The following is a 72,089-nucleotide window of genomic DNA, read 5'->3' as shown; positions in this document are numbered from 1 at the left end:
TACACTAATTTTGATTTTCAGACCGATGTGGATTTCAGGAAATATACTTCAGGATCAGTATTCACTCCAAATGGAGGAGCTATATTCTAGAGGAGTATAAAACAAAGTTTTATTGCTAACTCCACCATGGAAGCGAAATATGTAGCTACATGTGAAGCAGTTAAAGAAATAGTATTATTAGAGAGAATATTTTCTGAATACACCAACGGTGCCTCTAGGGTTACAGAGTTTATATAGCGCACTACTCTGTACTTGGTTGTTCGAAGTGCCAACAAACAAATTCAAGACATTCCAACAATAACGAATTACATTAGTTAATAGACAAAAAGTCTTGATGCCTTGCCATAAGATAATGAGGATAGCTCGTATGGTTAAGGTATATATCATTGACTAAGAAATCAAACATTTAAATCCCCGTATTCCACTTGTTGTTGATCAAGACAAAAAAAAAAATCCCGGAGATAGTTGTGAACTTTTTATTATATAGGTTAAACTACAAAGTTTAGTCTTTGGAGTTTTAGGCTTTTGTCTATTTCATTCTTGAATATCTTTCAAATGTATTGAATAGATCCTTAATTCTCAAATGCAAAATTTTGAGAGTTGTAGTAATTAAAACCTAAAATAGTATTTGGCAATAGCCGAACATTCCAAAAATGGGGTGCAATTGGTGTATTTGGCTCCCATGTTATCAGGCCACCAACTTTCTTGTCTATTGGCATAAGAATTCCTTCCAAAGTTTATATGGATTCTGTCATCTCAACCGCAATTATTCCATATATTTGGATATTAAAAATAAAATGTTTAAGAGATGAATTCAAATATTGATTTGTATATGTGTCAATTTATATCCTCCATTACATTTCATCAAATATCGGGGTCAAACTTATAGTTTTATCAATTAAACTCTTAAACTTTCATAATTTAAACTTTTAGTCAACATTTTCCTTGAAAAATTGTCCATGCTATTAGTTCAAGCGAATGGTTCATTTTGTTAATTCAATATCAAAGAAATCTATAGACTCATAATCGATTTTTAAAAATAATTTTAATAAAGGGTTTAAGTTAAACAATGGAGAAGTTTAATTAATATATCTATAAGTCTCATGCACCATTAAGTGAGTTATTGAGCTTTTATGGAAACAATGACTTTTGTTGCTACTTTAGTGAGATTTTATGGAAAGAATAATTTTATTTACTATCAATGGAATCATGTGATAACAATGATCTAAATTGATAATTTAGGGTTTAAACAATACAACTATTAGCTTGAGATTTTAATTGATATCATTACAAAGTCTAAGAGTATAAATTATTTATTTTAATTTTCTTAAAATTTAAAAAATGTTAAAAACATTTTAGTTTATCAATTTTATTTTATAACGATTTAGTATATATATTTTCAATACTTTGCAACAATTTAATCATTAAACATTAGTGTGTACCAAATATTGATCTTTTTGTTGAAAGCCAAAATCTAGATTGCGAAAAATGCACCTGACCCTCATGTGACAACAACAACAAATTTGAATTCAATGATGGACATTACCTGAAAGATGAAAAAATTTGCACATTGATGTGGTGCTTGCCACATAGACTGTGATGCTCAAGTAAGAATTTGTATCTTTGTAGCAGACAGAGAGTTTGAGCATAAGGATGTACTTCTTCCTAGAGCTATCATGATTTATTTATTGATATAGTTGACCTAGGTCCTTCCTAATAGAGTTTTCGAGTTGCATTGGGATTATCTTTTAACTCACTAGACTGAAGCGTATCCTGACATGTTGCTAGCATTACAAGAAAAAGATGATCTTCTGACATTAAAAATACCACCATTAGAAGATACTTTATCTTTAGACGTCGTAAAATAGTCGTTGGGAGTTACTTATAACTCCCAACGACATGTAACCAACATTGGGAGTTCTAGTTCAATATAATCAACCTCCCGATGGTTAATTAGTGCATCGGAGTTATGCGTAACTCCCAATGCTAGTTTTACGTTGTCGAGAGATATGCTTCACATCTTCCATGACAGGCTAATTTTACTGTATTAGGAGATAGGCTTCAGATCATCATGCGATATCGAGTTTGAACTCTTAACATATTACTGCGTCGGGAGATTATATAAACTCTTGACAGTAATTTATGGCATATGGAGTTAGGCATAACTCTCAACGCTAGCGTTTTGAGCACTGGAAGATAAAAAATTTCAGATCCATCACAGATTTTCGATCTTCAAGATTAAGGTGCTCTCCACTCTCAACCTCAACACCTCTCGTCGGTGCCCGTCAGTCGATCACCGCCATCGCCCGTCGATCTTTAAGGTAGGGTTGTCGTGTGGTCGTCAATCGAGCCCCATCGTCACCTTTCTTGCCAGATTTTGTCCTTTTTTAGGCAAGTACTCTATTTTTCTTTTTTCTTTTCTTTTTTTTTTTTTTGGTTAATTTTGATTTTGTTTTTGTTTTTGTTTTTGTTTTTATTTTTGTTTTTTTTCCTTCATTGAGCTTTTTGGACATCTTCATTAAGCGTCATTGGTTCCGTTTGTTTGCCTTAATTTTGATTTTGGATAAGTACTCTATTTTCTTAAGTTTTTCTATTTTATCCTAAAATTCTTAACTAATTGAAAGTGATGGTGAACTTGAAATCTATGTTCTTGGAAGTGATTATGAACTTGAAATCATCGAGTCGAAGACGTTGTCATTTTATTATGTTAGGAATTTTGCTGTTAAGAATTGTGAATCTACTGTTTTTACTTCCTTTTCCTTTTTATTTGTTATTTTGTAGAGCTTCTTTGGATCTATGGAAATTGCTGAGGTTGAGTTCATATATAGTAAATGGAACTGATTAGATGGAGTTTGAGTTATGGTCATCTCTGCATGTTCAATTTGTTTGTTCATTTGAGTAATTGAGGATTCATTCATTGTTTTTATCAATTACGAATGGTTAGAACGCTTGAATTTGATATTTGATTTTCTTTGTTTTCATGTTTAATTATAGATTCTGGATCTTTCATGTGGATTTTTTAAGAGATTAATAGACTTTTTAGAAACTTCTCTCTCTTTTTATTCATAAGTTTCTTTGTATTTTTCCCTTTAATTTCTTGTTCTTGGTGTTTTGTTTTCTAGAACTTATAGTTGAGAAACACATCCATAAGTCTCTAATAATTCTATTCTTATTTCTATGAGTATATATAAGCCTCTAAAAGTTAACCACCATTCATTATCTACAAAATGCAAGTTATAATTTGTTTTGGATTACAAGTTGGGTCAGAAAAGGTTTATTTTTAAGAATGAATAAATAATGGATAAAACTTAGAAATAAGTTGTTGGTCGAGTATAGAGAAGGAATATCCCAATTTTTAGATGTGGCAAAGTTTCATGCTAATGATTCTAGATGAACAAGATGTCCATGCAAGAATTATATGAATTCAATGTAGGAGTCATTAGAGGGTGTGTAGCAACATCTATTAACATATGGGATATCTCCCTCATACTGTGAATGGGTATATCATGGATAGCCAGAAAACTTATCAAGAGGTTTGAAAGTCATACAACTTATTCATTACATAATTTTTTTTTGTAGGTAACTACTTTTTTGGAGATTTTGCTTGGAGATGTTGTTGGAGATGCCGTTTGGAGATGTCATCCAACTTTCTTCTATGTATTCATCAAGGCATATTTGTTTTATAGACCATCTTTGCCAATTTTTCTCTATTTTATGTAATAAAGAATACTATCGACTTTGTTTGTTTATTTGTTTTATGTGAATACATTTGATTTGCTTAATAATGTTCTAAATTTTAGGTTATCCAGATCAAAATTTAAAAAAAAACAAAAAAATAAAAAAAGGATAAAAGGCTTGAATAGTGAACTATTTCCTGATGAAGGCGTCGGGAGTTCTACTATCACCTGACGGCTAGTAAATAATCGGAAGTTTGATTTTAGAAATTGAGTTTTTGAATCAAACTCCTGATGACAGTAATATCATCGGGAGATCAGAGAACTCTCGATGGTTTTTATACATCCGTCGAGAGTTCATAACTTCCAACGCAGTACACTAGGCATTGAGAGTTATCATTAACTCCTGATGGTATGTATACACGCGTTGAGATATGATCTCCTGACAGTATATCCTGACCAAACTCTCAATGACTATTTGGTCATCGGACGCGTTTTTTTACCATTTCCCCACGATTTCAAGGATGACATCGAGCATTTTCCCTTAGCCTCATTTTGGGCCTAAGTTGATCCCTTGAGCTAGCATATGTGAGGCATGCTTCATTAGGTACTTTGTTAGGCTCGGTCTCAGCCTTGGCCAAGGCCAAGTATATGCTGGTTTGTGCCGAGGCCCAAGGCGTACCCTCTCGCTAGGGCCATTTTAGTCATAGGGTGTCACTTTCAGCGACAAATCCAAAAATTTTGTTGACAGGAGACTTTATATAATTTAGTAAAAATAATTGTAATGGGTGAGACTTGAATTTGGGTCTAGAGAGACCTAAAAGGTAAATTTACTACTGGCTAACTAGTGGTTTTGATACTATACCAGTCTTATATATATATATATATATATATATATAATATAATATAATATAATATAAAAAACATGAAGTTGAAGGGGTCTCTGGGCCCATACAAAATCCGCCTATGATCATTTTTGTCTTGAATCTGTTGGGTGAAAAAATATATTTAAAACGGTCAATTGATTATATTTAAAACGATCCGTTGATTATTTTTAAAATGGTCCGTTGATTAATTTTAAAACGTTCTGTTGATTAATTTTTAAAAAGGTCCGTTGATTAATTTTAAAACGGTCGGTATTGATGCTGAAGGCCTATAAAAGGCGAGGCCTTCAGCAGTTCGTGAGCCACATAATTCATTTTCATAATTCTCACTTCATTTTCCTCTCCTCCTCCATTTTAGCTTTTCGAGCAGTGAGTTTAGAAAGGGTGTACGTTCCAATCGGTAACAGTACATTTCTGATCGATTTTCATTTTGATGTTTTATCTTGGGGATGGCGTGGATATTTTCAGACCTGCTTGCACACTTGGGCAAAGCCGCGAAACGTCTTAAAGAGATCAAGCTCCGTGACTCAGCCTATAACGAGTTTCTGCTTTACAGGTTTTACTATTCACTTGACTGTCATGCCTTGACGATTTACAGTTCGTTGTTCTAAGAGCCCTGCCGTTTCCAACAATTTTAAGATGTTTTGACATCATCAATGGCCCTCAGTAGCAACAATGAGATATCTAACCTCAACCGTCCATTCCGGTTCGAAGGAGTGAACTTCAAGCGGTGGAAGCAAAAGATGATGTTCTTCCTCATCGTCAAGAAAGTTTTTGAAGCTTGTACCAACGCTAAGCCAATCGTCCCTTTAGAAGAACCAACTAAACAAAAAATAAAAGAACTTGCTGACTGGAAGGTGAAAGACTTTCTGTGTAAGAATTTCATTTTAAATGGTTTGACTGATGATCTGTATGACTACTACAGTACAATGAAGACAACAAAGGAGGTCTGAGATGCCCTGCAAAAGAAGTATAACACCAAGGAGGCCGAGTCAAAAAAATATGCGGTTAGCCGTTATCTCAATTTCCAGATGATGGATGACAAATCTGTGGAGGCCCAATCCCATGAACTCCAGAAGATAGCCCACGAGATAATTACTGAAGGTATGCATCTAGACGAACAATTTCAAGTTGTTGTTATTATTGATAAACTACCCCCCTTGTGGTAGGACTTTAAAAACACTTTGAGGCATAAGACCAAGGAGTTCTCCTTGGAGAGTCTTATAACCCGGCTAAGGATCGAGGAGGAAGTCCGGAAGCAGGACTAGAGGGAGGAGGTGAACGTAGTACCTAGGAAACCTACCTCTACCGTGGTAAAACCTGACCAAAAACCTAAGGAGACAAAGAGAAAAGGTCAAAACTGTGGCTCCAGCAACCAGAACTAACAGAAAAAATAGAAGCCCTCTTTAGGAGAAACGGTACAGTTCCTCTGCTTTAATTGTAATAAATCTGGGCACATGGCTAGGAACTGTAGGAATAAGCGTCGTCCTGCTTGTCAGGCGAACCTGACAGAGGAACTGTTAGTCGCCATGATCATAGAAGTAAATGTGATCGGTGGTTGTGAAGGGTGGTGGATAGACACTGGCACGAAGCGCCATGTCTGTCACGACCTTAGTCTATTTAAAACTTATACTGAAACTAAGGATAAGAATATTCTGTTGAGAGATCACCACTTCACGAAAGTTGCTGGAACTGGCGAGGTGGAACTGAAATTTACCTCTAGGAAGACCCTCACGTTGAAGGATGTTTTGCACACTCCGGAGATACGAAAGAATTTGGTTTCGGGCTATCTCCTCAACAAAGTCGGGTTTACTCAAACTTAGGGGCAAACCTATATACCCTTACCAAAAATGTGTATATGGTGGGTTCTATGAATATTTGGCATGCTAGACTCTATCATGTGAATAAGAATTTAATTAGTAAAATGATTAGGCTGGAAGTTGTCCACAAATGATTTTGATAAATGCGAGTATTGTATTCAGGCTAAAATCATTAAAACTCTACATAAATCAGTACTTAGGAATTTTGAGCCTCTAAATTTGATTCATTCTGATGTTTGTGAATTTGATGGCATATTGACTATGAACATTAAAAGATATTTCATTACTTTTATTGACGACTGCTCTGATTTTAATTCTGTATACCTGCTGGAAAAAAAAAAGTGATGCTTTTGATGCCTTCAAACTTTTTTGTTTCTGAAATAGAGAATCAGTTTAATAAAAAAGTTAAAAGACTTCATAGTGATAGAATAATCGAGTACAACTCGGACAATTTTAATGAATTCTTTAACTCACATGTAATAATACACAAAAAGACCGCACCTTATTCTCCTAAAATGAAGGGAAAAGCCGAAAGGAAAAATATAACTTTAGCTGAGCTAGTAGTTGCTATTTTACTTAGTTTAGGAGCCGTGTCTTATTGGTGGGGTGAAATCATCCTTACCGTGTGTTATGTCCTAAATAGAATCCCGAAATCTAAAAATAAAACTTCACCTTACGAAATTCTCAAGAATAAGAAACCAAACTTGTCCTACTTTAAAACATGGGGTTGTTTAGCCTTTGTAAGGATTCCTGACCCAAAAAGGAAAAAGTTGACTAGTAGAGCTTTCAAGTGTGTCTTTATAGGTTATGCCTTAAATAGTAAAGCCTACAGGTTCTATGATCTAGTGAACCAAGTGATCATTGAGTCAAATGATGTCGACTTCTTTGAAGATAGGTTTCCTTTTAAATCAAGGAATAATGGGGGCTCTGGTTCAAGTGGTATAACCCTAGTTAGAAATCCTAACCCTAGAGAGGAAACTGACCCAAAAGTTAGATGAAGCAAAAGAGCTAAAACCACCAAAGATTTCGAAAATGACTTCCTGACCTACAATGTAGAAGAAGACCCCAAAGATCTAAGAGTTTCTCTGTCTTCAGTATATGTCAACCTATGGCAAGAAGCCATAAATGATGAGATGGACTCACTTGAATCAAATAGGACTTGACACTTAGTAGATCTACCCCTAGGATGTAAGGCAATAGGGTGCAAATAGATCTTAAGGAGGAAACTTAGACCTGATGGGACTGTCGACAAATTTAAAGCCAGGTTAGTAGTGAAGGGCTTTAAATAGAGAGAAAACGTAGATTTCTTTGACACCTTCTCCCCTGTCACTAGAATTGCCTCTATCCATGTCCTTTTTTCTCTCGATGCCCTTTATAACCTCGTAGTACATCAGATGGATATAAAAACCGCTTTCATAAATGGTGAACTTGAAGAAGAGATTTACATAGAACAACCTGAGGTTTTTGTTGTCCATGGTCAAGAAAATAAGGTGTGTAAATTAGAAAAATCTCTCTATGGACTAAAACAAGCTCCTAAGCAATGACATGAAAAATTTGACAACCTTATCCTATCTAAAGGTTTCAAGGTCAATGAAAGTGACAAATGCATCTACCATTAGTTTGATAATAACCTCTGCACTATCTTGTGTCTATATGTATATGATTTATTGATCTTTGGGTCGAACTTGCACGTCATAAATGATGTAAAATCAATATTGAGTGCGAACTTCAACATGAAAGACTTAGGAGAAGCTAGTGTAATCTTAGGCATAAAAGTAAATAGGTCTGAAAAGAGAATTTCTTTAGATCAATCTCACTATATAGAAAAGATTCTAAAGAAATATAATTACTTTGAGTGTAAACCAGCCTGTACTTCTTATGACCCTAGTGTCAAGTTGTTCAAGAACACTGGTGACGGTGTTAATCAATCTGAGTATGCGAGCATCATAGGCAGTCTTAGATATGTTGCCGATTGCACTAGGCCTGACATAGCTTATGCTGTAGGACTACTTTACAGGTTTACAAGTAGACCTAGTAAAGGGTCATGAGATACTTAAAGAAAGGGTCATGAGATACTTAAAGAAAACCCAAAACCTAGGATTACATTATCAAAAGTTTCCCCCTATCCTGGAAGGATTCAACGATACTGATTGGAACTCTCTTTCGAATGATTCAAAGGCTACAAGTGGCTATGTCTTTAATATAGCTGGCGGAGCTATCTTTTGGAAGTCCAAGAAATAGACTATTTTAGCCCAATCTACGATGGAGTCAGAAATGATATCACTAGCGACAGCTAGTGAAGAAGCAGGCTGGCTTAAAAGTCTACTATCAGAGATTCCGTTATGGGAAAAGCCGTTTCCAGCCATATTGATCCATTGCGATAGTACTGCAACAATCGAAAAAGTTCAGAACCGTTTGTACAACGAAAAGAGACGTCAAATACGTCGTAAGCACAGTACCATTAGAGAGTTTCTCACTACTGGTGCAGTTAGAGTGGATCACATACGAACTGATGAAAATTTGGCAGATCCTTTGACGAAAGGACTGGCTAGAGAAAAGGTTTTCAGAACCACAGAAAGGATGGGACTCATGTCTACCGAAAAATGAATCAAAGTGAGGAAAACCCAACCTGTAGACTGGAAATCCCAAAAAATAGGTTCAATAGGTAATAACTGATCACGAGTGATATATAGGGAATCATGCTAAACCAAACACAGAGTTCCATTCCTATGACTTAAAGTCTGAGCATGATATCCTTAAGTGTAAGAAAGGTTGAACTCAGTTCATAATGAGATCTATACTTGATGACAAATGGGGTACTCAGCTACAGGAGTACCCTTGATAGCCTCACTTGTGTGAATGTGGAAGTAAGTGTCGTTTCCTATGGAGTTTTTAGGCAAACTCTCTAGAGCATTCACTAAACCGGGATTCACGTGTTAGGCCTTAAAAGCAAGGGCTTTCGTACTACACCTTAATGATACTCTATCTGAGATGCTGTTAGAGATAGAGTTCAAAACCAAGGGTTAATTTAATATATTTTGAATCATCTACACTATGTAAAGGTTCAAGTCATAAGACACCTTTGCTTATGCACAGTGTTGTATAGACTGAAACTGCTCGATGAAAATCTTCCATCTCTTCTCGTTTTGTTTAAATTTCCAAGTGGATGATTGTTAGGTGCAAATTTATATTTAAAACGGTAAATTGATTATATTTAAAATGGCTCATTGATTATATTTAAAACGGTTCATTAATTATTTTTAAAACTATCCGTTGATTATTTTTAAAATAGTCTGTTGATTAATTTTTAAAACGGTCCATTGATTAATTTTAAAACGGTCCGTTTCAATGCTGAAGGCCTATAAAAGGCGAGGCCTTTAGCAGTTCGTGAGACACATAATTCATTTTCATAATTCCCACTTCATTTTCCTCTCCTCCTCTATTTTAACTTTCCGAGCAGTGAGTTTAGAAAGTGTGTACGTTCCGATCGGTAACGTTGCATTTCCAATCGATTTTCATTTGGCTCTTTTATCATGGGGACGACGTGGTAATTTTCAGACCTGCTTGAACACTTAAGCAGAGCCGCAAAACGTCTTAAAGAGAGCGAGCTCCGCGCTCAGCCTATAACGAGTTTCTGTTTTGCAGGTTTTGCTATTCGCTTGACCGCCGTGCCTTGACGGTTTACAGTTTGTCGTTCTGAGGACCCTGTCGTTTCCAACAGAATCTCGCAGTCTTTTTGGATTTTCATATTTTTCTTTCTTTGATGTCGATTATGCTCTTTAGTCCAAAGTTGCCTATTAACACTAATATTTGTACTTTAAAATTTGTAAATGATTTAATCCTTATTACAAGAAATCCTATCAAAATTGAAGGTGGAGTTTTCTTATGTAATGATTTGACAAATTTTACTTATTATATTTGACCTATATATATCTTGGAAATTCTATTAATTCTTAACCAAAAATAAAACCGACTAAACTGTTGTTGAAATAAATGACTAAATTGTTAGTGTTACATATTAAAGTTTGAAAACTAATACCTTATTTGATAACTATTTATGTCTCATTTAGTAACTATTTGGTTTTTAAAAATTAAATCTATAAACACTATTTCCATCTCTAAATTGCTTGTTTTGCTATCTACTTTTTACCAATAGTTTAAAAAATCAAGCCAAAATTTGAGAACTAAAAAAAGTATCTTTTAAAAATTTTGACTAAAAATTTAACCTTTGTACTTGAGAAAAATGCAAATCATTATAAGAAAGGGAGAGAAAATAGGTTTGATTTTCAAAAATAAAATGGTTATCAAATAGGGTCTAAGTCTTCTTTTTTATAATCATTTTGTTATTGATTTTTAGTTTTTTAAAAATATGCCAAATGATTATCAAATAGTTATAAAATGCTACAGAAACAAAGCCTAAATAATTATAAACTTAAAATTATAAGAACTAAATAATTATCAATTAAATTTTAGAGACTCATTTACTATTTCATGAAAGGTCAGGTACAATCAAATTGAAATCGAATAACAATTCTCTTGTTCAATAAAAAATTATAAAATCCATTTACATTGACTAACGAGAAATAATTTTTCTGAAATTTAGCTAAAACGTAAGCATTCAGTAGTATTTGTGTTTCTCGCATGTTAAATACCATTTTATACTTATAGATAGGTTTTGTTCTATTTTAGTCTCTACATTATTATAAAGATAATTGTTTTAAATGGTAAAATTATTAAACTATTTTTAAATGTAGTAAAATGTCATTATTTATCCGTGATAGACTGCGATAGACATCTATCACCGATATTTACCTTGATAGATGTCTATCATGGTCTATCACTGATAGATAGTGATATTTTGTTATATTTAAAAATAAATTAACTCATTTTTCTTTATTTGAAAATAGTCCTTTCAAATGTCCAATTTTAATATTTGTTCTTTAAAAATATTAAAATTAGTCCATACACTTAGTTTACTACTGATTTTTTTAAAAGGAAAATAGAGAAAGGGGACAAAATGAAAAAGAAAAAGAAAAAAGAAAAAGTATCATTTTGGTTCCTATGTTTCAAAATTAAACTAATTGTCCTTCAGATTTCAATAACGCTCAATTGTAGTCCTTGAAATAACATAATTTTTTACTTATATTTAATTAACTCAACTTAAGATCATTACTCATAAAACACAAGTTCTCAAAAATTAAACCTCGTGTTTTCTATTAAAACCATGTATTACCAGTAGAAATTATAAAATGACTATGTTTTGAAATATAAAGTACACATAAAACTAAATATGTGGTCTAAACTAATTAAATTAAAATTAAGGAGAGATGTCTCATGGCTTCTCTTCTTTAATGCCAAGATCATTTTTGACGAACTTCTCCTGTCATCTATATGACTATTTAAAAAAAGAAAAAGAAAAGAAAAGAAAAGAAAACAATGAAAGGTATTATAAAAATACTCTATAAGTGGTTCCCAACATAAGGAACCTTCATGTTCAATCACACACATCATGCATGCATAACCTATCCTAACATATAATCATGAGATAACCTAACTGAACTTATTTGCACTTGCTTGCATGTCTTTACATACATATTTACATCCTTGATTTGGCATCATGCTATGTAGAAATACCTCATATCATAACTGTTAATTTTGCATATAATATTTATAAGGTAATATTTACTAGACTTCAATGCAATATAACATACAATTATGGCATGTTTAACCTAAACATATATTACCAATCAACATGCTGTCATAAATCATAGGAAGCAGAAAATCATGAAAAATTACGCGTTGTAACATGCTTTCTCAAACATTAATTAGATATCACAAATCAACAATATTCAATCAAACATATATAAAAGAAACATAATAGAAATCGATCCTAATCAATAATCAAATTCAAGAAAGCAATATCGTGGATAATTATTTATAAAAGTAAAATACAACAATAAACCATAAATCACAAATATATTATACAACACTCAATTAGCAATATATAGTGGAAACTACTTATGAGTAATCATATAACTATACAATTGAACAACAACAAAAATAAAACACACAATTCAGTTACTCATGATAGCATCCACTTACTTCAAGCTTGAAATCTAAATCCTTTGTAAGATTCCTATATAATATTCATCATGATTTCAATTAGTTTTTAACAAAGTCAATTTAGTTTCCTTAGCTAAGTACACTAATCTAGGTAATCTAAACTATATATTAATTATCATACGATAACTATTAAAAGCATTATTTATATAAATCTTATATCTAAATTTTTCTATTAGTAGCCTATGATCTATAACTTAAAGAAACATGAAAATTATTTGTAAATATTAAGATTAATGAAAGAAAATGAAAACTCGAGTAATAGTGTTTTTAGCAAAATGTAGTCCTATGCAAAATACATCATGAAAGTAAATTTTAATGTCTTAAACAACTTTTTGGCTAACTCTAAGCTACTAGTCATGGTTACAAAGTTTTGTAGCAAATGCATTTTAATTTTGATATCAAACAAGCTAAAACTAAAAATATGGCATAAATCAATAAACACATTTTTAGAGTAGTTTTTAGGGTTGTTTTGAACCATTTTTTATTCTGGCAGACCTAAAATCAACATTTGAGATCTAAATAACACTAAAAAGAATAGGTTTGCTAAGAATAACCTCTAAGAAAAATTGAAAGCTAGAGAGAATTGTCCTTATCATTGGATGTGTTTTCGTCTCTATCGTAAGTAGGGTTGACAACGGGGCCAGGTAGGGTGGGGTGGGGGAACATTCCCCGTTCCCGTCCCCGTTGGGGGATTTTACCCCCATCCCCGCCATTTGATTATATTCACTTTTAAATTGTAAATTTATAATGTAAAACCCTGCGGCTACCCCTTACCGATTATATTCACTTACCAATTAATTCCTCTTCCTATGTAATCTCCTCCTCTGTCCTCCATCTTCCTCTATCCAATGCCAATATAATTATGGCATTTCTTGTTTCTCATTGCTTCAAACTAATTTCATTCTCCACCGGCTAGTTCTTGCCCAAAAATTATTGATGATAAGTGGGGTAAAGAAGTCGAACAGATTCAGACTCTTCGTAAATCCTGACTCTTCATTGTATTTTATTATTTATTTATTTATTTATTTTAAAAAGAACTTCTGTCCTATCAATATTAAAATAACCACATCATCAATATATTTTGGTTTCAATTAACCTAGTCAGCATTTTGTTAAGTCATTAATGGTTTTGTTATTTCAAAGACTAAAATTGAGTATTATTGAAATTTTAGGGACAAAAGTGTTTAATTTTGAAACATAAGTATCAAATAGAAATTAAACCCAAAACTAACAACAATCATGGGAGAGAAGGTTGAAGAAGGGGAGGAGAAAGAGAATGAAAAAGAATGAGGAGGAAAAAGAAAGAAAAAAAATATTAAGGTTGAAGGAGGAGGAAATTGATTTCTTCCAACTTTTCTGGATGTTTCTTTAGTTAGTGTTAGGAGAGGTTACTTGTAATGACTTTACTTTTCGAAATCCTTTAACTTAGGTCATATTATTATACATACGTAATATCGAAATCCAATCTAGTTGACCATTTAAAAATTAAAAATAGAGTTTTTAAATAAATTAAACATTTCCAAGGCTTAACAAAAAACCAAAATAAATTTTTGGTTCGAGATTCCAAAAACTTTAATGAGAAAGAAACTTTTAAATTTAAAACTACTGAGCTCAATAATTCTCATTAGAACATTCAAAACATCCTGAAATCATGACACTAAATGAAAGTATGGCCATTAGTCCCATGACACTGTCAGAAGATCTCCTCGTTCAGCATTTGATACATTCATTTCTCTTATTTGAAAACATTTTTAAAAAAGAAATCTAAAATACTCAGTTTGTAACTCCACTACCAGAGTCAAGCTATACAATCACATGTAACCTATTGCCCACCCCTTGATTGAAAAAAGTAAAATAGAAAAGCGTTGGGGTTGATAACCTAAATCTCATAAGGTCCTATAGTTTGTAAATGATCTAAACAAACTCATTGTTTATTTAATAAAATATATGATATTTTATTCCACATTTTGTTGCATTAACCACAAACCAATAAAATAACATCCAACGTTATCTTGTAGCTTAAACATGTATGTAGAGACATATGAGTGGTTCATGTTTAAGTGATAACCTAAATGGTCTGTAGTAGATGGATAAGGTTGGGTACCTTATCCTGGTGACACTACGAGTATGATCTGCTTTATAGGTGTTACAATTATTGTAAAGTGCTACAAATGATCTGATCTTGATCATTCATGTATAGACATGTGAGTGGGATATTCTATACAAAGGAGTTTGTATAAGACCGGACCACGAAATGTTTAGTCTCATTATATAACTTCGTTCATAATAGAGACTTACATTTCACCAGGATGACCATAGGTAACATGACCTGAATCTGGAGTGAGTTGTGAACTCCTACCTATGAGGGCGGTCCTTTGATTTGTATGAGTGAGAGTGGTCAGATCGCCGACTTAACAAGGCTACCATTTTGGGGATTCGTCTGATTGGGGAGCTGGGAACACAAATACACAAGAAGAAACTCACTCCTTCCCCGAGGTCGGGGTAAGTAGATAAATTTCTCTTTTAAGGACTGATTCCGAGGCTTGAACAATGTAGCGTCACACTCTTGTTGGGGATGATGCCCTAAACTCTCGTTGGGTCCTGTAGTTTGTAAACATAGTTTTGAACAAATGTTTGGGATGTAATAATATATGATATTTTCTTCACTTTTGTCTATGAACATTGGATGTTTTATTTTCTTTACCACAAACCAATAAACTAAGATCCCTGGTTGTCGTTTGTAACTTAAGCATGTATGTGGAGACATACAGGTGGATCATGCCTTAAGTGATAAACAAAATGGTCTGTAGTATATGGATATAGGAGGGAAACCTTATTCTTGTAATGCTATGGATGCGGCCCGCTTTGTAAAATAGTTACAAGTGTTGTGACTTGCTACAAATGGTCTAATCCTGATCATTCATGTAGAGACATGCGAGCTATAGCGTCTTATACAAAGGAGTTTATATAAGAACGGACCATGAAGTGTTATAGTCTCGTTATATAATGTCGTTCATGACAAAGACTTCACTTCACAAGGATGACTATAGATAACATGACCTCAATCCTGAGTGAGTTGGGAACTCTTGCCTTTGAGGGTGGTCCTTTGATTTTCATGGGTACGAGTGGCCAGATCGTCGACTCAAACCTACCACTTTGAGAATTCGTATGATTTGGGAGTTGGGAACTCAGCTACATAAAATAAAATTCACTCCTTCCTCGAAGCAGAAGTAAGTAGATAGATTGCTCCCTTAAGGGCTGATTCCGAGGTTTAAACAATGTGACGCCACACACCTTCTCATGGCCTGAGAGGTGTCCACACATAGTAGGACTATGTTGTATTGTTCATTAGAGGGTTCAGTGGTATCTAAGACGTTAGATGTAATTATAGGGACAAAATAGTAAATTGGCCCAACTATACTTACGAGCATCTGTGAAGGGTTATCGTACTGTTGATTGTTATATCCGATAGATATAGAGATATATCTGTGGTGAGAAGAGTGTAGCTGTCAATTTTTAGTGGTATGCCTGACAGTTAATAGATGGTGGATCTCGTGGCTAAAGAGTTTAGTCATCTATTCACGTATTGTTGAAGTTTCGAGTCATAGGTTCATAAGGTCCCCTTGGTAGCTCAATGGATTCAAGTTGAGAATCAATTTTTGGGTCAGTTTGAAGTGCTCAAATTGACAAGAGAAAGTTCGATTATACATGATATGATTGAACGAGTCAATTATATATGATATAGTTGACATGATGTATGAGATACATTAATTAGAGGAAAATGATATAAATATGATTTATATCAAGTGGAGGAGAAAAGGACTATGGTTAATGTATTGCATATGGTGTGATATTAAACCATAGGAATATGATTATATTTATTATTTAATTTTAACAATTATAGGATAATTGTGCCAATTTTTTCTCTGTAACCGAATGATTTAGTGGGAGGTTGTATTCAGTTTTCGTAACTAAAGGATAAAATGAAAAAGGTTTTCATTTTACAAATGATCAGAGATTCGCTCACCTAGTGTATATTGCCTATCGTATAGAAAACCGAGAGCATACATGACAGTTCAAAGTTTCTAAAAAATTGTATACACGCGTGTGGTTTACTAAATGATCGCATAGGTTATACTAAACGATCGTCTAGTTTTTTCCTACACAATGCACGCCCCAGCATTTACTAAACGATCGTCTGTACGATCTCGCCCCTTTTACTAAACAATCGTGTACCCTCTACCTAAATGATCAAGCATCGTCTATATGATAAACACCCGATATCTCCCACTTGCTTAGTCGTGGTAAACGATCGTCTCTTCCTCCTTCCCTCTACCAAATCCAACAAAGCCCACACCTCCTAGATTCTCACTCCAAGAATACCGAGGGTTCCAAGTAGTGGTGTCTTCCTTGCTGCCGAGTTCGTGAGAAGTCCGTTCGTGGGTAGACAACCGTGATTTGGTGGATGATAGCATGGACAATCTCAGCGAGAGCGAGAGGTGCAGACCGTTTGATGAGAGCGAGATTTCTGTGAAGAAAGGTTTTTCAACTGGTATGTATCTATTCTCTTTATTGTTTAAGTTTCAAAGCATGCCTGTAATTTGTAGTTAAGTGCATAACTAGTCTGTTTGATTATGAATGCGGTAGTTATGTCACAATGAGTTTGGAATGATCTTGCTTCCGTTCACAGGTACTATTTGATAAGAGTTCCTTCAATCGGTATCAAAGCCAGGTTCTGATATTCCAAATACGTTAATGCAAAGAATAATATTTACTTTCTCGGTGGGTAAAGCATGTGTACATTATGTTTAAGTGTTAAATATGTGTTTGTGGATGTTGATTAATGGAGTTTCTAGGATGAAACCTTTAGTTATTTAAATTCTTTTACATTCAAAGTTAATTGTAAGGGCCCTTGTGTTTTGGGCGTATTAACTTGCTATCGAGTCTATAAATTCAAAGTGTTTGAGACTTTGTGAGTCATTGATGATGAAGCTTCAAGGCAAGGAGTTGTTTTTCTTCGAGGATGAAGACGACCAAGCATTGGTCGAGTCATGTAAACGATGGGTAAACGATCATAGAGTATCGGATACTCAAGAGCAGGTTGACGTGCGCGCACTAGACGACCGTGTAGCTCAACAAGCTTCATTGCTTAGTTTCTGACCACATGATCGAAGAGTAAAACATTTACTTAAGCACCTGTTATGTGATTGTCTAGACGATCGTGCTTCATGGCAACATCATCGTCTAAACGATCGTTTAGACTCGTGTGTTTTGTCTTGTGTGCTAAACGATCGGGTACCTCATGCTTCATCGCATAGTTATTGGTACTCGATCGTAGCTAAATGATCGTGTATACCTGGTCGCATTTACTAAACGATGGGAGCTTCATCCGAATGGGTCAAGACCCGTTCGCCTGTGAACCAGTTTGCTTGATGGAAATTGTAATAGATAGAATTTAATTCCTGTTTTGAGGCAGTTCATCCCGGTCCATTAATCTTTGTGAATTTACATGGGATATATGGTTGTTTATATGTCATATGGTATGCCATATAGAAGAAATCTCATCGTAGGTTATGCATTGGTCATGCATCATGTCTTTATTATAAATGTTATGATTTAGAGATACATGATTTAAATTACATAAGAGCATGCTCATGCATCATATAATATAAGAGTTATATTTATGCATGCATAAAGCATAGACATGCATCATCTTTATATTATGAGTGTTATAGTATAAGGGTGTATGGAAGCATGTTTGCTTGGTTTGTTACTTGTATATAAAAGTTCTGTATAGTAATGAATGAACATTGCATGAAGTATGACACATAGGTTAAATTTATAAGTGTTAGAAATACCTAGTTGTGTGGCAATGTATATGGTTCTAATTATTATTTTTATAAAGGTTATAAGGAAATTAGAACAAAAATCTATAAGAAAGACATGCGTGTGAACTTAGGTTTGAACCATGGTTTTAAAAGTGTTTTAAAACTTGGTGGAGATAGATCTAAGATCATAGTTCTAATGAGATTAACAACCTAGGCTTTAATCTTTTAATCAATTTAATATGATTAAATTGACTAATAAAAGGTTAAAGTGTAGCAAATCTATCTATAAGGGACCTGTTGTCTAAGACAGGTTCTGTCTAGGCTGGGGTATTTAAGATGACGAAAACGGAACACCCCTACCTGGGAACCAACCTGGAAAGGTGAATTAGATAGATTTGATGCATGCATGCAAAATTGAGGACAGTCCATTAAAGAGTTTAATATGACTACTTGAACTTGTTTAATTTCAAAGACAAAAGTTGTTTTTGGGAAAATTAAACTGACTTAGATTAAAATCAGTAGTCGGATGATCTAAGTTAATGAACCCCTAGGTAGAACATTCAGTGGGAGGTACTTGGGGTATTTGATACTTCATTTAAACTATCACACCCCCTCCCAGATTACCCTTCTTAATCCAGAAGTGAATGTAACGATAGTAGTTACCAACTCTTTTGTGGCACTTACTGCCTAACTAACATCCTTAACCTGCTTAGATTCCTAGAGTACATATATAACATTCACCAAACTAATGAAACTTTAAAAATAACTTCAGAACACCAGGGATCAACAACAACATAATTACATAATATTAACACATACAGAGTTTAGCGGTCCCAATATATTTTACTAGTCCCTAATATGAGCAACACATATGTACAGATATTTACAGAGTAAAAACCTAAAAACATCTCTCTAGACTTTGGACTTTTAACTAGAGTACTTGAGTGGCAGAGCAGGATGACAATTAACCTCTGGGGAGATGACCACTACTTGGGAAAAGAAAAACATTTGAAAGAATGAGCTACTTGCCCAGTGAGTGACTTAATAAAAACATAAATCTCATGCTTAAACTGAAAGCTAGAAAACATAATGCTAGAACTAAAACATACCAAGCAACGTGTACATAAAACTTAAAACCATTGTATCTGAAAACATAGCTAAACTTGCTTGATCTCTCAACGTTGGATCATGTTTAAGAGAGAATCCTTTTGTTCGATCTCTCAAACATAAGCCTGGGCAGAGGTGAGAACCCTTTTGTTTAACACCTGAGAGAGAACACTTTTGTTCAATCTCTCAAACATTAGCATGGCCTAGGGTGAGAACCCTTTTGTTCAACATCTTCTAGCCAATGCTAAGAAAGAACCCTCGTGGTTCAATCTTATCGTCGAGTTTCATGTTTAAGAGAGAACCCTTTTGTTCGATCTCTCAAACATAAGCCTAGGCTGGGGTGAGAACCCTTTTATTCAGCACCTTACAGCCAATGCTAGGAAAAAACCTTTTTGTTCAATCCTACTGAACTGGTTAACTGTCATACGTGCACGTAGAGCAGACTAGATCCTGATGTCAAGGATCATAACTGAAGCAGGGTACCACAGCTTATCACTAAATTGAGTGAATTATTCTGATACCTTCTCTAAGTACTTCAATACCAGAATCATAACATAACTGAAACTAGGTAGTACAGCTCGGATACCATCTCCTTGTACTTCAATATTGAGCTGAAAACACTTGATAGAAAAACATTTTCATAAAACATGCTTACTGAAATCTTGATCTCATAAATCATAGTTTTCACAAGAACATCATTTGCTAACGCATGCTCAACAACATTAAGAGCACATATGCTTTAAAATATAAGACAAATACTTGTAATATAAACATATTATAGAATCTCCTTTTGAAAACTACCATGGTTCAACCATTGTACCAAAGCATATTTCATAAACTTTGTAACTAGCATGCGTTTATAAACTTTAGAGAAATGCGTTGCTTGGAACTTCTTGTAAAATAACCAACATAAAAGTAACTGTCAATAAAGCATGGATTATTAAAATATTTATAAACCATTTATAAATCATTTATAGTCACTCACAGGTCCTTCAAGTTTGCTTCCTTAAGGCTTGATAGGCTTTTCGAATGGAAATTGAACCTACACATATAAGCATACTACTTAGTGTTTACATTAGCCTTCTTTTTAGGCCTACTCAATAAATCAAGCTCACATGTCCAACAATCACATTGTGCCTTCTACCATTCACTTTGAGGGTCGGACACTTAGAAAATTTGGAGGGATTAGGTGTCAAAAGAATGCACCCTCTGATCGCCCACACTCTCCACACTTGGAAAAATTTTGGAGTATCAAACTGTAGATTCAATTCCAACAATTCATAACTAAATTTCCAGAACTGATCTCAAGGAAATTCCTTCTATAAACTTGCTTAAAATCAAGTTAGAAACATTACTTAAAATTTAAACTTGAAATTCCTCGTCGTTTTATCTGGAGATTCAAAACTTTATCATCGGCCCCAATTCAAGCAGTTGCCTGCTTGTTCAACAATTTTCAATTCAAATTTCAAAAATATATAACTCGATTTCCAGGCCTCATCTTAAAAAGTTTCATTCTACAAAGTTGTCTATAACTGAGTTAAATATTACCTCAAACGTTAAGCTCAAAAATCTTCTTGATTCGTCCTGGAGCTTCAATTCTTCACTGATGGCCTAGATTCATCTGAGAAACAAACTCTTCGTCTTTATTTTGCTCCTCCGACCTTATTCCGGTGAGTTTTCCCTCCACAGCCACAGAAAATAGACACACTGAGCTTTTGAATGCCACTGGAATTACACGAATAGCCCAAGTAATTTGTTCAAACCAATTAAATGAAGTCGGCCTTCCTGCTTACCACCACCCAAAATCCTGCATGAAATCTCTTTGGGCCACCTAGCCCACTAATGAAGATTAATGGCTGAGATTTGATTAAGTCATTTTCTTCCCACTCCATCACAGCACAATTCAACATTAAATCTCATAGGATAGCATGGTCTCCTCTTGGTTCCCATACTTAGCCAAAATTTGACCATTCTTTCCTACATAGCCATCCAAAAGTTCTCTTGTTCTTTGGTTTACTTTCTTTCTCCATCCCTTCTAACCAAAACATAATCTTATTACAACTCATTGGAAGATATCACATAGCTTACACTTGCTTAATTAAGGTAATTAGGGTTCGGGTTTTACATAAACCTCTCGCGTTTCTCCATTTATTGTCTACACCGTGAGATCTATCCTCAGCCTCGTGGCATCCTGGAAATGTTCCTCTAAAGGATGGTGTTTAGGTAGGTCAATATCAAGGTGGATGGAGAGAATGTTCATTGTAAGTGGGAGTTGGACGTGCGATAGCATATCCTACGGTCTCGTTAGGTTGGATAAAGTTTATGTGCATCGCCTCGAGGCACCCTGGGAGTGTCCCCCTATAGGATGGCAGTTTTGCACGTTTCTTTATCTGATCTCCTGTATAGGATAAGGTTCTTTAGTCTCTTGTCCTAATCTGATTTTTCCCTATGGTGGGCACATTAGGGCGAGACTCTGGGGCGAAAAACGAGGGGTTACACTTACGCGGAATTGTTAAAGGTTAACTGTTTTAGACTGAACAAATGGTGATTGTTAGGTGCAGTTCCAAGAGTTGGTTCTGCCTAATGGTTGAAAGTGTCTCATCCTAGTGAATGGCCATCTGATCACCCCACCGGTGATGTTTGTCCTACTTCGCTAGGGCATCATTGCAAAATAGAAGTCTTTTCACTTAGGGTACTTGGAAACTATTTTGCTTAAACTAAAATTGGTATTAAAATGTGGTTAAAGCATAAGCTTACTAAGTTTGTTCTGTTTTTAGCAGCGTTTTAATGGCCACCGCCACATTAGCTCTACTAAGCGCCGACAAACTGACTGGCGAGAATTACGCTAGTTGGAAACTTACGATCACAACGATATTGATCATTGATGATCTCAGATTTGTCCTTACGGAGGATTGTCTTCCTATTCCACCTTCTAATGTCGCTCAAAATGTTTGGGAGGCATATGAGCGTTGAACACGGGTGAACGAGAAGGCCTAAACCTATATCTTGGCTAGTCTTAACGATGTTTTGGCCAAGAAGCATGAGCCCATGGTTTTAGCGCATGAGATCATGTAGTCTTTGCAGGGGATGTTCGAACAGCCATAAGCACGAGGCTCTTAAATGCATCTTCAACTTCAAAATGGAGGAAGACACCTCTGTTTGAGAACACATGCTTAATATGATGGTTCACTTCAATATGGCGGAGATGAATGGGTCGAGGATCGATGAGGGTAGCCAGATTAGCATAATCCTGCATTCATTGCCGAATAGCTTCCTACATTTTTTTAGCAATGCAATTCTTAACGAAGTGGACTATATCTTTACAACTCTTCTTAATGAGTTGCAGACAATCCAACCCTTACTGAAAAGTAAGGAGAAGAAGGTCATGAGGAAAATGTTACCTCGTCATAAAAGAAGTTCCATCGAGGTTTGACCTCTTAACTTGTTTTGGCGTTTTCCAATGGAGACTGAAATGTACATACTCAACTGTGTTCCTTCCAAGAGTGTTGCGAGAACATCTTTGAAGTTGTGGAATGGGTGTAAAGTAAGTTTATGTCACTTCCCCATCTGGGGTTGCCCAAAACATGGGCTTGAGGCTAATCCAAAGCAATTGGAACCACGATCAAGGTTATGCCTCTTTGTAAGCTATCCAAAGGTACACGCGGGGGTTACTTTTATGATCCGACGGAAAACATAGTGTTTGTTTCTACGAACACTACTTTCCTAGAAGGGGATCATATTTGGGAGCACAGTCCACGTAGTAAGATCGTGTTACGTGAGCTTTCCAACGAAACTACTGAAACTTCAACAAGAGTTGTTGAAGGGTCTGCTTCATCAGCAAGAGTTGTTGATGATAATTCATCTGGTAGGTCAGTTCCACCTTAAGAATTGAGGGAACCTCGATGCAATGGGAGGGTTGCGAACCTACCTGTTTTCTATATGGGTTTCACGAAAATCCTAGCTATGGTAGCCAATAGCGACATTGAGGATCCGTGGTCTTATCAGAAGGCAATGGAGGATGTTGACCGGGATGAATGGGTCAAAGCCATGGATCTCAAGATGGAATTGATGTACTTCAACTCAGTGTGGGATCTTCTAGATCAGCTTGATAGGGTAAGACCTATAAGTTGCAAATGGATCTACAAGAGGAAACGGGGGTGGCAATAAGAAGGTGCAAACCTTCAAAGCTTGTGGCAAGGGATTATACCCAGGTGGAGGGAGTCGACTATGAGAAGACTTTCTCGCCTGTTGCTATATTGAAGTCGATCTGCATCCTCTTATCCATTGCCGCTTATTATGATTATGAAATTTGGTAAATGGTTGCCAAGACTGCCTTTCTGAATGAAAATTTTGAGAAGACCATTTATATGGTGCAGCCCAAGGGATTCATTACCTTGATGCTTGATTTTGTGAAGTGAAATTATGGATGATATGCGATGGTGAAATTGCGTTGAGCACTCAAGGTTCCTCAGCGGAATCTAGGTATAAACTCCATTGAGTTTCCTGGTAAGTCCAGGGTCGAACTCAGGGACTTGTGAAAACAGGTTGCGTTGGTAATTTTTAGGAAAAATTTGCGGTAACCAAATAAATAAATAGTTGTTGGTTTTTTGTTGATTGCATTAATGAAAAATAAACAAATGCGGTGGAGTTTAAAAAGAGTTGGTAAACGGAAGATACGATGAGTATGCGGTGAATGGGTTGAGAAGGGTTTCGGCTAACACTTCTTAGGATGCATTCATGCTTTGCGATCATGCAACATGCATACAATAGTAAACCATCTCTCGATGCGAATGCTACGGCTTCTAATGATAGAACACTTGCGATATATACGATAAGTCTATAGAACCTACACATAAGCCTCTATTCTCATTTATGCGATGACAGAATAACACACACAAAAATAAGGCAACCACATAATATCATTCCTATCTCTAGGATGCATGCAATGCAGATTGGCAAACAGAGCTTATCTCTAAGTCCCTATCTCTTGTTTATGCAATTCTAATCTTGCTCTCTCGAGTCTAGATTCTAATCTAGCTCTCTCAAGTCTTAGGTTCTTTTTTCAAACTCTCTCTTGAGTAGCTCTAAAGGGGTAGTTGGCACAGCATAACACAAGATAATTGCAAGCAATGAACTCCTAGGTCATGTTAGCTTAGTTCTTCTCAACCCATTCGACTAGTTTAGCTACTCATGCGTACTAGGAGAGTGAATAGATGTAGAATAAGAACTTCCATTGTATAAATGTAAAGATGAAGTACAAAACAACAATGCAAGAATAGAATAAAAAGCCTGGTAGCAATCTCTTGTTGCCCAGGCTTTTACACTGTTTTTCTACTCGTGTTCAAAAGATAATCTCATTCTCGCGGGAGTCAGCCCACTCTCTGCTTCTATGCCTCAAGGTCTTCTCTCGAGTTGCCCTGAGCGATCTCTGGCATCACCATTCTTCTCTTGTTCCACCTTAAAATGAAAGGAAAGCTATGAACAAAGATGTGCGATCCGAACGTATGAATGTTTGAACTGGTGGAACGGTAAACCCCTTTTCTGAAGGATGCCATTGGTATTCATAGAACATCCAGGGTGAACGGCGGCTTCTCTCTCATGATTGCACAGGTGGGACGGCTTTAATCTTGATTGATGCACCGAATATTTATCACCGAAAAGCTGAATGTACTTGTTATCGCTAGCGGCTGTCGACTTAATTCGGATTCACTGTCATCAGCCTTCTGTCCCATCGCGATTAATTAGCCTTTCACCTAGATGTGCCCACCATGTGCCGACCAAGTTGCGGCAATCCTTCTCGAGCAAATGTTTGCGAACACGATCACCGCAAAGCCTTGTAGTGATGTTGCGCTCAACCAATGATGTCCTATGATTGCAATTTCCGCCTTGTGTCATCGCATATTCTGCACAAAAATACAAAAATCAATTGTTCTAATGCGATGAACGCATGCGACCGCAATATTATGAATCTGATGATTTTTGGACGCAATTTAACATGTTTTATCAACACAAGCCAGCATTGTTTAAGAACTTAGTACTATGATAACGTGCATTTATGCTCGTTATCACACACCCCAAATTTAAACAATGCTTGTTCTCAAGCATAAGCTAAAGATTTCTTTTAGCAAATCGACCGCAATGTTCTTTTTCCAAGATTTCTCAAGAATGCTTCGTTCAAATTCTATATACCAAAATTTCCTTAAGTCTTATTCGAGTCTCTTCTTAAAATGTTTCTAAGACCTAGGGACTGCAAGTTTAATCTTCAAAAGAACTTTACTAATTTCCGAAACATCGCATGATTTATTTCAAAAAAAAAAATTTCCACTGGGGTGTCAAATGATTTTATCCTTGCATATTTCTTGACATTATTATTTTTCTCTGACCTTGCACTAATCCAAGTGCCTTGCTTCGTTTTGGCTCGCCCCCACGTGTGTCATACGAACATCCAACTATGAACAATGTGCTCTTTCTCAGACTAACTCATACCTACTTGGCAGAGGAGTTGCGGTCATTTATTTATACGTTGATCCTAGTGACTTACTTTCGCTTGGCTTGCCCTCACGTGTGTCATGCAAACATCCAACTATGGGTAAGTACCTTTAACAACTTAACTCTTATCAACATGGGTTTCCCATTCTATTGACAGTGGAACAGTGGAGTTGTTATTCTAAAAAAAACTTAACTTTTTTTTTTTCAAAATAGCAAGGTCGAAAATAAATACCTCACCCCCAAATTTAAAATGCGGCAATGTCCTCATTGCCAAAAGATTGAAAGAAGTCATGTGATGTTCTTAGAAAGTTTTGTAATAGAGTTTGAAAGAAAGCTAGCAAACCCCTAACTTCTAGAAATATTTTATGAGGTGACTATCTTAAAGTTAAGTTGACTTTAGTATATATGAAAGAAATATAAGCATATTTTTCATCATTGAAATCATAATTGGCAAAGAGACAGTATGCGGTAACTCACTAAATTTATCCATGTCGAATGATTGCGGTAATCAAAGAGGATGCGGTGATAAAACTTTTAAAACTAAAATGCGATGCGATAGCGCAAAATTTGAAATAAAGTGAAGGAAGAATATAACCCCCAAATTTGTGCTGTCGCCCGCATTGTATATTGGTGCATCCTTCTTTGCGGCGATCTCTCTTCTTTGGATTGCGGTGATGGAGTGAGATACATTTCTTCTTCGCGAAACACCTTCGCAATCCTATGCCTCGAACGTTGCACTAAAAACAGTGAGAGGGTCAAATAATTTTTAAACAAAACAAACTCTTTTTTTTTTTTTTTTTGAATAAGTAAGAACGATGCTGGTAACAAAAAGAATTTGTTCTTCCAGACATTTGGTTTTGTGCTCACCCCTCACTACATTAGTGTTGATTAGGGAGTTCCTACTTCATTTGGCCTTTCCTGAGAAAGATCGCTTCTTGTGGTTGGTGAGGGTGTGTACTCTTATATGGAATCTCTATGGGGATTGGGGAAAGGAACAACCAAGTGTTTAGTGGGTTGGATAAAGAGCCTAATGATCTTTCAGGCCTTATTAGGTTTTTACAATAATAAATAACTAGATGATAAAAGTTCATGAAGTATTTGATGCAGGAAAAGGATATTCAAAAGGATTGCGTCCCTAATGAGGTTGAATTATATAATAACTCAGGGGACCACTTATTCCAGGCTGGGTTGTTCACGTCCATGGTAGCTTTTCTCTCTTTTCTTTGTCCTTTGGGATCTTTACTGCCTTAATCCAAAGTTTTTCCCCATGAATGCTCATTACAACTTTCCCCTTGTACACATCAACTTAAGAGCGGCCGGTCGAAAGGAATGGTCGTCCCAATATGATGGGCGCATCTTCGTCCGCTTTATAATCCAAAATGAGGAAGTATGCCGGTAGGATGAATTTATCGATTGAGATTGCGGCATTTTTCAACTCTCCTTCAGGGTGTATTGGAGATCTGTTTACGAGTAGAAGAGTTTCCTTTGTGGGCGTAAGTGTGCCGGCATTCAATTGTTTGAAGATTGATAGTGACATTACGTTTATACTTTCCCCAAGATTGCATAGTGCTTGGCCACTGTAGACCCCTCCGATGAAGCATGGTATCGTAAAGATTCCTGGGTCGCACATTTTTGGTGGGATCATAGCATTTTACGCTATAGCCACTATTGCGATCTTTTCTTCATCATTTTGTTTCTCTTTCAATCTTTGCAGAGTTGCTGGTGGTTGGACTTTTTCTGTCTCGAGATCTAGAGGCTTAAGGGTGGACGCAACTTCAGGGTCTATTTTCTTGGGCTTTTCCAAACTATAGGTCATCGGGTCTTCGGTTGTCGCCGCATTCAAGTTGGTCGCAATGGGCTCCTCCCCTACTTTCGCAATCATGTTGTCGCTTAGCAAGGAGACTGCTAAGCATTGTTCCTTCCCGGTACCCCCAGCATTGCGAGGGAGCTCAGTTGAGTTTGGTAATGCTCCTTGCGGTCTATTTTTCAGCTCGCCCGCAATTTGTCCTATTTGAATTTCGAGATTTCTAATGGATGTATCTTGATTCTAAAGCACTGATTCATTTTTTTCAATGTACTGCTTCAACAAGCTTTCTAAGGATGAAGATTGTGGTGTTTGTGAGCTGCCAGCTTAGTTATGCGCTGGACCATTGTTTTGCGGGAAAAATTTGGGTAGCCCTCCTTTTTGTGTCACAGGTTGAAAACTTTGTTGTTGATTTTTCCACGCAAAATTTGGGTGGTTTTGCCATCCGGGGTTATATGTATCAGAATAGGGATTATTTCTCATGAAGCATACCAACTGCGGGTTTGTTGGGCATTCTTCCATTGAGTGAGAATCTCCGCAAATGACATAACTTGCGGTCGTTTGAGTAATTGGGCTGACCTGCCCTTTCTTCACTCCCGTATTATTAATTATGATGCCTTGTATCAAACTCATCATCGCAGTCATTTGATTTTGCAGGGATGCGATGGCCCCGTTGTTAGCATCATTATCTTTAATTCTTAATCTTTGATCGCTTTCCCACCAATCCTCGTGGTTTTTGGAAATGCGATCAAGTATACTCTTTGCCTTCTCATATGTTTTGTCGAGCAGACCACCAGCGGCTGCCGCATTGGCAGCGGTCTGCGAAGAGGGATTCAGTCCTTGGTAGAAAATCTCCATTTGTAGGCAATCTAGTAAGCCATTATGTGGACAGTCCCTTACCAGCCGCTTGAACCTCGCCCAGGTATCGCTGAACGATTCGTCATCTTCTTGTTCAAAATTTGTCATTAATTTCCGTCTCTTAGCATTCTTGGTTGGTGGGAAATACTTCTTCATAAACTTTTCCACCACCTATTCCCACGAAGTTATCTCCCCCGGTTCGAGAGAATATGCCCATTTTCTTGCTTAATCGCATAAGAAAAATGGGAACAGAATGAGTCGAACTTCCTCGATTGAGATATTCGAGAACACAAAAGTGTTGCAAATTTCTATAAAGTTTCGGAGGTGGGCATGCGGGTCTTCGCACGCCTTCCTCTGAATTGTCCTACAGTCTGGATCATCTGCAGTATCACTGGTTTCATTTTGAATTGGCTTCCGTTGAGGGCAGACCTCATGGTTCCTGGAGAGAAATCATAGAGGTTTAATGATGCATAGTCTCTAATGGGTCTATTGCGATCGTTTACCAGCAGGATTGGATTCGCCATGACATTGTTATCATTTGGTGCTCCGTTTCCAGGCTGCTTCCCCATCTCTTCTTTATCTGATTTGTTGGATTTTATGTCCTAAAACTCATAGTTTGTAAATTAATTGACATATTCTGTTTTGTTTTTTGATAAAGTTGTTATTGAAATTGTAATCTTGAATCCAATAAACTAAGTTTTTGAGGCTATTTAATGTAGTTTGAACTTTATGTAGTGACATAAATGTGGATCAAGTTCAAATATATAGCCAAAATGGTCTATACTATATGAATAAGGTTGGGCGTCTTATTCTGAGGACACTATGAATGCGGCCCACTTTGTAGTTAGTACAAACGATGTGATCCTGAATCGTTCATATAGAGATATATGAGTGGGGGCATCCTATGCAATGAGTTTGCATAAAACTGAACAATGAAATACTCACTTTTTACGTTCTAAATGTCGCTTTATGTATAAAACTGACTATTTCGTTAATTGATGATCTAAGTAACTTAATCTTAATCCTGAGTTAACTATGAACTCCTGTTCACTCAGAATTATCCTTATATCTACATAGGTGAGAGCAACTCATCATCGCTCCAATAAGCCTCCCATTTCAAGCGTAAGATCAGGTGGATAGCTGGGAACATAGGGTGCAAGATGAAATTCACTCCTACTCGTTATAGGGATAGTAGATAGGTTGTTCCCTGAATCCAGGTCTTGAAGAAGGGGCCCCACCCTCTCCTTGGCCCGAGAGGGGTTCGGTTTATAGGTTGGACCTTAAACCAATTGTTCATTAGAGGATCAGTGGAACTTAAGGGACAAAATGTAGTCTTGGGGGTAAAACGGTTTTTATGACCCAGCCGAGATTACAAACAACCTGTGAAGGATTAGTTTACTAATCATGTTACATCAAATGGACACAAATATATCTACAGTGAGGGGAGTGCAACAACGGGACTTTAGTGGAATGGCCTATTAGTTAACAAATGTTGATTAATTAGGTTAAAGAATTTTACCCGTTAATCTCAGATTGTTGGAGCCCATGATCTGTAGGTCCATTAGATTCCCCTACTATCTCATATGGAATAAACTTAGAACAGTATGATAAATAATTCGAATTGTTCGAATTAGGTAAAGAGAGAGAAACCGACAAGTATATGTGATATAGTGGTCGGGTTTTCAGTTTAGAGATACCGCTTTAATATTTAAATGTGATTTAAATATCAAGAATATGAATACGTTTATATTCGAAAGCTCGGAAATAATGGAAATGGTCAAAAATGTAAAAAGTCAAAGAGTTGACTTTTGACTTTTAAAAGTCAAACTTTGACCGACCTTATATTCAAATGTGATTTGAATTTCGAGAAAATGAATGCGAATTCATGCTTGGGAGGTCAAAATTAGTCAACACAAAAAAATCATAAAAAGTCAAAATGTTGACTTTTTGGTCAAAGTTTGACTTTGACAAAATGACTATTTTGCCCTTTGACTAAAGTTAGTGGGAAAATCCAAACTTTTGTTGGATAATTCCACTAACAAAATAGTGGGCTAGGTGTCGGCTTATAGTGGAGACATTAAGCTCCCTTAGATAGTGGATTCTAGGTGTTGGATTTTTATGTATTTGGTTCATGCAATTGTTGCATGGTTTTTTTTATAAAATGGGCTTTTGAATTTGGATAAAAGACTTTTACCATTTTTGTTAAAAATTGGTCATAATTGGGCTGAAAAATTTAAAACCCAAACTCAAATTCATTCTTATTTTCCATCTCTTTTTTATCTCTCGGTTTTTTTCATCCATCGGGTCCCACAACCGGTTTTGAGTCCAAAGGATAGTAGATCAACTCTAGTGGTGGTCTAGAAGAGTTCGGGTCGAGATTTAGAGAGGAAAAGCATTGATCGGGAGCTACAAAGGTTGTATCCCATCCCTTTTATTTACTGTTTTTCCTTCAAATTGCATGCTAAATTCTTTTTTATTAAAAGCAATTACAGTGTAATTAGATCCTTATTCCTTTGCATATGTCTCGTGTTCCATCATGAATATGGTTGTTGTTGGTGGTCTCTCAGTTTCCATCTAAATGTCCTCTCAATCTTCGGGTCGTAATTCGCCAGAGATTGAGAGTCTACAAAGAAATCATAAAAACTACCCTTAGCACACTATTTTGCCGAAGTCCCCGGCAACAGTGCCAAAAACTTGATGCTTGATTTTGTGAAGTGAAATTATGGATGATATGCGATGGTGAAATTACGTTGAGCACTCAAGTTTTCTCAACGGAATCCAAGTGTAGACTCCACTGAGTTTCCTGGTAAGTCCAGGGTCGAACTCAGGGACTTGTGAAAACAGGTTGCGTTGGTAATTTTTAGGAAAACTTTTCGGTAACCAAATAAATAAATAGTTGTTGATTTGTTATTGATTGCGTTAATGAAAAATGAACAAATATGGTGGAGTTTAAAAAGAGTTCGTAAACGGAAGAAACGATGAGTATGCGGTGAACGGGTTGAGAAGGGTTTCGGCTCACACTTCCTAGGATGCGTTCATGCTTTGCGATCATGCAACATGCATACAATAGTAAACCATCTCTCGATGCGAATGCTACGGCTTCTAATGATAGAACGCATGTGATATATGCGATAAGTCTATAGGACCTACACATAAGTCTCTATTCTCATTTATGCGATGACAGAATAACACACACACAAATAAGGCGACCACATAATATCATTCCTATCTCTAGGATGCAAGCGATGCAGATTTGCAAACAGAGCTTATCTCTAAGTCTCTATCTCTTGTTTATCAAATTCTAATCTTGCTCTCTCGAGTCTAGATTCTAACCTAGCTCTTTCAAGTCTTAGGTTCTTTTTTCAGACTCTCTCTCGAGTAGCTCTAAAGGGGTATTTGGCACAGCATAACACAAGATAATCGCAAGCAATGAACTCTTAGGTCATGTTAGCTTGGTTTTTCTCAACCCATTCGATTAGTTTAGCTACTCATGCGTACTAGGAGAGTGAACAGATGTAAAATAAGAACTTCCATTATATAAATGTAAAGATGAAGTACAAAACAACAATGCAAAAATAGAATAAAGAGCCTGGTATCAATCTCTTGCTGCCCAGACTTTTACACTGTTTTCCTACATGTGTTCAAAAGATAATCTCGCTCTCGTGAGAGTCGGCCCGCTCTCTGCTTCTACGCCTCAAGGTTCTCTCTCGAGTTGCCCTGAGCAATCTACTGCGTCACCACTCTTCTCTTGCTCCGCCTTAAAATGAAAAGAAAGCTATGAACAAAGACGTGTGATTCGAACGTATGAATGTTTGAACTGGTGGAATTGTGAACCCCTTTTCTGAAGGATGCCCTTGGTATTTATAGAACATCCAAGGTGAACGGTGACTTCTTTCTCATGATTGCACAGATGGGACGGCTTTAATCCTGATTGATGCGCCGTATATTTGTCACCAAAAAGCTGAATGTACTTGTTATCATTAGCGGTTGTCAACTTAATTCAGATTCGACTATCATCAGCTTTCTGTCCCATCGTGATTAATTAGCCTTTCACCCAGATGCGCCCACCATGTTGCGCCGAACAAGTTACAGCAATCCTTCTCGAGTAAATATTTGCAAACATGATCACTGCAAAGCCTTGCGGTGATGCTACACTCAACCAATGATGTCCTATAATCGCAATTTCCGCCTTGCGTCATCGCATATTCTACACAAAAATACAAAAATCAATTGTTCTAATGCGATGAACACATGCGACCGCAATATTATGAATCTGATGCTTTTTGGATGCAATTTAACATGTTTTATCAACACAATCCAACATTTTTTAAGAACTTAGCACTATGATAACGTGCATTTCTATCCGTTATCACCAAGGTCAAGAGCAAAAGGTTTGCAAATTGAATCGATCCATTTATGGGCTGAAACAGGTGTCTCAATCTTGGAACATTTGGTTTGATACTACGATCAAATCGTACGACTTTGACCAAAAAGTTAATGAGCCTTGTGTCTACAAGAAAATCATCAACGGTTCAGTAGTTTTCCTAGTGTTATATGTAGACGATATCCTACTCATTAGGAATGATGTAGGACTATTGACTACAGTTAAAAACTGGCTAACGACCCAATTCCAAATGAAAGATTTGGGAGAGGCTCAGTTTGTTCTTGGTATACAGATCTTTCGGGATCGTAAGAACAAAATGCTAGAGCTGTCTCAGGCATCGTACATTGACAAAATGTTGCTCTAGTACTCGATGTAGAACTCCATAAAAGGGCCTCCTACCATTCAGGCATGGAGTTACTTTGTCTAAGAAAATGTGTCCTAAGACGCCTCAAGATGTTGAGGAGATGAAACAGGTCCCATATGCATCTATTGTTGGCAATTTGATGTATGTGATGCTATGTACTAGATCAGACATCTGCTATGTTGTGGGAATAGTCAGTAGGTATCAGTCTAACCCAGGCCAGGGTCACTGGACCACAGCTAAAAACATCCTCAAGTATCTTCGGAGAACAAGGCACTACATACTCGTGTATAGAACTAAGGATTTGATCCTTACTGGATACACGAATTTTGACTTTCAGACTGATAAGGCTCTCGGAAATCCACTTCAGGGTCAATTTTTACTCTTAACGGAGGAGCAATAATGTGGCGAAACACTAAGTAGGGGTGCATCGCTGACTCCACGATGGAGGTCGAGTACATAGCGACTTGTAAAGCTACTAAGGAGGTCGTTTAGCTCAGGAAGTTCATGATAGATCTGGAAGTTTTTCCATACATGTCTAGGCCCATCACCCTGCTTTGTGACAATAGTGGTGCTGTAGCAAACTCCAAGGAGCCCAAGAGTCACAAGCGCGGCAAACATATAGAGCGAAAGTATCATCTCATCCGCAAAATAGTGAATCGAGGGGATGTGATAGTCACGAAGATCGTTGCAGAGCACAACGTTGCTGACCCATTTACGAAGGCTCTCACGGCTACAATTTTTAGGGTCATCTTCAGAGCATGGTACGGGACCGCCTGCGGCTGGACTAGGGCAAGTGGGAGATATTTTGTACTGGGCCTTAGTACCCTAGTTTATAGTTTTGTACTAGTTTTTTGTACACCCCCTCACTTTAGGACAAGTGGGAGATTGTTGGGGATGATTCCCTAAACTCTCATTGGGTCCTGTAGTTTGTAAACACAACTTTAAACAAACGCTTGTGATGTAATAATATATGATATTTTCTACACTTTTGTCTATGAACATTGGATGTTTTATTTGCTTTACTACAAACCAATAAACTAAGATCCCTGGTTGTCGTTTGTAACTTAAGCATGTATGTGGAGACATACAGGTGGGTCATGCCTTAAGTGATAACCAAAAATGGTCTGTAGTATATGGATATAGGAGAGAAACCTTATCCTGGTAACGTTATGAATGCAGCCCACTTTGTAGAATATTTATAAGTGTTGTGACTTGCTACAAATGGTCTGATCCTGATCATTCATATGGAGACATGCGAGCAGGGGCGTCCTATACAAAGGAGTTTGTATAATACCGGACCACGAAGTGTTATAGTCTCGTTATATAACGTCGTTCATGACAGAGACTTCATTTCACTAGGATGACTATAGGTAACATGACCTCAATCCTGAGTGAGTTAGGAACTCTTACATTTAAGGATGATCCTTTGATTTGCATGGATGCGAGTGGCCAAATCGTCGACTCAAACTTACCACTTTGGAGATTTGTCTGATATGGGAGCTGTGAACTCAGCTACACAAGATGGAATTCACTCCTTCCCCAAAGCAGGGGTAAGTAGATAAATTGCTCCCTTAAAGGCTGATTCTGGGGCTTGAACGATGTGGCGCCACATACCTTCTCATGGCCTAAGAGGTATCCACACATAGTAGGACTATGTTCTATTGTTCATTAGAGGGATTAGTGGTACTTAAGGAGTTACATATAACTACAGGGGTAAAACGATAAATTGGCCCAGCTGTACTTACAAGCATCTGTGAAGGGTTATCGTACTGTTGATTAGTTATATCCGATGGACACAGAAATATATCTGTGATTAGAAGAGTGCAGCTGTCGGTCTTTAGTGGAATGCCTGTCAATTAACGGATGGTGGATCTCATGGCTAAAGAGTTTAGTCAACTATTCACGTACCGTTGGAGTTTCAAGTCATAAGTCCATAAGGTCCTTTTGGTAGCTCAATGGATTCAAGTTGAGTCAGTTTGAAGTGTTCAAATTGACAAGACGGAGTTCGATTATATATGATATAATTGAATGGGTCAATTATATATGATATAGTTGACATGATGTATGAAATACATTAATTGGAGGAAAATGATATAAATACGATTTATATCTAGTGGAGGAGAAAAGGACTATGGTTAATATATTGCATATGATGTGATATTAAATCATAGGTTAATGAATATAATATGATTATATTTATTATTTAATTTTAACAATTATAGGATAATTGTGCCGGTATTTTCTCCATAACCGAATGAGTTAGTGGGAGGTTGCATTCAGTTTTCGTAACTGAAGGATAAAATAAAAATGGTTTTCATTTTGCAAAGGATCATAGATTCACTCATCAAGTGTATACTGCCTATCGCATAGCAAAATGAGAGCATACATGAAAGCTCAAAGTTTCTAAACAATCGTATACACACGTGCGATTTACTAAACGATCGTATAGGTTTTACTAAACGATCGTCTAGCTTTTTCCTACACAATTATGTGTCCAAGAGTTTACTAAACGATCTCGCCCCTTTTACAAAACGATCGTGTACCTCTACCTAAACGATCAAGCATCATTTATACGATAGACACCCGATATCTCCCACTTGTTTGGTCATGGTAAATGATCGTCTCTTTCTCCTTCCCTTTACCAAATCCAACAGAGCCCACACCTCCTGGATCCTCACTTCGAGAATATGGAGGGTTCCAAGTGGTGGTGGGTTCCTTGTTGCCGAGTTCATGAGGAGTTCGTTCGTGGGTAGACGACAGCAATTTGGTGGATGATAGCATGGACGATCTCAGCGAGAGCGAGGGGTGCAGTTTGTTTGACGAGAGCGAGATTTCTATGAAGAAGGGTTTTTTAACTGGTATATATCTTCTCTATTTGTTGTTTAAGTTTCAAAGCATGCCTATAATTTGTAAAGTGCATAACTAGTCTGTTTGATTATGAATGCGATAATTATGTCACAATAAGTTTGGAACGATCTTGCTTCTGCTCACAAGTACTCTTTGATAAGAGTTCCTTCAACCCTCTCCTAGCCAGAGAGGGATTTAGTCATAGTTGGACTATGATCTGTTGTTCATTAGAGATATCAGTGGTACTTAAGAAATTAGATGTAACTACAGGGCAAAACGCTAATTTTGCCCAGCTGTACTTACGAGCAATTTGTGAAGGGTCATCGTATTGTTAATTGATTATATCCAATGGACACAGAAATATATCTATAGTACGAAGAGTGCAACTGTCGGTATTTAGTGGAGTGTCCGACAGTTAAAAGATGGTGAACAATTTAATTAAAGAGTTTGATTAATTATTCATGTACTATTTAAACTTCAAGCTACAGGTCCATGAGGTCCCCTTGGTAGAATAAGATTAAATGAGAATCAATTTTTGGATTAATTTGAATTATTCAAATTAATTGAGGGATTTAATTATATATAATATAATTAAGTTATTTTAATTATATATGATACAATTATTATAATGTTTTCCATACGTTATAGCTTTAGTGAGAGGAAATAAATATTTGAGTATGATTCAAATATTATTAATATGAATTGGATTCATAATTGGTAAATTTCATATAAATATGATTTATATTAAATTTCATATGAGAGATAAAAGAAACTATAGGTTATATTGTATATGATATAATATTAAAACTATAGATTATTTGTTATATTTGATATAACATATAATTTAATATATTATATGATAAGTTAGTTATCATATATATATAGTTATTTTTAATCTAAATTAGGGAGGGCTCCCTCCCCTCTTTTCTTTCCACCCACGTATGTGGGTTTTAGTAATATTTTGGCTTTTGAAAGAGAGGAGATAGTCTCCTTTTTTTAGATACACTATGAGAAAGACAGAAGTTGTTCTGTGAGTTTTGAATTGTTGGTGAACAATCTCAACTCTTCCTCTTCTCTACTAAAAAATTCCCTTGTTCTAAAATAGTCAGAGTTCACTCCTCCTGGGTTCTCTACATGAGAATACCAAGGAAGCCATCGTGATAGTGTTCGAATCTTTCTCGAGGGATACTTGAAGAAAGTCTTCAAAGGTAAGAGTTTCTGAAACCCTAAGTTTTCTTTTAACTTAGCATGCTGCAATTTATGTAGATGCATATCTTGTTCTTTCTTTTATGTAAATATTAAATTCTATGAGAAATGATGTTTGGGGCGATTTGCTTCCGCTTAAGGTTCCTTTCAATTTGGGACCCTTCAAAAAATTCTTTGATTAGAAAGAACGAGCTAACGAGGTGAATCTTGTGGGACAAAGGGCTCATGGTACCTGCTGTCCACCCTTCTTTCTCTAGTTCAAGAATCGTGGCTCTGGACTCTTTCTTTTTGTGTGGGACAATACCGAGGAGAGTTTTTATTTTGAAAACTCAATAATCCAAATGTAACATAAACCAAATCTTAGGAACCAAAGGAGTGATTTTCTTTTTAAAAAATTAGTATCTATTAGTATTAGCACTTTATAAATTGTGAAAATATATTAGCATAGTGATTTTTTAGTTTTTAAACTTTAGTACATAATAACTTAGCCATTATATTTTAAAATTGATTTAACAATAGTGTTTGTTATTACATGAAAATTGTGATTATTATTTAAACCATTTTGATAATAATTAACTTTGAAGGAAAAATTTAAAATTGATTGAAATTGGATAATTGAAAGTATATGAACTAACATGAAATGAGTCCAAAGTACATGGACGAAGTTTAGCTATAAATCACTAAGAAATGCTCTAAATTGATTCAAAGTGTCAAATTGAAACAAAACTTTCAGTATGAGATTTTAATTAATACAACCCCAAAATTTAAGAGTATAAATTGTTTTTTCCTTAAGAAAATGTAAAAAAAAACACTTTTGATCCATCGTTGAACTTTCATGAAAAGAAATACTTATGTCCATCAACTATAGTTTGTAATGATTTATTTGTTATACTTCCAATTTTACAATAATTTAGTCCTTGTTTGGTAACCATCTTGTTTTTTGTTTTTTGTTTTTTATTTTTAAAAATTTGATCTATTTTCTCCCCATTTCTTACAAGAATTTGCATATTTCTTAAATACAATGGTTGTCAACCAAATTTCAAAATCAAAAACAAGTTTTTAAAAGTTACTTTTTTTTAGTTTTTAAAATTTCGCTTGATTTTTTTAAACAATTGGTAAAAAGTAGATAATAAAAAAAAAATTAAGACGAAAGTAGTATCTATAGGCTTAATTATCAAATATAAAAATAAAGAACTAAATGGTTATCAAACAAGACTTTAGTTTTTAAACTTTAATACGTAACAATTTTGCCCTTATATTTAAAATTGATTTAATCCTTATAACAGGACATTCCATCAAAAGTATGTATAATGACTTGACCTTTATAACTTATTTTCCTTGTATAATGACTTGACCTTTGTAATTTATTATATTATGTTTATAATCACAACACATAGGAAATTCTATTTGTTCTTACAAAAAAAACAAATCATAATTTACTTTAAAAAACAAAAATTTTCATAATTGCAACTAAAATCTTATAATTGTTTTTTAATAACAAATAGTTAAAGTCTTAGAGTAATGAACTTAGGCCGTAACTATTTGATTTTTTTTTTTTTTTTTTAACAATGAAGCTTGTTTCATCTCTATTTTTTATCATGATTTGCATCTTTCTTATATACAATGATTGAATTCTTAGTCAAATTCTAAAAACAAAAATAATTTTTTGAAAGCTATTTTTTTTTAGTTCTCCAAATTTGGCTTGGTTCTTTAAACCATTGATGTAAAGTAGATAACAAAGGAAGAAATTTTATTTAGAGGTGAAAGTAGTGTTCATAAACTTAATTTTTAAAAATAAAATGATTACCAAATGAGACCTAAATGATTAGTTTTTTTAGATATTAAAGTTGAAGTACTAAATTATTACAAAATATAAAGGGTAAATTGTTAAAGATTAATGAAACTTGATTGTTAATTCATAATAGTTAAAAGAGCAATCAAATAATTGAAATCGAATAAGAACCTTTTTTAGTATAATAATTATAGAGTCGAAGAATTGAATCACTAATCTCTTAGATCAGATCGTATGTCAATACTACTAAACTAAATTTATTTTGGAAACCAAATTAAAATTAGAGGAAGATTTAAGTTGGAATTAATATGGCACACGCATTTTCCCAAAACTACTAATTCCCATGTGAGCTGTGCCGCCCACTCCTCACTAAAAACCAAACAAATAAAACCCACTTAAGTCAAAATCACATCTTCGGGTCTTTCGCTCAAATTTTCCCACAAATTATAATAATAATAAACCGGCCGACCGGCCCCTATCAAAAATCTCCTCTCCGATTTACCATTTTTTCGAGAAATTTTGGACTATTGCTCCTTACGTCCACTCTAGAAATTTTCTTTTATGTATTCAATATGACTGAATTCTAACTCATTTAATCAATTAATAGAAGAAGTATCTGTAACTATTAAAAAGAAAAATGTCGTGTATGTATTTTTTTTTGTCTCAAGGAGCTTCCATGGTCGATACTCATAATTTACTTTCCTTTCAAGAAACTTCCATGGTCAATTTATCATTTCTCATGCCTAATCCTCTTAGGATTGTGTTTATCAGAATCTATCTAGAGGTTTTTTAGGACTTTTAAATTGAACAAAGTGAGCGAGATAATTTTTGGTTAAATCGCAGGGCTAGGCCGAGGTTGAGGAACTCGGAATGGGGTTCAACCCATTCCTTCCTCTTTCATTGGTCCACATGGTGCCAATGGGATAGTTTCATGGTTGATTCATCAGGCTAGGCCGAGGAGCTTGGAATGGACTCCAACCCATTTCTCTTCTTTTCCTAGACCTCCTCTTGGGCATTATATGTTGTTTTAGGCTCTAGTTATCCTTCTTGGATTGGTTTAATGCTCGTTTGGCATTTTGCTAGGGTGCTAAGGCCGATGACCACTTTATCTTTTGCCATATTCTGGGACTAAGATGATCCCTTGGATCGAGGCATGCACAAGGCAAGCCCCATTAGGTATTTTGTGAGACTCGACCTCAGCTTTAACCTTGGCCTAAGCCAGCTTCCTCGTCTAGGCGCATTTTGATCCTATTTTGTCGATTATCCACTTTGTTAAAAAATGACCCATAACACATAGGAACATCCCAAAGTTAAAACGCTAAGTTTGGAGCAATTCTATGTTGGATAACCTCTTGGAAATTTTTCTAGAAAACATGTGAGTGAGAACAAAGTATGTTGGAAGGACCCATGTTGGTTTGTTAGGATAGTCTTCAATATTAGAAGCAATTCAAGAAAAGTAAGGATGACGTATGCAGGTATTTGGATTTCGAATCCTAGGCATGTAGTATTACAGTTTTCATTTGTTCTCCAGGTTTTAATAATTCACACTTTTACTCAAAAATTTTCATAAATACAAAACCCCATAGGCAAAAGAGTTTAGAGAGTAGAAGTTGGACAGAAGGGACTTATGAACTCCATTCTTTATTTGGATCAAGGAGTTTATGTACCACAACTGAATATATATATATATATATATTGCTTTATCAACCATGTACACGATAACTCAATTTCTTGCCTCAAACGCCCATAAAATATAAAGGGGTGTTTGGTCCCCAACTTCAAGTAGGTGAAGTGGGCTCATGTTTGGGGCATCAATTACAACACCAACTATTACAATTTACAATTAATTATAATATTAATTTTCAAATTATTTTTACTATAATGTTTACCATTTGTTACCATGTTTTCTATTTCATATCCAAATTTACATCCAAGCATAGATTATTCATATTAAGATAATTTATATCCCAAACACAATGATAATACTAAGGTGCATCTCAAGATGCATTTATCTCTATCCATCACTTTCTCATTATTCAAAAAAGAATATTAAAATATTTCAAAAAAGAATATGTGTCATGTCATATTATAGTTGGACAATTTGATAGAATGTACAAAGATAAATGTTACCGAGACGTAGCTAAGTATTTTTCCAAATACAAACTACTATAACAACTATAATAACTAATTTAGCATAGTAAACACCCTTAACAATAACATTTTAAAACAAATGAAATTGAAATACACTTAAGAACCAACCGATATTTTCCCCCTTTTCTTTAATCCCCCAACTGCTTCGTTTGTATAAACAAAACGTCAAGTCCCTTTCTCCATTCATTTCAAAAAATTTCATTGTGAGTAGTTAGATTCAACTCTTTCCCCTTCTTCCCTTTCCTCACCCTCTGAATTCTTCCTCCATCTCAAACAATTCTTAACAAAACCCTTTTTTCCATTTGTGGTGATGCAAATTTCCATCTCCAAATGGCATCTTCCAGTTGGTTATATATTGGATTAGGCATAATTTTAGGGTTCCTCTTCTTAGGCATACTTGCAGAGCTTTACTATCTTCTATGGCGGAAGAAAAAAAGAATCAACAACAATCCAGAGGTTGAAGACAACCACTTCACTAAACAACCCTCCCTTCACTTAATTCCCTCCGAAACCAGAAACCCACCTGAGAACCGCCGTGGATTCGACCTTGAACTCGGCTCTGGCGAGGATTCGTTGCTGAAGACGACGGCGACAGAGGAAGAAGATGATGAAGAAGAAACAGAGGACGATTTAGAGCTACAGGGGATTTACAATCTTGCAGGACAACCGAGATTTTTATTCACAATCAATGAAGAAACAAAGGAAGATTTGGAATCAGAAGATGGGAAATCGAGAAAAGGGTCAAGAAATAGAAGTTTGAGTGATATAATTGCAGCAATTGACACTCCTTTTTTCACTCCCATGGCTTCTCCGCCATTGAAGGCTTCTCCTCTGAGTTCTTTAGAGTCTTACAATTATAAACTCCATGGATTCAATCCTTTGTTTGAATCTTCAGATGAATTGGAGCAGAATTTGAAGAGGTTGAGATCTTCACCTCCACCAAAGTTCAAATTTCTTAGAGATGCAGAGGAGAAACTGTACAGAAGATTAATGGAAGAAGCTCAGAAAAAAACAGAGGTTTCTAAAAATGAACAGAGAAAGGGAATTAATAATAATAATCAAAGGTTTCTTTATTCTTCAAGCTCTTCTCAGGTTCTTCCTCTCATTTCTTCACCTCCTGAAGCTTTCTCTTAATTCAAATCAAGTTTTAGTCTTAGAAATATAGGCAAAAGGAAAGTTTTTTTTTTTTTTTTTAAGGTAAATTGTTTGTAAATATATAGTTCTAAGTTTTGGATGATGATCTTGTTCCTTGTTTCTTCAATATTTGCTACCATTAATAAGGTGTTTTTATTTATTTTTTCCTTTTATAGGTAAAATTTACGTAAATATATAGTTTTGATTAAGTTTTGGATGATGATCTTGTTCCCTGTTTCTTCAAGCATTGTGACTGCCACAATTGATAAGGTGAGTTTTTTATTTATTTTTATTTTTTTAATTAATTTTAATTTGTAATTTTTATAAATCTTATTGAAGTGAATAGGTTTGTTAATTACCTGGACTAAGCTTTTACTAAAGTGTGAATTGATCTGTGCTTCACCTACTAAAGTGTGTATTTTGAAAAGAAAAGTTTTGGTTACATTGAAATTTTAGTCTCTAAACTTTGTGTTTTGTATCAATATACTAAAATTTCCAAAGGTTTTAAAATCCATTGATCTAATAATCAACAATTTTAAAATTTATTAGATATGAAATTAAAATTTATAGGTCAAGCAATTAATTTTTTTAAAAAAATTATGAATATTTCAAAGACCTATATATAGGGAATTTATTAAACACAAATTTAAAATTTTAAGAACAATTAAACACTTTTGAAGCTTCTTTTAGGGAAAAAAAACTTTTGAAAGTTTAAAGACAAAATATAGACATAAAATTCAAAAGGTTAAAATATAATTCGATCTCAGTATTTTAGTCCTCAACTTTTTTATTATCCAATTTTATTCTTGTATTACAATAAATTTTGAATTTAGTCATTCAAAGTTAATATTTATTAAAATTGGTTAGAGAAGAATAATAGTTTTCATACAAAGAAATACAATATATGAGTATGTTTTTAAAATTTACGGTTATAATATAAATATATAATAATTTTTTAAAAAAATTCACCATAAATTAGCAATGAGATTAAATTTAAAATTTATTAAAAGTACCTAGATCAAAATTAAATAATTTAAAATACCTTACTAAAATTAAATAAAATTAAAAATTTAAAGACAAAAATTATATTTTAAGCGAACTCAAAATTCATGGATAGGGTTGAGTTGTTTTTAAAACTTGGTTTCTACTGTACCAAGAAGTCTATGCATCTATTGTCAAAAATGGGGAAAAATCTCTCCACTTATTTTTGAAAAATTATGTCTACACTATAGAGTAGGACTTTAAGTTTTTTTTTTTTTAATAAATTATTTGAAATAAAAAATTGATGTAAATATTTTTAAATATAATAAAATGTAATTGTACTAATGATAGATGACAATAATTTATTAGTGTCTAATCTGTATATATTATTATTTTTGTAAATATTTTAATTCATTTTACTATATTTGAAAATAACTTTTTTAATTAAAAAAATATTAAATTCTAAATTTACTTCAAGTTTCTTTAAATTAATATTTAGATTAAAATATGTGTAGGTGTACTTATTTTATTCTATATTTTAATTACTTTTGCTAAATTATGGATCAAAGCATTTAAAATTATTATTTAAAAAAAATCATTTAAAATCATAGCAATACAAATTAAATTGGATTAAATTAATTGCCAGAGGAAATATAATATTGTGAGTTTATATTTCGTTTAATAAAACTAGACATCTTACGTGCATTGCACCTATTAATAGACTACTTATTCTTAAAATACTTAGGTTTTGATAAAGAACGGTTTCATTTATTGTTTTTGTTTTTAGTTTAAAAGTGATCTTCTTCATTTATAATTGAATTATTTCTGAATAAAGGAAAATGAGTAAACTTATTTATAAATATAATAGAATTTCATTGTTTATTATTGATAGATTGCAATAGACTTTTATCACTCTTATTGCAATCTTTTATTTGTGATAGAAATCTATCGTGGTCTATCACAAGGAATCATTGATAGACAATGATATTTTACTATACTTCAAAATATTTTTAATAATTTTACCATTTTAAACAATGATCCTTTATTATTATTATTATTTATTTATTTATTTGTAATAATGCTACACAACTCTTAATCAAATTATTTTTTAAAATGCCAAGTATATCCATTGTTGTAGAAGGCATATACAATCTTGTAATTTCATTCCTGACATAATATTATAGTATTTTTCATTTTGATTCCTAATTTATTTTTTTTCCTCAATAATAATAAAGCACGTGTGTCCAATAATATTAACTTGGTTTAATTTAATTGAATTTTTGTTGAGTTGGTTGAATTGTTAAATTAAGTAAAGGTGGGTGGGAGTTTGTTTAACATTAACAATGTTAAAATTAGGTTAAAAATCACCGTGAGTCCTCAACTTTTATTAAAGTAACAATTTAGTTATTGAACTTTTATTGATAACAATTTGGTCATGTATTTTTAAATTTATAATCATTTAGTCATTGGACATTAATAAGTAACATTTTAGCACCTATACTTTACAATTTGTATGAAATTGTCATTTTTGTAAAAAATATTTGTAAGATTTAATGAAATTTTTTACACATGTACATTGTTAAATCGATCGAAAATCATTTTTTTAAAATAAACTATAAAGATTAGGTTGTTACATAATAAAATTCAACAATTAATGTTAAAGAGGTTTTCATAAAAGGGACTAAATTATTATAATTTTCAAAATATAGGACCAGATTGGTACTTAATGTTCAAGGATTAAATTGTAACAAATTTGAAAATACAGGACCAAATCATTACCAATAAAAATTCAAGAACTAAATTGTTCCTCTAAGGAAAGTTGAAGGATTAATAAGAGTGATTTTTAACCTTAAAATTAAAAAGAACCGCTAGCACACACGTCATTTGATAATATTTCTACCTTTTTATTAATTTTAAAAATTAAGCTTATAAATTTTTTAATTAATATAACATTTTAAAAACGTTTTAAAAGAAAACAATTTTTCAAAAACTAAAAAATGCTAGTTTTAAAAACTTGGTTTTGTTTTAAATTTAGCTTAGAATTCAAATGCATGTATATTCAAAGGAAGACAGAAAAACTTACTAAATAATTGTAAAAAAGTACGAATATTTTTTAAAAAACATAAAACAAAAAACAAAAGGATTACTAACGAAACTCTAAAATTCCAATAATAAAGTCTCATCAATGCTATCAAGTAGAAATTCAACTTAAATTTATTTAAGGTTTCATATTACACACAATTTCAATATTGAAGATGGAACTGAAAAATTAGTATTTTTTTCAATAAAAAAAATAATAATAAAAAGTATTTTTTTTCATGGATTTGAATATGATTTTGTCAACATTTTTTAATAGAAAAAAACAAATAGGTAAAAAAAAATTACTTCCCAAAAATAGAATATAATTAACAAAGGACACTTGATATTTTTCTCAACATAAAACCAAGTCAACATTTGCACATGTTTTCAACGTGAGAAACGTAAATTTTGGTTAAAAAAAAATTGGGACAAAATTTTGACATTTTGAAAGGAGTAGTTAATAATTTGATTTTGGAAAAGGTCAGGTCATGACTCAAATTTTGAAAAATTAAAGGGACAAAAAGAAAAAGAAAAAGAAAAAGTGAGAAAAGGATTTAAAGGGAAAAACAAAAAAATAATAAAAAGAAATAAAAAGAAATTGGTTGTGAAAGTTTCAAATCACCACTTACCCAAACAACAAGAAATGTCATTGTTATTATCACGCGATTCGGCCGCCGAAAGTTGGTTGCCCTCCAACCATTATTTAATTTTTACCCCTTTTTTCCCTCCATCGATAATTCTTTTTTTTTTTTTTCCCTTAAATTACAAATTTCATCGATAGTTAAAATTTTATTCAAATGATTTGATAAAATCTTATAAATAATCTCTATCGTCATGAGATTAATCTTTCATCAATATATGTTAATGTTTCTATCAATATTTTCAAATTTTCAAGAGTTTAATATCAATATGAAATATTTAGAATTGATTCACTTATAAAAGTTTACTTAATTAATTAACCTCTTTCTTTCTATGATTTCTTCAAGACAACTTAATTAATTAACCTCTTTCTTTCTATGATTTCTTCCTTCATTTGTCTTGGTGTCAATCTGTCATCGAGAAGGACATATGTATGACTTGAGTATGACCTATCTTTTGTGGATGAATTCGAACATCTTATCGCAATTGGATTTTAAAATTCTTTTTATGTTTGATTTTCTTTATGTTTGTTATTTGATTTATTTTCTTACTTGGTTTTAATGAAGCTTTTTCTATCTTTAGGGTCTGTTTTTTCAATAGGTTTTATCATGTGATTTCAAACCGATATTTAATATATTTGTTTTTCTCAAAATTTCTTTTTTTAAAATTTAGGATATTATTATCGAGGGAACTTCAAATTTCATCTAACATGAATTTTCTAATACCCATCATATATGTAGGATTTTTATACTTGGAAGATAAATGGTAAAAATATAGCCTAATTAATTAATTAATTAATATTGATCAATCATATTATTAATTTAAATTAATTCTTAAATATAAATATATTATTTAGACAGAATATACTTAAACTAATAAGGTATCTTTAAGCATTTAATATAAAATTTTATTATTAGTGGATAATATTCTAGTTAATTTATATATATTCAATTATTTTTCGGTAATTAATTAAGTTTAATTAATGTTTAATATAAAAATATTCATTTTAAGTGATTAAATAATTAAATAAAAATAAAAATATATTAAATGTAAGTTTAATTAATTTTGAGTGAAATTGATTACATTAAATATTATCTTACATTTAATTAAGCAATTATTTAATTTTAATTTTATATGAAATATTGGTAAATCAAAACCTATATATTTAACTTTAGATTGCATATTTAAATTCTACCTATTTAATATCTATATCCATAAAATAATATTTGTGATTTATATGAACCATTTAAAAAATTATTGTAAATGATCTTAAAAAAATAATTCTCAAGTTAAAGATGCGTTATTATATTTTTTTTACTAAATTAAGTATAGAATAAAAATACATTTTTTTCTTTTTATAGAGTATTTGAAAGCAATATTTGATCATTAATCTTCCATTGGTTTTTTTGAAAGGAACAATCATTTTGGTTCAGAAAACGATTTGTAAAAATATTTTATTACTTTTTCCTCTTTAAAAGTAATTCTCTATGGATTAAATTACTAACCTTCAACCTACTAACATGCGCCAATATAATTCAACTAATTTAAAATTTGCTAATATGTGTTAATATAATTCAACTAATTTAATTGAAGATATAATATTTTTGATAAAGAGATTAGAGTTTAAAATTTTTACGTTTTCATGTTATAGAACTAAAAAAGAAAAGTGCATTTATGAATTGAATTTGGATATTGCATTTTAAGTTAATAAAAACAACAATATTAATATTGACTAAATATTTTAGTCGACAACTTTATAATTAAAATACAAGACAATTAATTTTTTTCGTTCTAACATGTAAAATTTTGAATATATAAATATTTAAGATTCTCTTTCGGTAACAATTTGGTTTTTCATTTTTGTTTTTGAAAATTATGCATATTTCATCCAAATTTCTTATAATGATTTGCATCTTCTTTTAGTACAATGGTTGAATTCTTAGTCAAAATCCAAAAACAAAAAAACTTTTTAAAAGCTACTTTTTTTTAATTCCCAAAATTTAGTTTTTTTAAAACCATTAGTGAAAAATAGATAACAAAAGAAGAAAATAAAGAAATTTGGAGGTTGAAGTAATGTCCATAGGTTTAATTTTAAAAAAAAAACAAAAACAAAAAAAACAAAGCCCCTGTTTGGTAACTATTTTGTTTTTAAAAATTAAGTCTATGGACATTACTTTCACATCCTAATTTTTTTCGCTTGTTATCTACTTTTCATCAATGGTTTAAAAAATCAAGCTAAATTTTGAGAATTAAAAAAAGTAGTTTTTGTTTTTAGAACTTGGCTAAAAATTTAACCATTGTATTTAAGAACGATGCAAATTATTGTAAGAAATGTGGATAAAATAAGCTTAATTTTAGAAAACAAAAACACAAAAACTATGTCTCGTTTGGTAACCATTTTGTTTTTTAAAAATTCAGCCTATATCATTTATATTTCTTATCATGATTTGTATCTTTCTTGAATATAATGGTTGAATTCTTACCAAATTTCAAAAATAAAAACAACTTTTTGAAAGCTAAATTTAAAGGTAAACGTAGTATCATAGGCTTAATTTTCAAGAAAAAAATAAAAAATAAAATGATTACTAAGCAAGACTTAAATGATTATTAAATAAGACTAAAATGATTATCAGTTAAATCGATCGAATATATCTAAATCAACCAGAGCTATGTAAATGTGGACAAATATCGTATTTTTTGAACTCATAGCCTCATATTTCTTTCTAAGATATCGGGTGTTCATTAAATAATTTATATGGCATTAAATAAAAATAAAGAAGGGGACCCACTTTAGCTTTATTTTCCTTTATTTAAATCAATGATACGTCAAAATATGTTGGTGCACCTATTTATGGCAAAAGCATTTTCCTTTTTTTTTTTTAAAAAAAAAAGAAATTATAAGCTATAGAAATTGATTTTAAATCATTTAATTTCCTTTGAGGAAAAAAGGAGAAAAAAGTCGAGTCCCATTCATGCAAAAAAAAAAAAAAATCCAAAATTTCACAAAAAAAAAAAAGTGTTTGGATGATGGGTGAGACTAAACCAATGGAATATCTCTATTCTTAAAATTAAGAAAAAAAAAATATTTTTGTTCTCTAAATTTGGATCTAATTTTTATTTGATCTATAAATTTCAAAATGTTACACTCTTAATTCTTATGTTTTGAGTTTGATTTCATTTTAGTCTACATGTTATAAATTGTTACAATTTTATTATCAGAGACTTGAGTTTTGTTTCAATTTTGTCCATAAGTTTCAAAGTTTACATAAGTAAATATTGATTTTTCACTATATACTCATTTTCAATTTTTTTGCGTTGAAATTTTTTCAAAATAACGAAAAATTTCTTTTACTATTTAAATCTGAAATGATGAATACTTTAACGGTGATATTATTGTTTAATGATGGAACTAAAAAATAGGCACATAAATTCGTAAAATTGAAATATATGATGGTAAAAAATTTGAATCACAAACGTTCGCTAACATATCTTTGATGACATATAAACTACACTTAACTTACTAGCTTCAAAGGAGTTTGTTATTGTAGAAACATATATATACATATTTACTAATATACTGACGATAAATTATCTAAAAGATACTCCAAAATTGCAACCTCTTACATTTTTTTTATTGTACACTTCTCTCACAAATAAGAATCATATTTTGATCTCTTAATCGATAAAATATGTTTAAACCAATAAAACTATACTCTACTTCGCTTTAAAAAAAAATTAAGTTTGGAGTAAATAGGATAAGAAAATTCAAATATAAAAAATTAAAAAGCCATTTCACAAGACATATGAGACAAATTCAACTTAATGACTATAAACTTTGAAAGAGTTGAAAAGCCAGAGAGAGAACCCTACTTGGAAAAAGAAACACAAAAATTCTAAAGTAAATAGCCATTAAAAATTTTGTTTCAAATTAAAGAAAAAGAAAAAGCCTAAGGCCCTATAGAGTCTTTATAGATCAAATTTGAATTCAAAACACAAGGTTGGTTTCATTCTCTTCTCAGAATTTGAAACTAGCTAGTTAGCTGCCTTTTTGAAAAGCCAATGGTCCCATTAAGATAAATAATAACCCGATCCATTTCATCTTAATAGTCATCAACATCTACGTAGTTCAAATAACATAAAATATGTACTTTGAATAACCAATAGATCAGGGGGTTTGAATTTCAACTAGTCAAATTAAGAAGAAAATTTCAAGTTACAGTGTTAAGAGATTAAAAATTCTGAATTTTCACTTTCACGTATTATGCACAAATAATAATAATAATAATAATAATAATTTTCAACTATATATAACGTGTAACTTTACAAAAAAAAAAAAAAAAAAAAAAAAAAAAAAAAAAAAAAAAAAAAAAAAAAAAAAACTCATAACATTTTTAGTTAAATTAGAAACTTAGTCCATATGACTTGGACTTAGGTTTCATTTTGTTTATGGTTCTAAAAATTTCCCTTTAGTCATCTTTATGGTGTAGTTATGTGAAAACTTATGAAATTGTTGCAACTAAACAATGTGATGTACTCATTATTGTCATATTATTGTAAAGTGCACAAACCTAAATTACTGCAATCAAACTATTGTTATAATTTAACCCAAATGTTTTAATTTTATAAAATTCAAAGGAGGATTTTCAAAAATAGAAAAAATAAGATAAATTATTTATACAAAATAAAAAGTTTTAAATCTTTTTTTATAAAGTATGATGAGGTTGATAAAAGTCTATCATTGTCTATAAGTGATAGAAACTGATAGGAGTCTATCACTAATAGATACTGATAGAAGTCTAATGTCTATTAGTGTTTTTTTTTGTTACTTTTGTAAATAGTTTGACATTTTTTCTATTGATAAAAATTTTCTAAATTTTTAAAACTTACAATATGAGAAGAGTAAAATTTTTATTTTAATACCTTAACTAGAATATTAACCATAACACAACGTCAATCTAAACCTAACTTAAACATTACTTATTTATTTCAAAGATCGATGATTTGAATACAATGTTAAACGTTAAAAAAAACATTTTGGATTCCAAACCTTAGACAAAGAGACGTGTGTTAAAGGGTAAGGTGTAAGTTGGTCAGTTCAGATTGATTTCTTTTTTATCAAATGGATTCCAAATCGAAAAGAATTTTGAGGAAAATCAGCTGTCAAACCCAAAAAAACAATTTGGAGAAAGTTGATTTCGGGTATTTTTGTTAATTATTTTTATTTTTTGAATAGATATGTAGATTCCATGTTAATACTTCGTAAGAGGCTATTAAATTTTCATTATATAATGATATTTTATGTTGGATATATATAGTGAAAGAATGTGAAAGTTTGGTGAAGATTTGAAACATAAAATGAATTTAATTGTGTAGATGAAATTCATCATTGTTTGGAAACTTTCAAATTGAATTGAAACTTCAAATTAAAATGATGTTTCATGTACAAATTTAATATGTATGAAAGTAAAATTTGTAGCTTTTTCAATTTGAATGAGTTATGTTTGATTTTTGTCAAGTAACAACTTAATTGAGTTAAATTTGATAAATGTTTCGATTTTTGTATTTATTTGATTTTATTTTATAATTTGGAGAGTTACTAAGTTGCTAGCGTGTAAATAGCAACTTGGTTCTTCATTCGTAGCATCTCATTCCAAGTTGAAGAGTTATCTCCTTTCTTTCTTTCTTTCTTTTGTTATTGAGTTGAGTTGAGAGCAAGTATTCAAGAGTTCTATCAGATGCGAGTAGTTCAAGGTTACAATTCAATCGGAATTAGTTGTCGTATCCCACTAAGACGATTGCTGTAGTCTGTTTGCAACTTGTGCAAAGCGAATAATTGTTTTCAGAACAACTCTTACCAGAAGCGTGTCTCGGCTACATTTTTAGTCTCCAAAGGTTTTGAACTTCTTTCAAGTCTTTGGTTATTTTCATATTTAAGCCTTGTTACACCATCTGACTTTCGTTTGAGTTTGAAATTATACATTGAGTGTATTGTTTCTAGTAATTGAGGTGTAATCAGTTTGCTAGTGTATTAAGTTCTATATCATTTCCTCCCAACAATCTGAAGACAATTATTATATTTGAACTGATGACTGCAAACTCCTCCACCAATGTTGCTACTTCTACTATCATTGGATCACCCATTGTCAAAGAGAAGTTTAAGGGAGAAAATTTCAAAAGATGGCAACAGAAGATGGTCTTCTATCTCACCACATTGGATCTTGCTTATATTTTGAAGGAAAATTGCCCAATTACCCCACCAGAAGATGTAACTCCTAAAACAGAAGCTGCAAAGCAAGCATGGATGCATTTGAACTTCCTTTACCGCAATTATATACTTAGTGGTCTTGAGGACACTTTATATAATGTCTATTGCAATGACTATAATACATCAACATTATTGTGGGAGGCATTAGACAAAAAGTATAAGCTAGAAGATGCCGGTACTAAGAAATTCCTTTTGGAAAAATTCTTAGATTATAAAATGATCGATACCAAGTTTGTAGTCAATCAGATTGAAGAATTGCAAATTATCATAAATGATTTGCAAAGTAAAGGATTGCACATTAGCGAGCCATTCCAAGTTACTGCTATGATTGAGAAGTTGCCTCCTTCCTGAAAGGACTTCAAATGCTATCTCAAACATAAGCAAAAGGAGTTATTTATGGAGAACCTCGTGGTAGAACTTCGTATAGAAGAGGATAAAAAAAAGGAGATAAAACTCTGCTAGAAGTTGAAACCAAAGCTCACATTGCTGAAGCTTCAAAACATAAACCTAAGAAGTAGAATTTCAAGAAGAAAAATACGAATCATGGGTCAAGGAATGATATTAGCAAGCACATTTGAGGTAATTGATGGGTTTGTGGTAAGAATGGCCATACTGCTGCAATGTGCAAGTACAAGAAAGGACAAAGTTCCAACAATCAAGTCAATGTCGTGGAAAATGACGATTTGGTTACCATCATTTCTGAGGTAAATATGGCTTTTGACACCAAAGGTTGGTGGATTGATACTGGTGCTACTAGGCACATTTGTAAGGAAAAGTCATTGTTCGTTACATATAAGAAGCAAGATAGCAATCATATGTTGTACATGGGAAATACTTCAACTGCCTCAGTGGAAGCCAAGGGAAAGGTATTGCTGAAATGGACTTCTGCAAAGATACTTACACTTAATGATGTATGGCATGTGCCAGAGATTTGAAAGAATCTAGTGTTAGGAACCATACTTAACAAAAATTGGTTCAAGCTTGTATTTGAGTCAGATAAATTTATTTTGACAAAGAGGGGTATGTATGTGGGAAATGACATGTTCAATTGAATGTATTGGCACAAATGCGAAAGAATAATAATAATATCAACTCTTCTACTTATATTGTTAGTTGTGTGATGTATGATATTCTAAATTCGGACATGTCAATTATCATTCTTTAAATAGAATGTTAAGCTTAGAACTATTGCCAAATTTCAATATTGATAATAGACACTAATGTGAAGTTTGTGTTGAATCAAAGTTTACTAGAAAGTCATTTTCATCTATGGAAAGAAGTAATGAGTTACTTGGTTTAATCCATGGTGATGTATATGACATGAAAAGTACTTCCACACGAGGTGATAAGAGATACTTTGTCATATTCATTGATGATTGTAGTAAATATTGCTATGTATATTTATTATATAGTAAAGATGAAACCTTTAATGTTTTTAAAATATATTAGAAAAAAGTGAAAATTCAACTTGAGAATAAAGTAAAGGTGCTTAGATCAGATAGAGGTGGTGAATATGAATCATCATCACTTTATGAATCATGTGAAGTTAATGGTATCATCAAACTACAACACCTTATACACCACAACAAAATGGTGTAGCTGAAAGAAAGAACCGAACTTTAAAGACATGGTTAATTGCATGTTAAATAGTTTAGGTTTACATGATGAATTGTACAAGATCTGATAGTGCCTATTCAGTAGGAAGGTTAGCAAGATACTCCAACAATCATGGGCATGACCATTGGAATGCATTAGTTAAAGTCCTAAGATATTTGAAGTACACTCTAGATTATGGATTGCATTATATGAGGTATGCACATGTACTGAAAAGATTTATTGATGTTAATTGGATTTCTGATAACATGGAGACTAAATCAACCAGTGGGTATATTTCACCTTAGGTAGAGCAGCTGTATCATGGAAATCTTCAAAGCAGACGTGTATAACACGTTCTGCTATGGAATCAGAGTTTATAGTTCTTGATAAAGCGGGAAAAGAGCTTGAATGGCTCCGAACTATTTTGAAGATATTCGATTGTGGCCTGTAGGTGCAATATGTATTTATTGTGAAAATTTAACGGCTTCCATGTGAAGGGATCTGTGAAGGCCCTGAATAGAAACATGGATTGTCCTAATTTTTTGTTTTTCATAAAACACAAATTACATAAACAAAAATTATGCAAAAAATAGTAGTTTACAACATGCTTAATAAATTTAGAGAAAAATAAAATTTAGGGTTTCTAGAAAACCTCACATTTGAAGAACTTCCAGTCTTCATGAAAATTCCCTTCTCCAGATTGTCAAACAAAACATGATCGATCTTCAAATGGCCACCACCACGAAAATTTTCTCTATATTCTCTGGGATGAGAACCCAATGAGTTGTGGGCTCTTGGGAAAATTAGAAGAGAGTGAGAGATTGAGAGTAGAGAGAATTTCTGGGAAATTTTATAAAGAGATTGTACAGAAGACACACTATTTCTCTGTGAAAAACAAAATGATAAGAAAATGATCACTCCTACAAACCCCAGAACGTCTGTCAAAAGAGAGAAAACAGAGGAGAGAGTTATAACTTCCTCCTAAAATTAAATTCAAATTCAAATTTTAACAAATATAATTTAATTTTAATATATATTTATATGATAACTAACTTACCATATAATATATATTAAACCATATGTTATATCGTAGATAACATATAATCTATAGTTTTTATATCGTATCAAATACAATATAACCTGTGGTTTTTATTTCTCATATGTGCATAGTATTTAATATAAATTCCATTTATATTAAAATTAATTATATGAATCCAATTCACATAATTAATATTTGAATTACATTCAAATATTTATTTCCTCACAAATAAACTTTATATTATAACCTTTTCAATACATTATATTAATTATATCATATATAATTAAATTAAATTAATTATATCACATACAATTAATTCTCTCATTTAATTTGAATAATTCAAATTAATTTAAAATTGATTCTCATTTAATCTCGGTTGAGCTACAAAGGGGACCTTATGGACCTGTAGATTGAAGCTCCAATGGTACTTGAATAATTAATCAAACTCATTTAATTAAATTATTCAACATCCATTAATTGTCGGGCACTCCACTAAAAACTAATAGTTACATTCTTTGCTCCACAGATATATTTTTGTGTCCATTCGGTATAACCAATCAATAGAGCGATGATCAGTCATAAATTGCTCGTAAGTATAGTTAGGCTAAAATGACCATTTTCCCCCTGTAGTTTCATCTAACACCTTAAGTACCACTAATCCCTCTAATGAATAATAAGTCATAGTCCAACTATGACCAAACCCCTCTCGGACAAGGAAAGGATGTGGTGCCATGTTGTTCAAGCCTCAGAATCAGCTCTTAAGGAAGCAATTTATCTACTTACCCCAACGTCGAGAAAGAAGTGAATTCCAGCTTGTGTAGCTATGTTCCCAGCTTCCCAATCAGAATAATCTCCAAAATGATAGGCTTATTGAGTCGACGATCTGATCACTCTTACCCATACAAATCAAAGGACTGCTTTCATAGACAGGAGTTCACAACTCACTTAGGATTCAGGTCAAGTCACCTATGGTCATTTTGGTGAAATGTAAGTTTCTATTATGAATGATGTTATATAATGAGACTAGTCATTTCATGGTGCGGTCTTATACTAATGGAGCTAACATTCAACAAATGAAAGCAGTTAAGGATTTAAGCACTCTAACTACATCAATTTAGCTACTTAGCATGCATGTTCATAGTTTTAATATATTAGGGTTTCAAGTGAATGCCTTTGATGATGCTCCCAAATTGATTGGATTCACCACGAAATTCTCCTTCAATCTCTGTAGTAGACCACCAAAAGTGTCTTCTCTACTAATCTTAGGCCCTAGATTGAATGGTGGAACTCAAATTGAAAGCGATTTGGTGTGAGTTTTTTAGTGTTGAAGAAGTAAGAAAAATCATATTTTTCTTTTTAGCTTTTTAGTTTGCATGGCCATCAAAACTGAATAATAACCTCAATATATGGAAGCTTAACATGCAAATTAGATTAAGCATGAGAAAGCCACTTCACATTCCATTTAGGAAAGTGGCATGAGGTGTTAATTTAAATGGAAAATGTGGGATTATCCCACTTTCAATTTAAATTGATTTTTAAAAGAAATTGAATAATTTTAATGAAAAATATAAAAACTTAAATTTCTAAAAACCAAATTCAAATTTTAATTAAACTAATTTTATGAATTTGAATTTCTAGAATCCAAATTTAATTAATCAATTTTATAATTTTGAATTTCATAAATTCAAAAATTAATTTGGATAATTAATTAAATTAATTAAATTAATTTTAATTTAATACCAAATATTAAATTAATATTACACTTCATTAAATATTTAAATCATATTTAAATATCGTCAACTCTCTAAAACCGTAATTTTTAATTTGGCAATTAAACATCAATTATATCACATATAATAATTCAAACCGTAAACCAAATTTGAATATTCCAAATTCTCTCAACATGCTATTTTTGTTGGGGTTGATGCTCTAAATCTCGTAGGGTCCTGTAGTTTGTAATTGGATTGCACAAACATTTTATTTATTTAATAAAATATGAGATGTTTTATTTGACATTAAGAAGCATTAAGCCCAAAAAGCAATAAACTAACATTCAAGGTTATCATCCGTAGATTAAACATGTATATAGAGATATATAAGTGAATCATATTTAAGTGATAACTTAAATAGTCTGTAGTAGATGGATAAAGCTAGATACCTTATCCTGGTGACACTATGAATATGACCCACTTTGTAGATGTTACAATTGTTGTAAATGCTACAAACGATATGATCCTGATCATTCATGTGGAGACATGTGAGCGGGGGTATTCTATACAAAGGAGTTTGTATAAGATCATACCACGAAATGACTAGTCTCATTATATAACGTCGTTCATAATAGAGACTTACATTTCACCAGGATGACCATAGGTGACATGACCTGAATCTTGAGTGAGTTGTGAACTCTTGCCTATGCAGACAGTCCTTTGATTTGTATGGGTAAGAGTGGCCAGATCGTCGACTCAATACGCCTACCAGTTATGAGATTCGTCTTATTAGGGAGCTGGAAATACAACTACACAAGAAGGAATTCACTCTTTTCCCAATGTCCGGGTAAGTAGATAAATTACTCCCTTAAGGGCTGATTCCGGGGCTTGAACAATGTGGCACCACACCCTCTCCTGGCTCGAGAGGGGTTCGATCATAATTAGACTATGATCTACCTGTATGTCTTTACATACATGTTTAAACTACAGATAATAACCTTGGATGTTAGTTTATTGGTTTGTGGGTTTAATGCTACAAAATGACAAATAAAATATCTCATATGTTATTAAATAAATAAAATGTTTGTACAATACAATTACAAACTACAAGACCCTTCGAGATTTAGGGCATCAACCCCAACACTATGAGAGCCAAGAATAATGTCCATAATAGCAAGTCACGACTTATTAGATGCATGCATAATTTCATAAGGCAATTTCTCTCTAATGGAATAATTTCCATTGATTATGTGAAGTCGAAAAAGAATATTGCAGATCTTTTGACGAAAGGATTTTCAAGAGAGAAAGTCACATATACATCGAGGGAAATGAGGCTAAAGCCTATTAAATGAGTTATCTGGTGGTAACCTAACCTAGTTGATTGGAGATCTCAAGATCTAGGTTCAATAAGCAAACTAGTTGGATAATTCATAGTTGACACACTAAGAAACTTATAGTTTCTTCCCATTTTTGTGATGTTCTAGAGTGTGTGATTTGTTAATGTTAAGGTTATACTGATATCTTGTTTTACAAGAGGAGTAGTGGCAGGATGCTCTTAACCAATATTACCTATATGAGAGTAGAAGTAGAATTGTTTCTATGAGAACTTTTCAAATGACTATTTTCTCTAAAGTTCTCATGAATTCAGGATTTTGTCCAGGACCAAAAAATGAACACAAACGAATAGAACTCAAAGATACAAGACAAGTTGAGTGTGATATATGTTGTCTCAATTCCCCAATAAGAAGGATAGTTCCAGAGCTTAATCTCATTATTTCTTCGGTAAATTCGATAGATATTCACTAAGAACGGTTCAAGTTCATAAGACACCTCTGCTGATGCACAACTTATCTATTTGCTCTCAACGGTTTTGTTTGATTTTTCTCACTTTCTTTATGTGGGAGATTGTTGGAAATATATAGTGAAAGAAAGTGAAAGTTTAGTGAAGATTTGAAACATAAAATGAATTTAATTGTGTAGATTAAATTCATTGTTTAGAAACTTTCAAATTGAATTGAAACATCAAATTAAAATGATGTTTCATGTATAAATTAAATATGTATGAAAGTAAAATTTGTAGTTTTTAATTTGAATTTGTTATATTTGACTTTTGTCAAGTAACAACACAATTAAGTTAAATTTGACAAATATTTTAATTTTTATATTTATTTGATTTTATTTTGTAATTTGGAGAGTTACCAAGTTGCTAGCCTATAAATAGTAACTTGGTTCGTCATTTGTAGCATCCCATTCCTAATAGAAGAGTTCTCTCATTTCTTTCTTTCTTTCTTTTGTTCTTGAGTTGAGTTAAGAACAACTATCTAAGAGTTCTACCATATCCAAGTAGTTCAAAGTTGCAGTTCTATCGGAGTTAGTCGTTGTATCCTGTTAAGATGATTGCTGTAGTCTTCTTGCAGCTTGTGTAGAGTGAATAATTGTCTTCAAGATAACACTTACCAGACATGTGCCTCAACTATGTTTTGAGTCTCCAAAGGTTTTGAAGTTCTTTCAAGTCTTCATATCTAAATCTTGTTACATCATCTGACTTTCGTTTGAGTTTGAATATTATACATTGAGTATATTGTTTCTTGTAATTGAGGTGTAATCAGTTTGCTGGTGTATTCAGTTCTATATATACCATTTTCCTCCAACATTTTCATCTATATTTTCACATATTCCTACTTTCTATATCGGTATAAGGAGTGAATCAATATTTTCATTTGTAAAGATAGTCGATGGACAATAAAAAAGTAACAAAATTCTACTAATGTAAATATAATAGAAATAATAAATGTGTTTAAACTTATTTAAAAAGTATAAAATACTTTTTTCTCAAAAAAAAATAAAAATAAAAAACAAAATAAATTGTTTATTTATTACTTTGAAGAGTTTTGAAAGTCATTATTTTTATTTTTTTTTTTGGAGAAAAATTCATAGCCATGATATTTTATCAGTATTTAAACCACATTTTGGTCGATGTCAATGTTTTTTGTTTTCATAAATGATTGTTTCAATGGTTAAGATTATTAATGTTACTTTTAAACGTTTTAAAGATATTTTTGAAATGAGGTAATATACTAATAATTTTTTATATATGTAATAGGTAAAATTATAAAAAATACCTTTGAACTTTGTATTTTATGTCAAAAATAGTTCAAAACTTTCAAGTTTCAAAACTACCTCTAAACTTTTAAAAAGAGTTCAAAAGTATCCTTACAGTTAGTTATGGATGGAAATCGTTAAAGTTTTGTTTAAAAAATACTCCTGGATTTTCAATAGTTTCAAAATACCCTTATACTCCAAAGAAAAAAAAATACACTCACCTTAGATATATGAACAGAAATCGTCAATATCTAGCTGCAAAAATAACTCTAAATTAAAAAATATTTAAAAATGCTCGTACAATTAGTATGGTGACAAATTTGTTTGAAATTTTCTCGAGTGAAAATAAATTATATAGATATCTCTCATTTTCATACAGTTTCATTTTTCTCATTTTTTTTCAATTGATACACCAATTTTCTAGCAATAAAAAACAACCAAAATTTTAAGTTAAAACATCTTACAAAATTTCAAAACCAAAATCTCCCCTCAAAACATTCTAGAACAATCAATAGTCAAATAATAATTAAAAAAAGTATTAGACTATTAATACACATAATTAACGTACAACTTTGTTAAAACATTTAAGTCCTAAAATTTTTTGGTAAACCGAAAAGTGAAGTAAGAAGGTATTGAATAAGAGAATGAAAAAAAAAGAAGGAAAATAGAGAAGTAAAACAATATTAAAGCTTTCTGTTCATATAATAGTAAGGGTATTTTGAATTTTTTTAAAAGTTTAAAAGTATTTTTGAAACTTTTGAAAGTTCAAAACTATTTGGACACAAAAAACTCACGGGATCCATCCAAAAGAGTATTTTTGAACTCATTTTAAAAGTTCAAAGATAGTTTTGAAATTTTTGAATGTTTAAGGGTATTTTTGACACAAAGTACAAAGTTTAGAGATATTTTATATAATTTAACCTATATATTAATAGTATGAATATTCTTGTATATATATACACATACATACATTTAAAGTTTGAGGGGCATATATTACTGAAATTTTGAAAGTTTAAGGGATATTGAAAAAAAAAAAAGTAACGACAAAGGTATTTTTGTTTTTTTTTTTTTCATGTTGCAAGGGAATTAATGAAAATTTGAAAGTTATAGGGTATTTGTAAAAGAGTAAAAAGTTCAAAATATTTTTTATAATTTAGCCAATAAATTATTGAAAAAATATTTTTCAGAGTAATATATTTTTTTTTATAAGTTAGTTAATAAATTATCGAGAAATTATTTCACTGTGCGACTAACAAATTGATTAGTTAATTATTATTATTTTTTTGTTTAATTTTGCTAAAAGCTAATTATATATTATTTATTATTGTTGTTTTCTTTTGAAAGGGATGGATGATCTTGGTTTTTGTGGCGGTGGTTGAGCGCGTTCTTTCCCCACAAGTTACATTCATTGTGGATTTGAATCATATGGCCAAGAAAAAGGCATTTATATATTTTCCTACCACCACCAATTACTTTTTGGAAATTAAGTTATAATAAAGACGTTTAATTACTATTTTAGTCTTTTTACTTTTAATTTTAGTTCATTTTAAATCTTATATAACGATTGAACCTTTCAAGTATTCGGACAAAAGTCACATTTAAAATACAAACATTTTGACCATAAAACTCATTAAAACAACAAAGACATTTTTTCTAAAATAAACTATAAAATAAATAAATGACAAATAAATAAAACTTTTGTTTGAAGGCTCCTAAAAACATTTACAAAGAAAACATTTAAAACATGAAATTTTCTGTTTGACATTAAATTCTAGTTTCAAAACATTCAAATGACTAAAAAAGAAAAACATAGATTGAGTGGAAGTGGTTTCTCTTGTTCCCATATGATGTTTGTGACTCGTCGATCGATTTCTATCATTGCCTGAAAAATATAAAGGAAGAAAGAAGGAATAATCAGGTATATAACAATAATTATGCTATCCTTGGGAAAAATAGCATAAGGTGGAATACTTTTGAATGAGTACTTAAAAATAACAATAATTACCCTAAAGTCTCGTGTCCAGTGGTTTGTAAACAATTTTGTACGAACACTTGTGATGTATAATATAAATGATATTTATTTCAATACTTGACTTTGCACATTTAGATTTTACCACAAACCAATAAACATAAAATCCCTGATTATCTGTATATGACTCAAGCATGTATATGGTGACATACAAGTGGATCATGTCTTGAGTGATAACCAAAATGGTCTGTAGTATATGGATATAAGTGGGAAACCTTATCTTGGTAATGCTACGGATGCAACCCGCTTTGTGGAATGGTCACAAGTGTTGTGACTTGTCACAGATGATCTGATCTTGATCATTCGTGTAGGGGACATGCGAGCGGGGACGTCCTATACAAAGAGTTTGTATAAGACCTGACCACGAAGTGTTAACGTCTCGTTATATAACACCATTCATAACTGAGACTTCACTTCACTAGGATGACCATAGGTAACATGACCTCAATCCTGAGTGAGTTGAGAACTCCTACCATTGAGGGCGGTCCTTTGATTTGCATGGGTACGAGTGGCCAGAACGCTGACTCAAACCTACAATTTTGGGGATTCGTCTGATTTGGGAGCTGAGAACTCAACTATAAAAGATGGAATTCACTCCTTCCCCGAGGTAGGAGCAAGTAGATAGATAACTCCCTTAAGGGCTGATTCCAGGGCTTGAACGATGTGGTGCCCACACCTTCTCATGGCCCGAGACATGTTCATATATAGTAGGACTATGTTGTATTGTTCATTAGAGGGATTAGTGGTACTTAAGGAGGAAGATGTAATTACAGGGGCAAAACGGTAAATTGGCCTGCTGTAATTACGAGCATCTGTGAAGGGTCATCGTATTGATGATTGGTTATATCCAATGGACATAGAAATATATCTATGGCAAGAAGAGTTCAACTGTCGGTCTTTAGTGAAATGCCTGGCAGTTAACGGATGGTGGATATCATGACTAAAGAGTTTAGTCAGCTATTCACGTAACGTTGGAGCTTCGAGCCAGAGGTCTATAAGGTCTCCTTGGTAGTTTGGATACAAGTTGAGAGTCAGTTTTTTGGGTCAATTTGAAATGTTCAAATTGACAAGAGGGAGTTCAATTATATATGATATAATTGAGCGAATTAATTAAATATGATATAATTAACTTTATGTATGAGATACATTAATTTGGAGGAAATTAGATATAAATATGATTTATATCTAGTAGAGGAAAAAATATTATAATTAATATTTGATATTAATTTATAAGTTATGAATGTGATAAGAGCACATTAATTGGACGGTTATAAAGAAAATGGGAAGGCGCCTCTTCGTTTAAAATAACGGATGAGTGCATTATAAATAGCAGACGATATGTTGATCTCGGGGTGCACGGGTATTTTGAAAAAGATAGTGTCATCGTTTAGAAAATTAGTGCCTATACGATAGGACTGCACGATCGCTTACATATACGATATTGCTAAACGATCGCATACCAATTACACTGTCGCGCGTTATTATCTAAACGATCATTTACCTTTTTACTAAGCGATCGTTTAACTCCTGGTATTTAATAAACGATCGTATAGACGATCGTTTAGTTTTTCCTACGCGATCGTTTTGGACGATCGTTTAGTTTTTCCTACGCGATCGTTTTGGACGATCGCTCACCCTTTTCCTACACGATCGTATAGACGATCGTTTACCTTTTCCTACATGATCGTTTAGACGATCGCTTACTTTTACTATACGATTGTTTACTTTACCTAAACGATGAAGCATATTGTCTATGCGATAGGCGACCGCATCTCCCACTTGCTTGATCGTTGTGTACGGTCCCTCTTCCTTCTTCCCTCTACCAAATCCGAACAAAGCCCACACTTTAGATTCTCACTCCAAGAATACTGAGGGCTCTAAGTGGTGTCGTCTTCTCCGATTCCTTCTATTCGAGTGGTGACTGTTCGAGATAGACGGTTGGGCTTCAGACTCGAGAAATCTTCATTTGGTATGATTTCTTGATCTCTTGAGCATTATGAAAATATGTTTGAATGTATATGCGGTAAGTCTGTCACAATGAATTGGAAAAATCCACAAAATGCCCTTGTCATCTCTTTTAATTGCAGTGTAATTAATTCGACATCGTATTAATGAGACTATAATTAATTGCTTAACTATATATCCCAGTAGACTTTCAACGGCAACTAACATCATTATTTCAAGCGGATAATTTTCCATAAATCTCGTGATTTAAAAATGGTTTTGAATTTATGTATCAAATTTAATAGTTTGTTTGAATATTCAATCTCTACAACAACTAATTTTCAAATCTTGGTTTGAAATTTAAAATATCATATTATCTTATTTTTAAATTGTTTCTATGATTATCTTATTTTGGATTTTTAAATCTTATATTATATTAGTTTTCCTAAATAACTTTTTATATTTATAGTAGATTTTCTCTTAATCATAATTAAATCATACATTTTATAAATTGTTTTATGATTATCTTTATTATAAATTTGTTTTACACGTAGAATATAAAAAAATATCTCATTTTTATTAATTAGTTTTTTTATTTATTTTGAATCATATTATTTTTTGTTTTAAAGATTCCATTGGGAAGAATAGAAAACCAAAAAATTCAACAAATTTTTAACAAATGTATTCTCATTTTTCTTCAACCCTAAAATGTCTTGGATTTTCAGTTACACTACAACTAATTCTGCCATTTGGAGATTTTTTAGCATAAGTTTGGATTTTCTCCTATATTATCTTTCTACACTTTTCGATTTTTCGAAAGCAATCTTTTTTAAAAATCAGATTTTTTTTTTCCAATTATCATATTTGATTTTATCTTCAATTCCAATTTTTTTTTTTAAGGGAACTCGATACAAGAAGATTCTTGAGTAGAAGTAGATCGTCCAATTTCCATTAATTATTGAATACAAAATTTATGATAAACATTAAAAGATATATATTTAAATTAAATTACAACATGCTTTTACATAGAAAACATATTTCAAGAAACCTCACATTTGAAGAACCTTTCTTCAAGTAATCCCTCGTACTAGCCACGAACAGAACTCCTTCCTCATGGATCTTCTTCACACACTCGTACTAGCCACGAATAGAACTTCTTCGCGGATCTTCTTCACACACGGATACTACCAAGTGAGAATCGTTGTATTTTCTTTTGGGATTAAATGGTTCAAACAGAAGTTGTGAGTTTTGCTTGAATCCTTGGAAGAGGGAAGGAGAAGGAGAGGATGGGAAGGAAGATTTCTCAGAGAACTTTTCTCTGTGTTGTAAATCGTTGGAAGAAGATGATTCTTTGCAACCCACTTGACATTATTATTGAGAAAATATGGGGATGGAGTTATAACTCCTTCACTTTTATTAATTTCAAATAAATTAATAAAATAGTGTTATTATATATACACTATATGTTATATCAAATATAACATATAGTCTATAGTTTTATATTACATCAAATACAACATAAACTATAGATTTTATTCTCTCTTAACTAGACGTGACATTTAATATAAATCACATTTATATTAAATCCATTTGTATGAATCTCATCCATATAAATGATATCTGGATCATATCCAAATATTTTATTCCTCTCAATATAAATCATATTTATATTTAGTTACATGAAGCTCATTCATATAATTGGTATTTGAATCATATTCAAATTTCTCTTATAATGTATCAAATACATTATAATTAATTATATTATATTACATATAATTAATTCCCTGAATTAATTTGAACACTTCAAATTAATCCAAAGATTAAATCCCTATTGAGCTATAGTGGGGACCTTATGGATCTGTAAATCGAAGTACTTGAATAAATAATTAAACTATTTAATTAAATTACCCAACATTTGTTAACTGCCGGTCACTCCACTAAAGATCGACAGCTGCATTCTTCGCGCTACAGATAAATTTTTCTGTCCATTGGATATAACCAATCAACAGTGGGATGACCCTTCACAAATGCTCGTAAGTACAACTGGACCAAAATACCGTATGCTCGTAAGTACAACTGGACCAAAATACCGTTTTACCCCTGTAGTTATATCTAACTTCTTAAGTACCACTGATTCCTCTAATGAGCAATAAATCATAGTCCCACTATGACCAAATCCTCTCGGGTCAGGACAGGGTGTGGCCACTATATAAAAGACCCAGAATCAGTCCTTAAGAGAGAAATTTATCTTACTTACCTCTGCATTAGGGAATGAGTGAATTCCGTCTTGTGTAACTCAGTTCCCAGCTCCTCAGTCCGATGAATCCCCAAAATGGTAGGCTTGTTGAGTTGGAAATCTGGCCACTCTCACCCATACAAATCAAAGGACCGCCTTCATGAACAGGAGTTCACAACTCACTCAGGATTTAGGTCATGTCACCTATGGTCATCCTAATGAAATGTAAGTCTCTATTATTAACGACGTTATATAAAGAGACTAATCATTTCGTGGTCCGATCTTATACAAACTCTTTGTATCGGATACCCCCGCTCGCATGTCTTCGCATAAATGATCAGGATCAGATCATTTGTAGCACTTTATAACACTTGTAATACCTACAAAGCGGGCCGTATTCGTAGTGTCACCAGGATAAGGTACCCAACCTTATCCATCTACTACAGACCATTTAGGTTATTATTTAAACAAAATTCACTTGTATGTCTCTACATGCTTATTTAAATTATATGAAATAACCTCAGATCTTAGTTTATTAGATTGAGTATATGCTTATAAAATAACACTTATTTTATTAACAATAATATGTTTATATAGAGTTTACAAACTACGAAATTACAAGGAGATTTAGGAAACCATTCCCAACAATTTTATGTAATTTTTCAATTTTCATCTTTTTCTTACTGATTTTATTTTTTTTCTCAATCAACAACAAGTCTACTTTGGAGGATTGACATGTTGGAAACGGTAAGGCCCTTAGAACAATGAACTGTAGACCGTCAAGGCACGACGATCAAGCGAAGAGCAAAACCTACAAAACAGAAACTCATTATAGGCTGAGTCGTGGAGCTCGCTCTCTATAAAAAGTTTCACGGCTCTGCCCAAGTGTGCAAGCATGTCTAAAAATTGCCACGTCGTCCCCAGGATAAAACAACCAAATGAAAACCGATTGGAAATGCACCATTACCGATCGGAACGTACACCCTTTCTAAACTCACTGCTCGGAAAGCTAAGATGGAGGAGGAGAGAAAAAATGAAGTGGGGAATTAAGAAAATGAATTCTATGTATTACGAACTGCTGAAAGCCTCGCCTTTTATAGGCTTTCAGCGTCTAACGGTAGGGAGTGAAACGTGCGCAGATGTTACGGATGGGCAATGGTAGGAGCAAAACGTGCACGGACGTTATGGATGGGCGAACGAAACGGAACGGGATAGACCATTTCCCTTTTTTTTAAAATGATGATGATGATGATGTTAATAATAATAATAATAATAATAATAATAATAATAATAATAATATTTTTTTTATAAAAATAATCATCACACACACACTCGCCTCGCCCGACCGGACGAACGGCAGCAGTGTGCGTGTGGGATGTCCACCACATTGGTCTATCTCGTCACTCCCTCCAAAACATGGGTACCCCTTGGGGCCTAAACCCGAAACACAAGGTTGGAGTACATAAAGAGGACTTCCAACACCAAATTTTCCAATGTGGGATTCTCTAACCAAAAAAGTTGGTTCCCTCTTTGTTTTGAAAGTTAAATTTTCACCCAACAATCCCCCACTTGGAAATTTAAACAAAAGGAAAAGAGAGAAAAGATTTTCATTGAGTAGTTTCAACCTATGTGCATAAGCAAAGGTGTCTTACGACTTGAACCTTTACATAGTGTAGATGATTTAGAATATACTAGAGTAACCCTTGATTTTGAACTCTATCTCTAACAGCATCTCACACAGAGTGTCATTAGGGTGTAGTATGAAAGCCCGTGCTTTTAAGGCCTAGCACGTGAATCCCGATTTAGTGAATGCTTTAGAGAGTTTGAACTCCATAGGAAGCGACCCTCATTTCCATATTCACACAGGTGAGTCTATCAAGGGTACTCCTGTAGCTGGGTACCCCACTTGTCATCAAGTATAGATCTCATTAAGAACTGAGTTCACCTTTCTTACGCTTCAAGATATTATGCTCAGACTTTAAGTCATAAGAATGGAACTCTGTGTTTGGTTTAACATGATTCACTATATATCACTCGTGATCAGTTATTACTCGTTGAACCTGTTTCTTGGGATTTTCAGTCTACAGGTTGGGTTTTCCTCACTTTGATTCATTTTTTGAGAGGCATGAGTCCCATCCTTTCTAAGGTTCTGAAAATCTTTTCTCTGGCCAGTTCTTTCGTCAAAGGATCTGCCAAATTTTCATCAATCCATATGTGATCCACTCTAACTGCATTAGTAATGAGAAACTCTCTAATGGTACAGTACTTACGACGTATTTGACGTCTCTTTCCGTTGTAGTAACGGTTCTGAACTTTTGCGATTACTGTAGTATTATCGCAATGGATCAATATAGTTGGTACCGGCTTTTCCCATAAGGGAATCTCTGATAGGAGACTTCTAAGCCAGCTTGCTTCTTTACTAGCTGTTGCAAGTGCTATCATTTCTAACTCCATCGTAGATTGGGCTAAAATAGTCTGTTTCTTGGACTTCCAAGAGACAGCTCTGCTAGCTATATTAAAGATATAGCCACTTGTAGTCTTTGAATCATCCGAAAGAGATTTCCAATCAGCATCGCTGAACACTTTTAGGACAGCGGGAAACTTTTGATAATGTAATCCTAGGTTTTGGGTTTTCTTTAAGTATCTCATGACCCTTTCTATAGAATTCCAATGCTCTTTACTACGTCTGCATGTAAACTTGCAATGTAGTCCTACAGCATAAGCTATGCCAGGCCTAGTGCAGCCGGTAGTGTATCTAAGACTGCCTATGATGCTCACATACTCAGATTGATTAACACTGTCACCGGTGTTTTTGTACAACTTGACACTAGGGTCATAAGAAGTACAGGCTGGTTTACACTCAAAGTAATTATATTTCTTTACAATCTTTTCTATATAGTGAGATTGATCTAAAGAAATTCCCTTTTCAGACCTATTTACTTTTATGCCTAAGATTACACTAGCTTCTCCTAAGTCTTTCATGTCGAAGTTCACACTCAATATTGATTTTACATCATTTATAAAGTGCAAATTCGACTCAAAGATCAATAAATCATCTACATATAGACACAAGATAGTGCAGAGGTTATTATCAAACTTATGGTAGATGCATTTGTCACTTTTATTGACCTCGAAACCCTTAGATAGGATAAGGTTGTCAAATTTTTCATGCCATTGCTTAGGAGCTTGTTTTAGTCCATAGAGGGATTTGTCTAATTTACACACCTTATTTTCTTGACAATGGAAAAAAAAACCCTCAGATTGTTCCATGTAAATCTCTTCTTCAAGTTCACCATTTAGGAAAGCAGTTTTTACATCTATCTGATATACTACAAGGTTATAAAGGGCAGTGAGAGAGAACAAGACACGGATAGAGGTAATTCTAGTGACAAGGGAGAAGGTGTCAAAGAAATCTATGTTTTCTCTCTGTCTAAAGTCCTTCGCTACTAACCTGGCTTTAAATTTGTCGATAGTTGATAACTTGTAGAAATACAAGTTATTTATACCGTTTTATTTAGATTATGTGGCAAAAAGAAGGAAAAGTTGTGTCGACCGTATAGAAATTGGCTTAGAAACGTGAAAATTATAAAGTGGCGTAAGCACACCCACTAACCTCATTGTGATGGCAAAATAGAATGTCCAAGTCTTTGTTTTGCAGGAAACAGGTCACCGCATGCGACAATCGCTCGAGGACAAAAATAAACAACGCATTCACACTGCATATGATGGGCAATCGAGAACGAAAAAGAACAACGCAATTGCAGCTTTTCTGTTGTACGATTCTGACAAATTAAATGTGGAGTAGAGCGGACGTTTCCACCAAGCCATGGCAGGAAAAATTAGCTTTTCAGAGTGGGACCACTGATGCAGAAGGTGCCAAGGTCTATAAATAGCTACATCAATTTCAAAGAAAGGAGGCTGGAAGAGAACTTAGAGAAAATCTAGGGAGAAAGACAAGACAAGACTGAAAGGTAAGTCTCTGGAGCAAGCGATTCATTCCCATTCCCAAAGAGGAAGCTCTGTGCAAATATCACTTTTACCTGGAAAACAAGCCTGAGAAGGAAGTTCTCCACTCCATTCCTCCTACACGCCAGCAAGCAAATCGTCTCCGATCGGGATCCGTGTCAAGACATTGACACGTTTTTCGTATTTGTTCTTATTTTCTATTCATCTACTGTGTTCATCTCTAATCTTTCTTTCATTATCTGTAACAAAAGTTTATCTTTAGATTTTAATACCATTATCGCATTCATCGTCATTTCTCTATTCTTCACCATACATTCATCATCCATTCCTTCACCATGTGTAACTAATCCTTAGGGTAAGGGGAAGGATTAAGCAAGTGAGTTAATTCTTGTTGAAGAAATCAACTAAGTTTAGTTAACGCATGCTTGACGGTATCTTCACCTGTGAGAGCAGAAGTGAAGATGTTATTCCGTCTCTCGAAAGAAGGCTGGGAGAATGCATTAACGAAACCGAGAAGTATTTTCAGAGATGGAAATAACCTTGCGTTCACCACGTTCATCCCTGTTTCACCATAGACATATGGGAACGCGGCCGATCACTGAAAGGTGTAAGCCAAGGGAAAGCGGAACCAACTTGCGATGTCCTTTCCCTCAACCCATTCTCTTTCTGACACATTTCATAAGACTTGCCACTACATTCATCAGATACTTGCACATCTTCACAGCCAGTCCTCAATTTGTATATTAAATTGTTTATTCATTTATTTGTTACCGCATTCTACTTTACTATCGCAATTTGCTTATCATCGCATTTTATTATCGCACTTTATTTATCATCTCATTTTACTGATTACCGCATTTTACTTTTTAAATCCAATTCATTATTCTTTTTGTTTCCCGGTCACATATATCACATCAGTATCGTATTAATCACCACAATCTCTGTGTTCGACCTCAGATCACTCTGAGAAACTTGCGTTGGAATTACACTTGGTTCCAACGTAAGAAAACTTGTGACACGTACATACTACACGAACACATACTACGAAAGCATCTAAGCATCACCGCATACATCATTTAGAACGTAGTATCGCATATTATCGTTGTCGCAAAGCGCATACGTCAGCAACCTCATAAGTTGTTTGACTACACGATCAATGAATCAATCATCAAATCACCAAGCTTACAAGATTTTGGCGCCATTGCCGGGGATTGGCAACTTTTAGCGCTGAATATTTTTGTGGTATTTTGCAGGACAGATCTCTATTATATAATCTGTTTATGCGGAGAGCAGGCTGACGGTGTATGAGTAATGGGACTGAACCAGAATTTGACGTCGACCCAGAGATCGAGCGAACCTTTCGTGCAAGAGCACGCCAGAACCGTACAAGGCGAAGAAGAAACATGGCAAACAACAACGATAGGCCTGAGAGGAATCAAGAAATATATCGGCTGGCGCAAGACCCAGTTTTTCTGGCTGCCGACCGCAATATTCCCATGAGGAACTATGCGGCGCCTAACTTATACGACTTCTCGCCCGAAATTGAAAGACCTACGGTGGAGGAAAATGCAAGATTTGAAATCAAGCCTGTCATGCTCTAAATGAGTCAAATGCGGGTCAATTTGGAGGTCTTCAAGGAAAGGACCCACATGCACATTTAACTAGCTTTATGGAGATGTGCAATACATTCTCCATCCCTGGCGTGACTCCTAAAGGAATAAGACTATATCTCTTCCCGTATACACTTCGGGATGAGGCAAAGAGGTGGACTAATTCATTGGAGCCAAATGAAATTAATTCTTGGGATTAGTTGGTTGAGCAATTTATGAAGAAAATTTTCCCTCTCGCAGTCAACGCAAGAAGACGAAGGGATGCGTTAAATTTCAAGTAAATGGAGAATGAGACTCTGAGCACCACATGGGTGCGATTTAGGAGACTGGTGAAGAACTGTCTGCATATCGGGATTCCCAATTGCATTCTTATGGAAACCTTTTATAATGGCCTGGATAGATCGACGTAAGCTGTTGCTGATGCCTCCGC

The 72,089-nt window shown here is 33.3% G+C and overlaps 2 protein-coding genes across 2 annotated transcripts; both read left to right on the top strand.

The window, feature by feature from the left end:
• Nucleotides 1-41,379: 41,379 nt before the first annotated feature.
• Nucleotides 41,380-42,684, top strand: LOC120082683 (uncharacterized). Its single transcript, XM_039037954.2, has 2 exons — nucleotides 41,380-42,422; nucleotides 42,641-42,684. The coding sequence occupies exons 1-2, from the start codon at nucleotides 41,661-41,663 to the stop codon at nucleotides 42,653-42,655; spliced, it is 777 nt and encodes a 258-aa protein (XP_038893882.1). The 5' UTR covers nucleotides 41,380-41,660; the 3' UTR covers nucleotides 42,656-42,684.
• Nucleotides 42,685-52,248: 9,564 nt separating this feature from the next.
• LOC150034427 (uncharacterized) lies at nucleotides 52,249-52,779 on the top strand. The gene has a single exon (XM_090316726.1). The coding sequence runs from the start codon at nucleotides 52,249-52,251 to the stop codon at nucleotides 52,777-52,779; it is 531 nt and encodes a 176-aa protein (XP_090172852.1).
• Nucleotides 52,780-72,089: the final 19,310 nt, after the last annotated feature.

This window comes from Benincasa hispida, chromosome 8 (genome assembly GCF_027475165.1).
Source record: "Benincasa hispida cultivar pf3 chromosome 8, pf3_genome.v1.1, whole genome shotgun sequence".
NCBI lineage: Eukaryota > Viridiplantae > Streptophyta > Magnoliopsida > Cucurbitales > Cucurbitaceae > Benincasa > Benincasa hispida.
Note: the sequence above shows the minus strand (reverse complement) of the source record. Positions and strands in the feature narration are given on the sequence as shown.

Bases quoted from the DNA above. Each gene is read 5' to 3' on its own strand.
- LOC150034427 (XM_090316726.1), top strand. From the start codon at position 52,249: ATGACTGCAAACTCCTCCACCAATGTTGCTACTTCTACTATCATTGGA.
- LOC120082683 (XM_039037954.2), top strand. From the start codon at position 41,661: ATGGCATCTTCCAGTTGGTTATATATTGGATTAGGCATAATTTTAGGG.